Genomic DNA, 72089 nt, shown 5'->3' with positions numbered 1-72089 from the left:
ACGTACGTCGGGTCACGTGTGACGCGTGACGTCACACAACCGGAAGTGTGAAGCCGGTCAGCGGAGTTAGCCGCGATCGTGTCACACTCTAATTAATGTTACAATTTTGAACCTAGCAGTGCGCTTTGTGTAGGGCTTTAACACCAGGGCAATTTTGTCTGACAAACAAGAGAAGATTTGAGGGTCCTTCATATCGCTAGTCAGATCTTTACCAGCAATATTATCATAGGTAGAAATGACTCAATCTCCTATGTAGCAGATATGTGCTAGAAAGGAATCCTCTGTGGTCATGTCCTAGTTAATCCCTCTCTCTTACACACTGTATGAAAGGGTACTAGATTAGAGTACCATTCCTGAGTCTTTGGAACTATATACATTTACCTAAGTTCCTTTGTATGTCTATGTCAGACTATTATACCTGAGTGTTTTTGATAAATTATAAACCCTACAAGTGCATTCTTACACTACAACTACTTAATTTAGAGTGGACACACCTGCTGGCTATATGTGACATATTATGTATCGATGAACATAGGGAATATAATTGAATCCCAATAAATTGGTTTATTTTGAATCTCACTGATACAATGTCCATAATTATGGGTATCTTTCCCAATAAATCATAAGTGTCACAATTTTGTGACCACCGGCTTCCCGGAAGGGTATTTTTAATTATCTTTATCACTTACCTTTATTTTTCATCACCTCTCTATTTTAATATTCGCCGACTATGATGTTATCTGGCACATCAATTTTTAATAAATTTTCAATAAAGTTTGTTCTTAAATAAATATTTTCCAAGGGACTGGAGTGCCTCAATCAACAATCTCTTAAGGTGATTCTTTTCACCATCTCTCTCCTCATAGTTACTCTGGTTGTGAGAGCACCCCCTCATTTTGAATTTTATAAATAACTCTTAGATATAAATGATGAGGAAGTCCTAACCTTAGAGCGAGATGGTTTTGCTTTTCTCTATGAGATAGTAGAAACTGGCAGAGGTCATCCTGTGCGTAGCTGGAGTAGTTTACTGTTTTAAATGTAATTATTTACACTTCTAAAAGAGATGCGGTTGCGTGAACTTTGAAAGCTTGTAAATGTAGGGACATGTTGTCTGTTAGTGAATACATGCAGACTGTAACACACAGACAAATAGCACTGGTTATCTAGCAATGTGTGTGACTTGTCTAATTAACAGATGTCCCATTTACATGACATCCATTTATTTACGCGACTGTGATTAAATATGTAATCAATTTTTTCTCAGAAACACTGCACAGTATTTGATTACAAAAAATCTTGTTAAACTTAAGTTTTTTCAGGTTTGTATTTTAAAAATGTAAATGGAGTTAACAGTGGGTGGGTAAAGGCAATGTTGTGCACGAGCATCATTCCAGATCTTTTCATTTGCTGTTTTTCTGTTTTACTTTTACGTGTTGAAATAGTTACAAATAATTTACTAATACATATGATTTAATTGAACTGGAATTAAGAAGAAATACTTTCCAGATTTTGACTGAAGTAAAAAAATCTTCATCTTACTATTTCAACTTTCATTATCTTTAGTACGTGGTAAGTAGGTTCATAAGGATTTTATATCCTGGATTAATAAATATTTACATAGCTAAAAAACAATATCCCTAACAATAACTGTTTAATGATGTACTTATTACTATTTTTTAATGATGAAACATTTAGAAACATTAGGGAAAATTGATAATAAATATATATAAATTATCATTACATTAAGATTACAAATAACTTTTTAACATTATTACTACGAATTTGTAAGATACAAACACACTAATGTAAATTCACCTTTTAACTTTGTAATTTTTATATAGATAATACTATAATTGACTAGGTAATATGGTCAACAGCTTATTGTTTGACAGAAAAATTGGTTAAGTAATTTACCTAGTGAACTTAAAAATGTGAAACTCCATCATAATTTGATTTAACAGGGGTGTAAATCTGCCCCCTCAATATTATTGTCTACATATACAATGCACCCTAACCCTATAACTCTCTATTGGAATATCTTTACAATACTCTGTGAATAATTGGAATGTTCACACAATATAATATGTTGAAAAAAATAGATAATAAGAAAATCATTTTAAAATTATTCATCAATATTGATTCTTTGTAGAACATTGTTGAGATTGTACAAATACAAATCTTCATTCATACAGTACATATAATAATTTATGATGGCAAATTTTGGAAGATGTCTGTACAGTGATGTTGAAATATTGTTGCACTAATAATTCTTGAGGCGGGGATTCATTCAATGCCATGCAATGATATTTTTATTAAAGGACAATGGTTGTTTCAACGTTGTAGATTCTTATTTGACATCTGTAACAAAGGATAAAAAAAAAATAAGTGAATATGTTACATATTGCGTTCTAAAAATGTATCAAACAGAATTTAGTTCTGTAGGTAGATAAAGGAAAAAAAATGATATGGAAGATATATCCAAATTACGAAAGTGCACAATTAGTTGTCGTACCAAGGAGAAAAATATTGTAATTCAGATTTATTTACATTTAGACCTTGTGATTAATTGAAGTGTCTGCTCTCTTGATCTTCATAGTATTACAGGTTATCTTCTGATGAGTTTGTCAACACTTTAATCACAAGATTCTACAAATAGTTAAATAATTTTTAGAACAATACAAGGCCAGTAAATGAAGTAGATAAGAGGACACATTTTTTTATGTACCAAAAAGAGGGGCAGAGTGGGGACATAAACAGTAAAAGTAGCAAAAAAACAAATGGGGAGGGTGAGAGACATGTCAGGTGCAAAAGCTATTTACCTGGTGTAGGTTAGTCACGCGGAGAAGAGGCTTTCAAATGGTGGCTGTTCTGTCTTCAATGATGAGGCTGTTTATCTGTGAATATTGTCTGTTTTTTCACCTTTAGTTCCATCAGCTTGTGTCAATGCGTATGAGGTTTGTACCACAGATGGTTGGGATGGTGTTGGAGCACTCAGTTGGGCATTTCTGTGCATCATGTAATTTACGATGAGTTGCAGAGTTGTGGAAACTGCAAGGCTCGCTGCTGCTGCCTGTTACTGGGTGATCAAAACTTAATGCAAAGTTGCCCATATTTGATGCTGTTGTACTTGTACAATCGAATTGCAGCTGAATGTTCCATTTGATAGATTACCTGTTGCTCTTAGGAACCCCAGCAGCCAGTACCACAAAACCCGGAGTCTACTCCAAAAGTCTTGTGTTCACTGTTGCCCCTAGTGGTGGGGACAGACTTGGCTGCAGAGAAACGGAGGGTCGTGAGATGGGTACTGGCTTGCGGAGAACCCAGGAATGGAGAGTTATGGCAGAACGTATTTCCAGAGATCGAGCCGAGATCAGAAGTCACTTGCAGAAAGGGATAGTCAAAAACACGCCAAAAGGTCAGGGTGACGAGCAGGTCAGCAGAATCCGGGGTACAGGCCAAAAGATCAGGGAAACAGGTGAGAAGGCAAAATCCAGTAAACAGGCAAGGGGTCATACACGGTTATTCAGAATTCCAAAGGTAATACACCACTGAAGTACAGGAGCAGGCTAGGCACAGGAGCACTGAGCTATAACCGGCAGGGAGGCTAAGCCTTATAAATCAAAACTGGCCAATGGGGGTGCAGATACAATTAGCCCTATGGGCTGCCCACATAGCACACCTGATGACTAGCGCGCGCGCCCGGCTGCATCTAATGCCAGGATGCGGCGCTATGCCCTGCCTAGGCAACGGCCGGGATGAGACCCAGAAGTGACGTTGCGGTCATCATAGCGACGGCCGGGACGCGAAAGAGAGGGTCGCGCCGGCTGAGCACAACCGCGACTCGTAACAGTTGCAACAGTGTTTGGGCAAAAAGTTCCTGATTGTCCAAAAGTTGCCTCAGATTGTTCACAACCATGCCAATAGCAGAGAAACCTGTGGCTGGATCCTGTTCACATGCTCCATGTTGAAATTGTTGCTCACGCTGTGTTGGTTCAGGTGACATTTCAAGTCCGGGTGGAGGTGTGTTTGCCGATTCTGGTGTTGGTACTGTGATTTACATGACCTCAATTATGCCTGTGTCCAACACTTCTTTTTCCACGGTGTCCTGGACCTGATTTGTGCCTGCATCAGAATCAGGTTGCGTGCTGTTGTGGGCCTCAATTGTGGCTGTGTGTACTGCTCTTTCCACTGTACAGACATCTTCAGTTGTATTTACTTCAAGGGACACAGCCTCCAAATTGATCACTGTGTCTTCATTATTTTCATGCTCTGTGACGTCTTCCACAAACAGTCTTCTTCATTTAACTGAGGAGATAGAGCAATTTATTTCAATTTCATTTAACATTTGTGTAATGACATTTGGTAACATGAGTGGTTTCTTAGTAGTGTGTAATAAGTGAAATACCTCTGACAGATGCAATTGAGGAGCCAAATGATTCTTCATGTACAATGACTGGGCAACTTTCTTCTGTGTCATGTTGTGACAGGTCTATCAAAATGGCAAATGAGCTCCATTTTGTTGTATTCATACTTTTCTGTGTGTGTTGTAAAATGCTTATCTGATCAAAGGCTTCGACCGAGACATCTCCACATATTATGCTAGTGCAGTGTTTCAGATGCTTCTGCACATGCGCAAAGAATGTATCTTTTTACCAATAATGTACCAATAGAGAGTCTGAAAATATATTCATACCCTTATATGTAAGTTGATTCTAAGACCCTTTGTTCTCTGATTATAAAACTGAATTGTAGGCAGAGAGACCCTTACCTCATTACTGGACCTTGATGCTGAAAGGAACCTATTGTTTTTCCTGCTTTTGTGTGCAAGAGGGGTCCTGGAAATTAACTGTTACTTGAACATATTGGAAGCTAAGTATTTTATTTACTTTCACGTGTATGTTATGTTTATTGTCACTATAAATCTTGCATTCATGAGTCATTAACTCTTTGAAACTGAAAGAACCTCATTCAACCTGGAACATTAATAACGCTGCGAGTAGGGTTTCAAAAGGTTAATCTCTGTTTGTAAGAGATTTGTGAATGGTCTAGAAGACCATGTATTCTCTGGTTTAACTAGAATGAGGGAGAGCAGTATTTTATTGTATTCTCTGGCTCACCCAAAGTTCGCGAGACCTCTGTGTCTCTGGCTCACCCGAGAGTGAGTAAGAACTGTATTTTGTGTTTCTTTGGCTCACGTAGAGTGGGGGAGATTTATGATCAGTTAATCACACTGATGGTTTGTCTGTTTGTCTGTTGTACTAGAAACATGTTTTGTAAAGGGAGAAAAAAATGAAAATTTGAAAAATTAATACCTGCATTGAGTAATTGAAAACTTTGGAAAAAATGCATAAAAGTTTTAAAAACTTTAAAAAATGTGGTAAATCGCTGCAAAAAGGGAAAGAAAGGGATCAGTGAATTATTGCATGCAGACATTACAAAAGTTCAAGTCTGTGTGAACATTGTATATCAGTGGGAGTCTGCACAGAGGAGTGCAGTTCATAAATGAGTGTGGTTTGTTTTACCCATAAAGAAATTTTAAGAGCTAGCATGACGTCTCTGAGAGGAGAAACTTATCTAGCAAATGAATACATATGCACTACAGATAAGGAAGACATAGAATCCAAACAGATATGTGAAAGTATGGTGATAGAAGATTCTGTTGGGGAAATGTTATGTGAAGCCTTGTCAAGTGATGTATTGCAAACAAAAAGTGAGATGTTTGGCAAGAATGCTGTGACTTATTAGATCAGCAGTGTTGCTGCTTTCAGAATGAGTCAAAACAAGAATATGAAATTGGTGTCTTTCAAGGGGGCTGTATTGGGTGATGATGAAATAGTAGTGGCTTACTCAAATCACCGGCGGCAACCGCACAACCTGTCATGTCTATTGCTGAAGAAGTCAAACAAGAAATGCGTGTGTACAGCCAAATGGCATAGACACAGACTATATTATATGGAAGATGGTACTCACAGGAGTGGGGACATATGAAAGGAGAAGACCCCCATATTGTACATGATATATCGCAGCTAGTTGCAGGGCTAGTTAAATTTAAGTGAACTTTGCCAATGATACGAGACCTGGCAAAAAAAAAATTGATTCAAATGGACACTTCTAACACAGGATGGGAGAAGTGGTATTGGGATGATGCCTTAGACCCTTTGGGGTCATCTCAAATCCCCCACCACAAGATACAAAAAAAATTATATAGGAAAGGGTGCAAATAGGGTAGGAGAAGGACGAGGGAAGGCAGGAATAAAGGGAGTTGGTATCTATGAATGTTCCTAAGAAGAAAATAAATCTGTCTGAATAATTTTACTTAATAATATAACTTAAAGCAAAGATAGTACGAAATCTGATAGAATGGATCACATGGCATATTCTACATTAATATAGTGATGCTACCATACAAGAACGAGTTATTATCCACAAAGGTGTGTCGTGCACATATGCACATATGTATAGGACTAAGGTATAACCGTGAATGCTAGTTTCTTTTGGGATCAAACAAATGAATTTAACCCCCGCTCCTTAGAATCTAAGCAGGGCTTGTCATCAATGTCCAAACTCATACAATAAATGCAAAGTGCTGGAAAAAGGACCAATAGGGTCCCAACAGTTCCATAAACAATAAATGTTCCAATCCGTGTTTATAAATCCTCCTACATGTGATGCTCTTCACACCTTCGTATTTGACATGTGAAGGATAGAAATAAGCAGGATGGTGATATTGTTTAAGATTCTATCGACCACAATTTTCAAGATTAAAAACACTTACATTTCTCAAATATATACATGCTTATAACGGTTTCTTTACCTGATTATTCAAAAGAGATTCAGTCTAGGCTCCCTGTATAGGCGAACGGTGCACTCGCGCCTGTCAGCTCTAAAAGTGGCTGGTGGTAGGAGATACCGGGAATCTCAGCTGAAGCAAAGTGTTACTTAGTGTCTCGATTTGATGATACCATATGACGTCAACACTACGCTTTTCATCGTTTGACTTCATCAGGGGATTCCTTAGTGTTCATCAGAGTGGGTATATATAGTGGTAACAAGTAATCGGATAAGCCGAAGATGCATTTGAATATCTAATACTAACAGCTGACATACTTATGGACATCGCTGACACTTTTTGTAATAAAATGATTTAAAAAGATTTTAAAAAAATTACAAACATATAGTCAAGATTAGTAATGAGAAACAAAAACTATATAAATAAAAATAAATATAAGTAGAATACTTTAAGAGTTTAAATGTATTATGAGACTCGCTGACTATTGTCTATATTAATACTATTGTCACTAGCAATAAAATTTCCTATATTGTGCATAGAAGAAATTTTATTGCTAGTGACACCCATTGAAAATATTGTTTTAAAACAATACGCATCAAAAAATGTATTAGAACTAAACTTAATTGAACAGACATAAACATAATGCCACAAGAAAATAAATAAGCAACTGTCTGTGGTATAGTTCTATTTTTAAGTAAGGAAGAATTTGCTTAAGCGAAATAATCTAATTCTATAAAAATGATGCCAATTCAAAGTCCAAATTCAAACCACCCGGGACAAGAGTTCCCAGCGTGTATATCCACTTTGATTCATTTTGATTAAGCCTCTTTCGAAGTCATCACCTCGCCAATCTCATCTCACCAGCTGAATAGGCATAAATTCCATTTTTGATGGATCTTGTCCATGTTTTGTTTTAAACTAATTTGATAGATTTTGTGTATCCAGTCCTATTTTTACATTCCTCACATGTTCGGCCAATCTGATATTATGTTTTCTCCTTCTTCGGCCTACATTCCGCAGGCCACATGGAGATGTTATAAGGTATATTACTCCCGACAGATCACAGGTAAGTCTGTCTTTCACTTTGAAATTTTATGAAGTGGTTCTGGATCTGAATTCTTAAATTGGTTTGGTTGTATTTTTCTTTGCAATTTTACATGTAACACACCCTTGGCAGTAAAAAAATGCTTTCTTAGGGGTTTCTTCACTGAGCATTTTCCTTCTTTTTCTGTGGTATATGACTGGAGACTAATTTTTGTTTCAAGTTTGGGGTCTTCCTGAAGATAATCTATGAATGCTTTGGAATGATTTCTTATAATACCTCATCTTTCAATAGGAGGTTCCAGTGCTTCCTTATGATCTCTCTAATGCTCTCGGTCGATCCTGAAAATAGTGTGATTAAAGATATATTCTTTTGGGTAACTAATGATGTCTTGTCCTTTCTCTTGTAGACCAGAAGTGTATCTCTATCAATGTTCTCAGTCTTATATACTCTTTCTTTGAACCTAATTTTCAAAATGTCCCCTTATTGATGAAAAATGTCTAAATCTGAACAGTTTCTTCTTAGTCATATAAACTGTACAAAAGGAACATTATCTAGCCATCTTTGATAATGATTGCTAGTGGTGGCAATATAACTATTGCAATATTGCAATCAACCAGTTTGAAGTATGTTTTATTTGTTAGTGATTTGTTCTTCACTGTAATTTCTAGGTCCAGGAAAACTGCATGTTGTTTATCAATAGATGTGATGAATTGGAGTTTTTTGCTATTCTTGCCCAATCCAGCCACAAAGTTTTTTAGGGATTCAGAATTACCTTTCCATACAAAAATATTATCATCCATGAACCTTTTCCAGAGGACCAAGTTTGCAACAAAGGATATTTCTGCCCAGATGGTCTCCTCCTCCCCTTTGCTCATAAAAGATTAGCATTGATTGGTGCAAACTAGGTCCCCATGGCGGTTCCTTGCTTCTGAAGATAATGGATGTGAAGTTGATCTGATTTTGTGGTAGAGTGCCGTCTATTTTCAAAAAACCTGACACTTTCTATACCTTGTCTGTGATCAATGCAGGTATAGAGTGCTTTGACATCGCTGGTTACAAGTGTGTAATTCTCCTCCCATTTTAAGGTTATTTAATATTTGGTTTATATCCCTTATGTAGCACTTCTGTTGGACAACTAAATCCTGTAAAAACTGATCAATATATTCCGATAAATTTGATATCAACGGGCCTGATTCATTAGGATCTTATCTTGTGCAAAAGTTAAGATGCTTATTAATGCACTAGCAAGGGATATAACAAGGAAAATAACAATGCAGCTCAATGACATGGCGCCGATTCAGATCAAATTTTATGCTAAGGCAGTGGATCCCAAACTTTCTCACTTTGAGGCACCCCTAGGGTCTCAATATTTTTTTCAAAGCACCCATAAACCAAAATAATTACCAAGTAGTCCCCCGCCTTGCTTACCACCAGCCCTGGCCGCGGCACCCCTGTGGGATCGCCGTGGCACACAGTTTGGGAACCACTGTGCTAAGGTGATTTTGAATATGGTTCTATATTGTTATAGTTATGGAGAATGGTGAGCTGTGTTGTGGTTAATTAAACTTGAACTAATATGTTCTGTGTTTTCTTTTTAATGATAAATGGAAGACATACACTTTGCTGAGATATTTAGGACCCAATTTGATTCCATTTTTTTTATTATAGATCAGATTTTTTTCCCTTGTCATATTAGCCAAAAAATGTTAGCCATGTATTTATCATAGTTCTAGTTTTGATTAGTGCCCTGCACCTAAACATTTTATTTAGATGCATCATTACAACAGGTCTCAGTGATTACTTCTAGTAGATTGTTTAAGTAGCAAATAGTGGATAGCTCTTCTAGAAATATTATATGATACAGGGACATTTTGGAATGGAACTTATCCAAATTGTCCAGGATATCTGCTGAAATGTGTGAATATGAATCACACGGTAAATTACAGCATTGCAATACATATTTGTATAAATAATCTCCTATATTAATAATATCAACAATAAAAGTTTGAAGTTTATTTGCACATGAGCTGTAAATGTTTAATCTGTGTCGTGACTCATAAACTGCATACTGTTGATGCCTTTTTTTTCATTGCACTTAAACCCTTTAATGTGATAAGACTTGTGATAATACTTCACTGTAAGTAAATAAATAAAAACACTGACACTAGAAGAGTTTTCGACAATAACGGTCACGGTTTGTTAAAACAAGACATGCTGGCGGAGAAGGCAAATTGCGAGTCAGCTACAACTAATAGCTAAATGATCGAGGACCCTCACAGTGGATGCTATTGGCTGGAAGCTGCAGTGGCACTTAACCCCGAATGGGCAAATACATGACACTTTCACAAACACATGTATTTAAGTAATTTCGGCTTATGGCCTCTAGTCATTATGCTGGCAATAAAAATGATTCAGAAAAATGTATCTGTACATTAATATTCTATTAAAAAGTATATTCTTGTTCTTTTTCTCAAAGACAGTCAATATTGATAATGGCACTTAAATAGCTCTAAAAATTGAAATTCATATATAATATCCAAAACATCATAAAGTAGTGATTAAAATGTTCTGCTCTTAGTGATTAATCATATAAGGTAAAAAATAAATAAAAAAAAATTGGTTTATCAATTGGAAGAATAATTGTGAGGATACTGTACTTATTTGTAGATCTTATACCCACTCAGGGTATCTGGTCCTCCGGAGGCAGTCTTAAGCTTTGACTGATGGTACCTGGTACCTTTGTGAGTTCAGAATCACTTAGGCAAAACAACTGGAAATATACAAATGTACTTTTTTTATACCAAAAATAGATGTCTCTATTTACAAATCACACAGGCAAAGGGTACAATTAATATCAGGCAGGGGATTCACAGCACAGAGTGCCTACTTAGCTACCCTATTCTAAAAGGGATATAGTCACTATCCCTCTGCAGTCCAGTCCCACCTCTGAGCCACACCATTCATCTCTCTATCAACAAGGCAGGAACTAAGCTCAATGTCCTCCTGCTGATTTGAAGTTCCGCAAAAATAGCACAGTCCACAAAACCATAGCAGTTTCAGAACGTCAGCACTTCAAGTGTGGAGTTAGATCCAGTAAGGAGTTGAATCCAGGAAGAGGTTTAATCTGGTAAGTGGCAAGCAAAGGTTAGTACTCTCGAATTCACTGGCTATAAGAAGTTAGGTTAGTCATAATAAGATGAGTTGTAGCAGGCTTGATGATCTCACTCAATGCATATCTTGTCATATGTATGCGCACTTGAAGCAATTGTTCCAAGGTTTATACCTCTGTAAGAAATGTGAGCAATTGGTCTCTTTGGAAGCCCAGGTAACTGATCTAAAGCAGACCATTGCAACAATGAGAGAGATTGCCAACATGGAGCAGAGCTTACAGCTCACTGTTGATGTGTTAGCTGAGCAGGGTGGAGCAGAGACAGAGGAGGGTGCAATGGGTAGGCAGCTGGGTAACAGTTACTAGGGGTAGCAGAGGGAGGAATAGGCAGGCCATTTCTGAGCTAAGCAATCCCAGTAGATTTCCCAGATTGGATGAAGATACTGTGGAAGGCAGTTCAGAATTGGTAGAGTTGGGTGAGAATGCTTCCTCTAGAAACCAGAGGAACAGTCTCTCCAGCATAGAGGGGACCAAAGTTACTCAGGGACCCATGCAGATTGTGGTGGTAGGGGATTCAATTATTAGGAAGGTAGATAGGGCAATCTGTTACCGGGGCCCTGCATGTCAACAGTGTGTTGTCTCCCGGGTGTGCGGGCTCGGCATATTGCGGATTGGGTGGACAGATTGTTGGGAGGGGCTCGGAATGACCTGGCGGTTTTGATGCATTTTGGCACCAATGACCGAGTTAGAGGAAGAAGGGATGTCCTAAAGAATGATTTCAGGGACATAGCTTGCAAACTTAAGGCAAGGATATATTATAGTAATATTTTTGGAATTACTACCTGTGCCACGTGCTATTGCAGGGAGGCAGTGGGAGATTAGTGAGGTTAATGCGTGGCTAAAAGATTGGTGTAAGAAGGAGGGTTTTGCACTCTTAGAGCACTGGAATGCTTTCTCGGTCAGTTGCAATCTTTGTTGTCGAGATGGATTGCACCTGAATGAGGAGGGGGCTGCAGTGCTAGGGGAGAGGATGGTTAGAAGATTGAAGGAGATTATAAACTAGGTTTCAGGTGGGAGGGGCAAGCAAGTATTTATGGGATAAACATTGAGAGTAGTAAGGAGGAATTTAACAAGAGTCAAGGGGGTGGAGAGGGGGGAAAGAGTAGCATAGCCGGTAAGTAGAGGCCCTTTTTAAAGCAAAAAGAAATGTCTAAGGGAGGCAATAGACTTAAGTGTATGCTTGCAAATGCAAGAAGCCTGACAGGTAAAATGGGGGAGTTAGAACTAGTAGCAATGAATGAGCAGTATGATATTATAGGCATTACGGAGACCTGGTGGGATTATACACATGACTGGGCAGTCAACTTGGAAGGGTATACTCTATTCAGGAGGGATAGGGTAAATAAAAGGGGAGGAGGAGTATGTCTTTATATTAAGCCAGAGGTAAAACCAAGTATTCAGGAAGTTATTTACAAGAATATTGGTGGTAATAAAGAAGCATTGTGGGTGAAAATATCCAGCGGAGGAAAATGTTCAGGTAATTTGTTGATAGGGATATGCTATAAACCGCGAGATGTTCGTATGAGTGAGGAAGACCAACTTCTACAGCAAATTGAAAAGGCTACACAACTAGGTCAAGTTTTAATTATGAGGATTTTAATTATCCGGACATTGATTGGAGTACTGAGACCTGCGGTACAGCTAGGGGAAATAGGTTTCTGAGCACGCTAAAAGACCATTACATGTCCCAATTAGTAGAGGAACCAACTAGGAACCAGACTATACTGGACCTAGTAATAACAAATAAGGTAGACATAAAATCAAATATTCAAGTAAGGGAACACTTGAGAAATATTGATGATAATATGGTCTCATTTGAAATTAGTTTCCAGAAGCAACGGTATAAGGGATCAACTAGGACTTTAAACTTTAGAAAGGCAAATTTAATATGCTAATGGAGTCTATAAAGTGCATAGACTGGGACAAAGTTTTTGAAGGAAAAGAATACGGAAGAAAAGTGGGCTGTCTTTAAAATGTTGTTTAAAACATACACGTATAAGTTCATTCCTATGGGAAGTAAATGTAAAAGAATTAAGTCTAAACCAATGTGGCTAAATAAAAAGGTAAGGGAAGAAATGCAAAGTAAGAAGTGTGCATTTAAACTGTTTAAGTCTGAAGGATCTGAGGAGTCCTTCCGTAGGTAAAAGGAATGTAATAAAACGAGCAAAAAGGAAATTAGATTGGCTAAATTAGAAAATAAAAAACAAGTTGCAAAAGAAAGTAAGACATGGCATATAAAGTATATATATATAAAGTATATAAATGGCAAAAGGGTTAAAAATATTAATAAAGGACCCTTAAGAAGTGAGATGGGTGAATTAATAAATAATACTAAGTAAAAAGCATAGGTATTAAACACTTTCTTTTCTTCAGTATTTATTAGAGAGGAACAAATGGCAGGATTAATATATAAAAATGGAAATTAAAACTTGCCATTAATTAATACTTTGTTGACAGAGGAAGAAGTCCAAAGGCGACTGAAGAATATTAAGATAAAAAAAGCTCTAGACCGCAATTCTTAATTTTCATAGATTCAATCTCATCTGGCTCAGTACCAAGGGATTGGCGAATAACAGATGTGGTGCCATTGTTTAAAAAGGGGACGAGATCACAACCAGGGAATTATAGACCTGTAAGCCTGACATCAATATTGGGGAAACTACTGGAAGGTATATTACAGGATAGTATTCAGGATTACTTGGTGCACAATAAGATTATTAGTGGGAATCAGCATGGATTTTTGAGGGATAGGTCATGTCAAACTAATTTAATTAGTTTCTATGAGGAAGTTAGTGGAAACTTAGACCAGGACAGCACAGTAGATGTGTCACTCACTGGACCGTCAGTGCCTCTATGCTGGTACTTGGTTCTCTAGCCTTCCTGCTGGCGTCTGTCCTGAGCCGCGGCTGTCCGCCATCTTGATGGACTGCGCATGCGCAGCAACCAAGAACTCTTATGACCTTTGCTTTTAATCTAATTGGAGGATCAGGCACCTCTCCCTATTTAAGGCACCTGTGCTCATTACCTCGTTGCCTGATCTTGAGTCTCATTCCCTGTGAGTCTCTGAAGGTGTCTCCTGTGTCCTGCTCGTGTTTTCAGTTCCCTGCTGATTACCTGCTCTACTCATCGGTGGTTCCCATACCGCTCCTGACTCCTGTGTCCTGCTCGTGTTTTCAGGTTTCTGCTGATTATCTGCTCTACTCAGCGGTGGTTCCCATACCCGCTACTGACTCCTGTGTCCTGCTCATGTCTTCAGCTTCCTGCTGATTACCTGCTCCGCTCATCAACGGGTCTCATGCCCGCTACTGACTCTTGTATCCTGCTCGTGTCCTCAGCTATCTATTGGATTACCTGTTCTGCTCACCTGCGGCTCCCATACCCGCTTCAGCCGTTCAGCGCTCCTGCTGTGCCTGCATATCTTCGTGGACAAGCTTCTCTACTCATCAGCGGTATGCTTACTTGCTATTGACTTTCTACTGTTACCTTGCATATCCGTTTAGGACCAGCTCTACTAGTCAGCAGCGGTATCCATACCCTCTATAGACTTTTAGCTATATCGTTGCATATCTGTTTATAGCAAGTTCCTCTGTGCTCTCATTGTATTCATACAACTATTGACTCTATTCATTCCTCCACTTATCCTCACCTGGGGCCTGATTCATCAAGGTACGCAAACTCATACACATCTGCTAAATGGGACTTGAGCTATGTAAAACACCACATCCGCACCGCAAACAAAGCAGATACGGCACTCAAAGTCAACTCAATCTCAAACTCCAACGCAAATATAAGGGTTTGCGTCACTCAAAGTATGAATCATGAGTTTGCGCACCTTCATGAATCAGGCCCCTGGACAAGTCCTCACCTCCTCGCAGTGGTACAACTTGTTGAACGTAGACCACTGACTTCCCGCTACCCTACCTGCACCTGGACAAGCCTTCTCATCACAGCAGTGGTACAACTTGCTGAATGCAGACCACTGACTTCCCGCTACCTACCTGCACCTGGACAAGTCTTCTCATCACAGCAGTGGTACAACTTGCTGAACGCAGACCACTGACTTCCCGCTACTCTACCTTCACCTGGACAAGTCTTTCCTTCACTGCAGTGGTACAACTTGCTGAACGCAGACCACTGACTCTCCCATTACCTTCCTTCACCTGCTCACGTCCACCCGGCTCTCCGTGGTTGAAACCTGTCTTCCAGTATAGCTGCAAGTCGCTGACTTATCTACCAGTATAGCTGCAAGTCGCTGACTTATCTACCAGTATAGCTGCAAGTCGCTGACTCATCTACCAGTATAGCTGCAAGTCATTGACTATCATCAGTTCCATTGGCATCCTCTCTCCATCTGCTGTTATATACATTCCACTATTCACCCTGCTGCCAGAGGACCGCTGTGCAAACTCCGCCTCTCTGGTAAGCATAGTCACCTGGTGAATCCTGGTCAGAACTCCTAGTGCCCATGACAAGATGTGGTCTAAGTCTAAAGGCCTTTGATACAGTGCCACACAAGAGGTTAGTTTACAAAATAATGGAACTGGGTCTAGGAAACTACATTTGTACTTGGATCGAAAACTGGTTAGAGAATAGGGAACAGAGAGTTGTGATAAATGGAACATTTTCTAATTGGTCAAAAGTTTCAAGTGGAGTACCTCAAGGTTCCGTGATGGGGCCACTCCTTTTTAATATATTTATTAATTACCTTGGTTTAGAGAGCAAAGTTTCTATTTTTGCAGATTACACTAAACTCTGTAAGGTAATAAAATCCGAGCAAGATGTAGTTTCTCTACAGAGGGACTTAAATAAACTGGAGGATTGGGCGGCCAAATGGAATATAAGGTTTAACATAGATAAATGTAAGGATTTGGGAGTGCTCTTAGACAGTAGACTTAGCAATAGTGCTCAATGTCAAGCAGCAGCTGCAAGGGCAAATAAAGTATTGGCATGCATAAAAAGGGGTATAAATGCAAGGAAACAGGCTAATTTTGCCACTGTATAAATCGTTGGTAAGACCTCATCTTGAATATGCAGTACAGTTCTGGGCACCACTCTATAAAAAAGATAATTTGGAACTAGAAAGGGTTCAAAGAAGGGAGACAAAATTGATAAAGGCTTTGGAGTAATTTAATTATGAGGAAAGGTTAGCAAGTTCAGGCATGTTTACTTTTGAAAAAAGGCCACTAAAGCTGGATACACACTACAGAAATTACGACCAACTTTTTATGCCGAGCGATTTTACATGCGATCGATGTTCCGATCGCTCGGTCCATGGACTTCATACACACTAGCCTTGTCTAGAACGATAAAGGGAAGAGAGGACGTCCTTTAGCGACTTTTTACAGCCATGTTGTCGTGAGCAATGACTGTAATTTCGTACTCACTGTTGTGGATCGGTCAGAAGTTTTTTACACACTACACAGCAGAAACGAGATGGGAACGAAAATATTAAACGGTACGACCAACCAAATGAGGCGATAATCGTCCATTTGGGCAGACTTTCGACCATCGTGTCACTGCACACACTGACCTGACTTTTGAACGAGTTGTCGTATGTCGGCTGTTTGAGCCGATTATTGGACGAAAACAGTGTAGTGTGTACCCAGCTTAAGAAGAGATATGATTACTATGTACAAATACATTAAGGGTCAATACAGAGAACTTTCATGGGAACTTTTTACCCCAAGGACTATACACAGGACACGCGGTCACCCTCTAAGGTTAGAGGAGTGGAAGTTTCACAACCAGCTAAGGAAGGGGTTCTTTACAGTAAGGGCAGTCAATGTATGGAATTCATTGCCAGGGAAGGTTGTAGACAATTTTTTTGTGGAAAAGTATATCCAGGGATACAGGGATATGACCGTTAATTAAAATGAAGGATAGTAGTGGATATAGGGTAAAAATAGGAGTGCTATATTGGGTCAGGGGGGATTTTCACAATTGAAACATATAAGTGGGGGATCGCAGGAGATCCAAAATAGGTTCAATTTGAAAGGCTGGTGTCTTTTTTCAACCTCATCAACCATGTTACTATGTTAATTATCCTTAATGTGGTTTTCCTCTCGAAGTTACAAAACAGATTTCATTAAACAAATACCTATTGCATCAGAAATCAATACTTCAGAAATCAGTACATTTCTAATACACAGTATCAAAAATAAGTACATTTGCAATTAAATAAGTTGGTGCCTGGGCCACTAATTTAAATAAATTCTACAATAAATTATTTCTACATGGTCCAGCCACAATAGCCTAAAAACTGTAGTCAGACACCCTGTCAATTACTTTTGTAGTGAGTAATAACTTGTACTTACCATGTAAACCTTCAGCTCACAAGTAAATAACTCTTTAACTCTTATGCTTATTTTAACACCAGGAGACATCAGATACATGGCTATCAACAATTATAAAATGATCTTAGCAATTTGGGGCATCATTTATTATGTTTTAATTTGTTTAAAGTTGCCTTTGCTTTGGATAGGCTGCAATAAACTGTATTTATAGTAGTTATCTCTAATCTGCAGTCTGTGATACGTATGTTGCAGATAATCATATCTAAATGGTAGAGGTATACAGGTGGAGCTAGGGAACTTCCTGAACACAACATACCAGCATAACACAGGACGTTTATCTCTTACCTTGTCATTAAGCATGAGACAACGGTGGGTGCTGCTCTTCTCTATGGGCTGTGTTGGAATGGTAAGTACAAGGTTAGGGGAGCTGTGGATAGTAAGACTGAGCTGTGAGATGAGGAGATACATAATAGTAATGTGGCATACTAATTGCATCTTTACAATGAGTATTCATGGGATGTTGTGATCATTTAGTCATGCATGCTCACTGGAGGCTAGTGAAGCGTGAGCTCTGCAGATAAGTTTAGGTTGAACCCCTGCCTATTTAATCTCAAGAGCAGTTTATCTAAGAATTGCTTCTGCCCCAGCACAAAATAAACCCATTAGTAAGGGATACCATAAGGAACATTATTATGCAGATTATCATAATGGTGCATGTTCAGTTCAAGTTTAATGCTAAGGGGAATTCTAGATTTTGAATGTGGTTATATATCCTTCTAATTACAATATAGTACATGGGAAGCTTGGGTGAGACTAAGCAGTTGTTTTGGTTTGAATTAAGATGGTGAATGATGAGCTAGATTGTGATTAATTGAATTGAAACGAATAGATCAAGTTTTGTCCTTTTTTTCCACCTTAGCAGATGAGTAACTTTACTTAGTATGTATTTATTATTTAGTTTGAGGTTGAGATATCCACCTCCTTGGTATATGGGAACATACACTTTGCTGAGATATCTAGGATCTGATTGATCAGATGTTTCTCAAATCATATCAGCCTGTAAATGTTTTCCACATAGAAACTCAAATTTGCATGTTTATCATACTAATAATTGACAAAGTATCCAGTTACTAACTTGTCTGAAGATGTACAGAGTGTTACACTGCTCACACCCTCTGCAATAAATGTCAATAGACTTTGACCATATGTCATTTAAATCATATAATATGGGGCAGGTATATTATTCACAGATTGCAAAGACATATATAATCTGAAAAAGGTTTTTCTGTAGCCCAGTTAAAGTAGGATTATGCAAGCTAATGATTTTGGATCCTCCTACCCTTCCGATCTGTATGTGTATATATCTATAATATAAATGTCTAGTGACGTGTGTTAGTCTGTCTGTGTGTGTGTGGAAAAAATAAAACCAAGCTGCAGCGCCACCTGCTGGGCGGAGTTATACACTGACCTACTAAATTCTTAGTGTGTGTGGAAAAACAAATTCAGAAAGGGCTGAAATTTGCTATACTAAGATGTTTTTAATTTGTTAATTTAATTTGTTAATTGTTAAAAGTGTTTATAAAGCTTTAAAAAAACGATATATATATTTCTTGAAGGAGAAGTGACAGTTGGGAGTGGTTGGTGGTTTGCCGGGGGTGACAGTGGGGAGTGGTTGGTGGTTGAGGCCTGGGCTATGGCCCAAATGCATGACAAGAACCTTTTTAACACCTTAAGTAGCTTGATTTGACTAGAATGCATGAGTTTCATGCACGGGTTAACTTGTATATATATATATATATATATATATATATATATATATATATATTGTGATAAAGTACTGCATTCACTGGAATCTCACACAGATTTACTGAATCATTTCACAGTTTATTAGCAGTTGTTTGGATGGCTAAACAGTTTCAGCAATGGCACAGCAATCATATCCAATCTCCCACAACCTACATCTGGCTAAATGATAGTTTCCTGACTACTAGCCAGCCTCTTACTGGCATCAGTGGTCCCACCCACAAATACAGACAGTGTCTTTATCCTCCACTCCAGCACTACAAACAAATTACAGCAAAACAAACCAATTACACCCATGTGGAACACCTGTGTGTGTGTATATGCTGAACGAGAATCCCAGGGGAGATTTAACTGCTGTGTTGTTAACTATTTTCTTACAGGGGAACTGTGACAAATATGCCTCCTTGCCACATATCCCTCCCCTTAGCGTCGCCAACCTCGGTGACACTGACACTGTGGAGTGCGCATCTCAGCAAGAAAGGGTGTCTGCATTTTTGTGCAGGCTCCCTGGCCTATGCTCCACTGTGAAGTAGTAGGGCTGCAGCGCTAGGAACCATCTAGTTATGCGGGCATTCACTTCAGTGGTGCATGGTCAGTGACCAAGGTGAATTTTCTACCCAGGAGGTAGTACCAGAGAGCCTTGGTGGCCCATTTGATGCCTAGGCACTCCTGTTCCACCGTGGAGTATTTCTTCTCCCTGGGAAGAAGTTTGCTGCTCAAATAGATATTGGGTTTTACTGTCCCATTAAACCTCTGCAAGAGCACGGCACCCAAACCTACTCCAAAGGCATCTGCTTAAATCCGGTGCTAGGAGTATGGGTGCTGAACACAGAGCCACTCGAAGATCCCGCTGTTTCTGACCAGACCAACTTGTCTGGACAAGCTTTTTTTTAGGAGTTCAGCAAGAGGAGCAGCCCTAGTGGAAAAATTAGCCATAAACCGGTGATAGTACCCAACTAGACCCAGAAAGGTTCTCAACTGGGTCTTCAGCACAGACTTGGGCCAATCTCTGACAGCCGTTACTTTGTCAACTTGGGGTCTGACCTGACGTTATCCCACAACATACCTCAAGTATTTGGCCTCACGCATGGTCAATGCGCATTTCTCCGGATTGGCGTTTAGACCTGCCTCCCTGAGTGAGGCTAATACCGCCTCCACTTTGGGCATATGTGTCTCCTAGTCCTGGGAGTGGATGCCTATATCATCTAAGTATGTAGCTGCATATCCATGGTGTGTTTTTAAGAGGCAATTCATGGCTCTTTTCAAGGTGTCTGGAGCCCAATGTTGCCCCAAAAGGCAGAACTTTGAACTGGAGTAACCTATCTGGGGTTGAAAAGGCTATCTTAGCCTTGGCAGATGGCATTAGGGGAATCTGCCAGTAGCCTTTGGTTAGATCTAATTTATCAATTCGGGGCTTTGGATATGTGTCAAAATGGGAGACTTTGTTTAATTTCTTAAAATCATTGCAAAAACGAACACTCCCGTTTGGCTTGGCCACTAATACAATGGGGCTATTCCAGTTGCTATTGGATTGCTCAATGACATCGAGGTTCAACATATTTTTAATCTCCTGTTTCACAGCTACACATCTAGCTTCAGGAATGTGATATGGTCTTACTCTGATCACCACCCATGGAGGTGTAACTATGTGATGTTCTCTGAGCGTTGTACGGCCTGGAACCTCAGAGAACACGTCTAGGTTCCTCTGAACCATTTCCTCAGTCTGTCATCTCCAACCTGATGACAGATCGTCCCTTATGGGAACTTTGCTTTCCTGCACAACTGCATTTAACGACGCGGCTTGTGGCTCCTCCCTATCATGCCAAGGTTTCAGCAAGTTGATATGATATGTTTGAATAGGTTTTCTCCTGCCTTCCTGTCTCACTTTATAATTAACAGGCCCCACAGCCTCAATTACCACATATGGCCCCTGCCAATGGGTGAAGAGCTTACTCTCGTATGTGGGTACCAGGACCAGAACTTTGTCACCTGGTTGGAAAGCCCTAATTACAGCTGACTTATCTTAGTTTATTTTTTTGTATGTCGCCTGTGCCTTGTGCATATGCTGTTGTACCAACGGGGTGATCTTCCTCAACCTGTCCTCAACTGGGACACAAATTGGATCACATTGGGTTCTTTTGGACTCTGTTGCTCCGGGACCTCTTTGAGAACATCCAAAATGCCCCTTGGCTGCCTGCCATACAATAATTCGAAGGGGCTAAACCTTGTAGATGCTTGAGGCACCTCCCTCACTGCGAACATTAAATAGGGTAATAACACATCCCAGTCCCGTTTTCCTGCGCCACTGCCTTTCTCACCATGTGTTTGAGTGTCCTGTTAAAACGTTCCACTAACCCGTCAGTCTGCGGGTGATATACTGATGTGTTTAACGTTTCTACTCTTAACAACCAGCAGAGCTCTTTCATTAGACGGGACATAAAGGGAGTACCCTGATCAGTCAAGATTTCATTGGGGATACCCAACCTGGTACAATACAGAAGGAGTTATTTTGCTATTGTACTGGACTTTATATTGCGCAAAGGTATAGCCTTGGGAAACCTGGTGGCATAGTCCACTTTGACCAATACATACTGATGGCTGTGGGCGACTTCTCTAATGGGCTTCCCAAACCATACCAATACACTCAAACGGGGTCTGCACCACAGCAATGGGAACTAGCTGGGCCCGATAGTCTGGCTTTGGACATGTTCTTTGACATACTGGACATGTCCGGCAAAGCCTTTTTATTGCCTCGTACACTCCCGGCCAATAGAACCTGAGCAATATCCGCTCCCATGTTTTATCTTCCCCCAAGTGTCCCCCACACTGATGTGTATGTGCAGCTTTGAGAACAAGTGGTGTATGGATTTGTGGCACTAAAAATTACTCTACAGTTCTACCCTATACATTAGCAACTCCATACAACAGATCATTCTTTACCATATAATAGGCAATACATTTTGCAGGCTTGTTAGCCTTCTCTACCCCATTAATCTCAACTACATTCTTATAGACATTAGCTAAGGCAACATCTCCAAGTTGGTCTCGGCCAAAGTCTCTTAGTGGAAACGAGTTAGATAATCCTGTCCAGTCTGAGTCCTCATGGGGAGGCGTAGCCACTTCACCCAAGGTCTCACCAACGAATGATGCCAGGAACCAGTTCTGCGTTGGCACTTGTGCAGCTCTCCTTTGTCTTTGCTCCAACCTCTTATGAGGTGTATTTTCCTGAACTGTCTGGTTCAAGGTTGTGGTAGATCATGGCACTTTCCATTTTCTGTTCCCTCAAGCTCCTCCATCAAGGCTAGACTTTCAGCCGGTGCTTCAATTGCCGACGTGTCCGGCTGGATTCGCTCCTGGAGGTTCTGCTTGAACAGTGGAAAGTCTCTGCCCAGGATTAAAGGGTACGGCAGCTTCGTGGCAACGTCTGCTACCACTGTTACTGTCTGTCCATTCACACTAACAGGCAAAAGAGTCCTGTCATATTCCTCGGCAGTCCCATATACACAGAGTATCTTCACTTTGGGCAGATTATGCATCAGTTTCTCTGGTAATATGGAGTTGGAAACCAAGGACAGTTCACTACCCGAATCTACCAGAGTCAGCACCAGATGGTGATTCACAAACACAGTCACGTGGAACAAGCAGGACTTCCCGGTAACCGGACTCATTGTACAGCACCTCGGATAGGCTAGTTGTGTGTGCGCTAGTGAACAATTCATAGGTTCTACTAACATTGGGCACTGAGCCCTCAAATGTCCGACTCTTTGCACTCGAAGCAGATTGGAGTTAATGCAGGTTAGGCTGCCTTTTTATCAGGCAATCTCTCCTCACCAACATCCGGTACACTGTTCCATATGCCAGACTTTGGAGCAGGCATTGGAGGTTTGGGCATATGCTGCAAAGCGCTGTGTCTCTACACTACAGCAGCCAATTCCTCATATGACTGAGGGTCCGCCTGCAGTACCCACCTTTGGAACCCTTGGTCCATACCCCAAATACAATGGTCATTGGCCAGAATTTCGATCATTCTGCCCACAGTGTTCTTTTCTGGGGGCAACCATTTCTTTAGGTTTCTACCAAGTTCAGCAAGCTGAGCCCGAACCGATAAATCTTTGGAGAGTCTCCAGTCATGATATCATTGGCCCTCCTCTTGCTCTGGTGACTCCAACACTCACTAAGATGGTAGTTTTCAGCCGCTGATAATCGCCTGCCTGGTCCTCATCTAGGTCTATATAGGTGCGCTCTGCTTCTCCTGAAAGATAGGTTCGGCCCAAGTCCCAGATGGCCATTTGGCTCGGGTGGCTGCACGCTCAAAGGCTAGAGCTATGCCTCCACGTTTTCAACAGAAGTTAATTTCTGTAGCGTGGGGGTAGCTGGAGCCTCCCTGTCTTGTCTCCCATGAGGATCTCCTCACAGATAAGACGGGTATTTTCCTCCTGCACTGCTGCAACATTCAATAGGGTTCTTAAAATGTCTTCCATTCCCACAGGAATTTGTGCTGGGAAATGAAACCTAGCTTCTTTCAGCGTTCAGGTAAACAACAAAACTTTCTGGACCACACCCAATTCACAACTGTGGCACAAGGTGTGGCACTACAATTGCCAGAAAATAAATTTGTAGTTTTTTTTAAAACCCTTTTTTCCCCTTAAAGCTGACATGTGCTTTAGAAACCTTCACTGGTAAATAGCAAACAAACAAACAAAAATATTTTTTTTTTTCGACCACACCCAACTCACCGTTTCAACCTTTAACAAGTGTGGCACTATAATGACCAGCAGTATTTAAATTTTTGTTTTCTATTGCAACCAAACAGCTGCTAATCAGTTCCCAGTACACAGTTTTATTTGTTCAAAGCAACAACATTTAAAACAAAACATTACAACAGTTTGATGCATTCTAGTGTTTTTTAACAGACTCCACTCACCACCTTTGCATCTGGAGGCTGTGTTTTAGCTGTCCTACAGATCCCACTTCTGACACCACATGTGATAAAGTACTGAATTCACTGGAATCTAACACAGTTTTGCTGAACCATTTCACTGTTTATTAGCAGTTTATTAACAGTTTCAGTAATTAAACAGCAGTCATATCCATCAAAAGTATGACAAAATCTCCCACACCTACATTTGGCTAAACAATAGTTCCCTGACTACTAGCTGGCCACTTACTGGCATCGGTGGTCCCACCCACAAATACAAACAGTACACAATACAACCAAGCACTACAAACAAATCACAGCAAAACAAACCAATTACACCCATGTGGAACGCCTGTGTGTGTATGTGCTGAAAGAGGGTCCCAGGGAAAATTAACCCTGTCTGCAGCCTGCTGCAGCAGACTAGCTGTGCTGTTACCTATTTTCTTATAGGCGTACTGTGACAAATATGCCTCTTTGCCACAATATATATACATTGATCCACTGCACTCACAAAGGGCATTATCAATCCTATATTAACTATACTATACTGGGATTGTTTTAAGATACATATTTATTAAGCATGGCCAACTCAAGCCAAGGATGCCCCCTTCTGACCAGTCCTACACTAAACATAAATTCAATCAGAATTTTAACATAATTATTGCTATACTTTTTAACTGGGTTTAGTCTTGTATGTGTTTATAGTATAATGCCACACATCAAAATAAATCATGTCAGACCTTTTCCCACCTTTAATGTGACCTTGCAACTATCAAAATATAAGTTAAATACAAATAAAAATATTTTAGACAAAATAAGTGAAAATAAAAAACTCATACTAACCTGGTAAAGTCCACTTGTGTGAAGGGGGCAGACATTTATTCAAAAAGACTTGCGGCTAAAATAAAAGCAAAAGGTTCTTCCAGAAGAAATTAATTAGAGGTGTGTATACTTATGCATTCAGGGTATTATGGGATTTTTATTTAAAATCATCTTTTTGTAAAAATTGTATATTTGTTATTTTATATTTTACTTGATTTCTGTTGGTTGCAATGTCATATTAAAGGTGGAAAAAAAGTTTGACATGATTTATGATTTATTTAGATTTCAGATTTTACTTAATTTAACAACAGAAATTAGTTAAAATTTCTCTCTCTCTCTCTTTCTCTAGGATATGATTCCCATTGGTTTCACTCTCAGTAAAAGATCACTTGTCTGTTTTCAACTTGTCAGGGCTTGCAGTTTACTTTGCTTGCAGTTTCTCTCACCTTAGCCACTCACTTGGCTGTCTCTTTAGATCTCTCCAATAAGCTGTCGCTTCAGGTCCTCTATGAGGTTTCTTCTCAGACTTCCACCCACAACCACTCACTTGGCTGTCTCTTGAGCTCTCTGCAACGAGCTGCCTCCTCAGGTCTTTCTGAGCTGTTTTCTCAGACTTCCTGCCTCTTACCCTACACGCAATATCCTTTACTGAGCTCCTCGCTGAGTCTTCTGTGTCTGTCTCCAACAGGTCTTCTCTGTTTTCCTGTCTGTTGCAGGGTATGCAGCTCCTTTCTGAGGTCATTCATAGGAATTATTTGATAAAAAGATTAAACTGTTCCTTGTTATCAATATAACATCTATGTATGCATTGAAAGTACAATTTCTTTCCACAATGGGCTGTTTTGGTATATAATTATTTCCCAGAAACCCATATGCAACTAGCATAACTTGTCATAATGATAGTTCCCATAGCGGTCCCATGCTGCAAATTGAAGGTATCAAAGAATTTAAAACAATTGAGTCTAAAAATGAAGTGAATAAAAGGTTCATGCTTAAAAGTTAATTTACTGATTGATATTTTTTGTAGCTGAAGTTTGTCTGCCATATATTTTAGGTTCATGTTGGTAGGCATTGTGTCAGGATTCACTAGGATGAGTGAGAACCTTCAGTTCTGCCTGGGATTGGTGGTAGTTCACCCAGAGGCGCGGAATCTAACAAAGTGGAAGGTTTTCACCAGAGGTTCCCACAAGGCAATTTGGGCTTGGCAGCTTCCACCCTGCAGGTCGCAGCCCTCTTGGAGAGTTCCCAGTGGCAGGAGAAAGTAGGCACTAGATATCCACAAATGAGTAGGGGCACTGAGTGATGCTCAGTGATAGTCCACAGAGAGATAATAGATAATTTGCAGCAACACACATGGAGAGATGGTAGCGATGATCTGCAGTAGTTTCCTCTAACGAGTGGGACAGATAATAGGTGATTTGCAGCAGCATGCTCGGAGAGATGACAGCGAGGAACTGCAGGAGTTACCGCTAACGAGTGGAGCAGGTAATAGGTGATTTGCAGCAGCACACTTGGAGAGATGGTAGCGATGATCTGCAGGAGTTACAACTAACGAGTGGAGCAGGTAATAGGTGATTTGCAGCAGCACACTTGGAGAGATGGTAGCGATGATCTGCAGGAGTTACCACTAATGAGTGGAGCAGGTAATAGGTGATTTGCAGCAGCACACTTGGAGAGATGGTAGCGATGATCTGCAGGAGTTACAACTAACGAGTGGAGCAGGTAATAGGTGATTTGCAGCAGCACACTTGGAGAGATGGTAGCGATGATCTGCAGGAGTTACCACTAATGAGTGGAGCAGGTAATAGGTGATTTGCAGCAGCACACTTGGAGAGATGGTAGCGATGATCTGCAGGAGTTACAACTAACGAGTGGAGCAGGTAATAGGTGATTTGCAGCAGCACACTTGGAGAGATGGTAGCGATGATCTGCAGGAGTTACCACTAACGAGTGGAGCAGGTAGTAGGTGATTTGCAGCAGCATGCTCGGAGAGATGACAGCGATGAACTGCAGGAGTTACCACTTACGAGTGGAGCAGGTAGTAGGTGATTGCAGCAAAGTGCATGAGCTGCTTCCAGGTCTGACGAGAAGAACCAGCACTAAGAGGAGCTTGGAGGCGCCTTTTAATTGAGAGGTAACCAATGGATGAACGGGACAGGTGAACACAGGTGAGATGATTATCTGCGCATGTGCAGAGTCCTAACAGCCGGGAAGAAACAGGGAATGAGGAACGAATGAATGCTCAGGTTACCGGGTGGCAGGCGTGGATGAGCGGCGTGTGACACATTGTTTTTATGAAGATGCCATCCCATTAATTTGCTACATTTTTTTTTGGTATATGTCACTTAGCATGGATTTATTTTCATTTTTTATGGATAATGATTTCAGGAGTTTTATCTGTGCACCTATAAATCTGTTAATTAAATTATGCTAGCAGTGTTCAGACTATTTCAATTACAACTTAGTCTGACTCATTTGCACAATAAGGAGAGAAGGATCGTGGTATTCTGTCTGAATAAAAGCCTGACACAATAGTGATTTCAGCTCTCAGTGCCACTGACACGATGTCATATGTACATAATGATAGGTGTTACAAAATAAGAACTAACTAAATTGGATGTAAAGATAAAGGGCCTGAGTCATTAAGGAGAGCAAAGCATAAAAAAGGAGTAACTTTGCATCTGGGCAAAACCATGTTGCATTGGAGGGGGAGGTCAATTTAAAATGTGGGGACATATTTATAGGGGGGTATTCAATTGTTAGCGAGTTTGGAAGTTCGAGCGTGCAAAGTAATTTTTTTGCTATTTTATCTTATTTTCGAGCGCGAAAACTTCTCACGCAATTCTAATCTTTTTTTTTTTTTTACTGAAACGGTGTTATCGTGCTCCAAGTGTTTGTCAATGTTAAAGTATAGGCTGGCTGCGAACCCTTAGCGGAAAAAGCTATTCAATTGTTTTTTAACGCCGAGTGTGAAAAAGGCAAATATGCTGTTTTATCTCGCACCTCCATGGTCTGCTCAAAGAATTTTTTTTTTTATTAAGTTAAGAAAAATATACATTAAACTGAGAAAATAGGTGTAAAAGTTCATAAAATTAACCTAAAAAAAGAAAAGTACTTAAAAAAGTGTATAATAATTAATAATCTTTGGAAATGTCCACCTTTAGAAAAAACCATAGTGGTGCATGTATTTAAACTTTTTTACATTATTTTCTTCTTTTTAAAGGGGGGGGGGGGGGGTGGTTGTGCCAAAAAGTATCATGTTTTTTGGTTTTTTATTTTTTTTTTAAAAGCAAAATCGTTTGCTCCCCACTCTATTTAGTCTTCGCCCTAGTGCTGGCAGGCTATTGATGTGTGAGTTAAACTCTTTGAAAAATTTGACATTGGGTTCCCCCTAATTTAATTGAACCAGCACTAGGCAAACCAGCCGGGGTGATAGGCACTATAGAGGGGGGGGGGGGGGGACGCAGTTTGGGTCCCACAGCCATAATGACTAAACACCCACAGACTGTTCAGCGCTGGCCTGGATTCCCTAGGGATTGTGGTCCGCTAAAAAATGTAAGCAGGCCACCACCCTAGGGACACCCAGCCCAGTGCCGATAGCACTAGGGCTCTTCCTACTACCCCTGGGCTGTGGGTAGTAGGGTAATAAATGGGGATTTTGTATGAAAAAAACCAAAAAAAATAATAAATTTGATTTGTGGAACCACATGTCCCAGCCAGCCATGTTGGCCTAAATAGTGTGGGCATGCTGCTACTTGTCTAACTACAAGCACCAGCGTACCCATAGCACCCAGGGCATGTTTGCACTTGTAGTAGAACCACAAGTGCCAACATGCTCTTACACCCATGACTGGCTGTGATCTGTAGTTCCACAAAGCAAAATGTTAAATAAAAGCACAACACCCTCATTCCAACCACAAATCTTTATTAAAAAAAATTAAAACCCCAAGAAATACAGTAAACACCCTCATGTACACCATAGATTTTTATTGAAAAAAACAAAAAACAAAATACTCCCCATGGACGAAATTCTCAGTTTTATGATGCTTTACCTACACACCCCTAATTTATGCAAAGTCCCAAAAAATATTTTGTACCTTCGAAGAAATGTCCGGCTTGCCCACTGTCCCACAAATATTTGTACCTTACAAATGTCCATGCTTGGCCAGTGTTCAAGAAATGTTTGTAAATTTCAAAAAATGTACCTCCTTGTAAAATCTTTAATTCTGCTGTACAGGGGGGGCCATTGTTGCTTGCAGTGCTGGGGCCCTTCTTCATTGCAGTATAGGGGCCCAATCTCCTTTGCAGTGCTGGGGCCCTTCATTGCAGTGTGGGGGCCCATTCTCTTGCGCAGTGCTAGGGCCCTTCTTGATTGCAGTGTAGGGGCCCATTCTCTTGTGCAGTGCTGGGGCCCTTCTTGATTGCAGTGTAGGGGCCCAATCTCCTTTGCAGTGCTGGGGTCATTCTTGATTGCATTAATTTACTTTTATTTTTTTATAGTAAAATGAGTGCCTTAACCATTTCAAACTCGCTAGGACCAATAATAGAGCGCAAGGGGGTGCATGCAAAAAAACAATTGAATTGAGGGTTGTTTTTTTTTAAACGCGCGCTTGAACAGGAAAAAACGAGCGCGTTTTTTTTTTTTTCGAGCGCGAAATTTTAACGCATCTCGCTAACAATTGAATACCCCCCATAGTTTGGGTAGGACATGTCTCAGATCAACTTTATATTTACATGTAAATATAAAGCTATCAAAATATTTGTGTGCTACATGAAAAAACAGTCAATATTTAAGTTATGTGCAAAATAATAAACTAATTTGCACCCCTTCCATTGTAACATGGTTTGTCCCAGAGAACACTTACTCCTTTTTTTGCATTTCTTGCCTTAATGACTCAGGCCCAAAGTGTCCTCTAATAATAATGAGGAATTAGAATATGTGCTTGTAGTATTACTTGTAGTAAAGCGCCAGCATTCAGAGAGATGCACTTAATGGCAGCTTGGCCATGCTGAGAGCTGTAGTGCACCAGGGTCAAAATGGTTTACTATCATTATTATTATTTATTTATTTATAAAGCGCCACAGATTCCGTAGTGCCGGAAACAGAAGCAAGTAACAAATAGATGAGGTAATACATGTCAGTAGCACAGATGAGTGTGAGTAGTGCTATGGGGACTCGGACAGAATGCAGCAAAAGACGTGACAGCTTGAAAAGGTGAGTTTTGAGGACTGAATGTTCGGGAAGAGTCTAGTGAGATGGGGTAAGGAATTCCAAAGATTAGGGGCAGCACGGCAGAAGTCTTGGAGGCAAGCATGGGAGGAGGTAATGAGAGGTGAGTTGAGTTGGAGGTCAGAGGCAGAGTGGAATGGCTGGGTAGATATGTACCTCAAGACAAGGTCAGAGATATAAGGGGGAAAAGTTTTGGTAAGAGCTTTGTAAGTGAGGGTAAGGAGCTTGAACTAAATTCTGAAAACAATAGGGAGCCTGTGACTGGATCACTAATAAATAACTTCTGGTATAATTTTTTTTAAAGGAAATAGCGCAGGGCGCTTATTTATATAATTGCACGTGCACTTATTTTTTATATCTTGTATATTTTAAGATAGGAAATCGTTATTTCTGAGACCAGGGTAGAAAATTTGTTTTTCTGTTTTAACATTTCTAAAGCAAATGCCTTATTTCTGATCTATATATCTAATACAATGAGCCTTTGTGGATGGAGGTCTCTTGTGTATTGGGATGTGTTTTGTATGGAAGTGTCATTGTTTGGGGTTTGTAAGGTTGCTAGTGGAAACCTCAATTAGGCATATGGGGAGGGAGTCTGGTAACAGGAAATGCCTGCTCTGGCCAAAGGCAGGCAGGGGGTCGTTACTGTGTGGCGTTTTGTCAGAGTGTTCATATCTTTCTGAATATTGTGAACAGCATGTGATGCATAACATCACAGCGTCTCTAGAATTTCATAGATAAGTGTAAATATTGTTGGCTTTGCAATGCATGTAAATCCTTGTTTGTGTAAACATATTGCATCCTGATTCTAAAAATAGCCTGTGTCTAAACTGTAAAGGGCACTGGCTTGTATTGAAAAGTGGTTCTTCTTGTTCTATCTGACCAGATCACCTGGTACCTTTAACCAGTGTGAGAGCAAATAAACATCTTGTTTCAAAGATCTGCTTGGAAACATTTTCAATATTTCTGTATTCCTGTAACCTGCAGATTAGACCCTAAATTTAATCCGTTCTCCTGCTGTTTCTGAGGTTGGACTCAGCATCCCTGGTCAGTGTGATAGGCCGGGGGGGATCCATCCACAGCGTCCCTAATCCATAGTAAGATGTCAGGAGTACCAGCCCAGGTACACCAGTAACAGGGTATACTCGCAGCGTCAATTACCCAGAAGAAACCCGGTCCTAGATGCCAGTAAGGAGTCCAGTGGTGGCAGCATTGTAAGCCCCCCTACTGCGGCAAGAGGGTGCATTTGGGATAACAAAAGGGAACGGTGGCAAAGTAAGCCCAGCCGGTTCCCAGCAACAACAGACATGGTGGAATAGGCGGTCCATCCTGTCACAGAGCCAATGAAGGGATTTACGCAGAGGAGGAGCGAGCATAAGAGGGGGAAGAGGGAGATGAACCTAGCTGCAGTATTCTGTATGGATTGAAGGTCAGAAGTGTGAGAGTAGAGAAATGATGAGTGAATTACCAGGAATTTGGATGCTTCCTGAGAGAGGAAGGGACGGATTTTTGCAATGTTACAGAGGCAGAAGTGGCAGAATTTGGTGAGGGATTGAATATGAGGGGTAAAATTGTGGGCTGTGTCAAGGGTGACTCCAAGGCAGCGGGATTGGGTGACAGGCAAAAGAGTGATGTTGTCAACCAAGAGAGAGATATTGGGAAGAATAGCAACATTGGCAGAAGGAAAGATGATGAGCTCAGATTTGGAGATGTTGAGTTTCAGAAAGCGTTGTGACATCCAGCTATTACAGCAGAGAGACAGCTACATAGGACAGTGGGAGAATGGTCAGGGGAGGAAAGATAGATTTGTGAGTCATCAGCATAGAGGTGGTATTGGAGGCTAAATGATTGAATGAGTTCACCAAGAGAGGTGGTGTAGACAGAGAAGAGCAGATGGTCAAGGACAGAGCTTTGTAATATGACGTACTGCTAAAAATGAAGACCACCTTCAGAATGACTGCTGGTATTTCTAGCAGTGTATAAGATCTTAATTGACCCCTATACAAAGGGCTGTACAATTGTTTCCACCGGGAGAGCCTCCACCCCATTTTTGCAGTGCACAGTGACCCGGTTTAATATCATAGCATGCTTTTTTCCACAACTGTTTTGTTTATTTTTGAGAGATCATTTTTGTAATTTGATATTTTCAGTTTATTTACAGGTACCTAACAATGGATTCTTTAAAAAAGTTTAAATCACCCTTTCCTAAGATGCACACACATCCAACAGATACCGCTCAAACCATGTCTGTTTCTACCAAAATTGTTGATCCAAACATCAAAGGACTTTTAAGACTAATTGATTGGCCTGAACCTCCATCCACTGTGGGACATTTTAATTTTTCTACCAGCCCCAGAAACTGTGACTACCATCTGCTGAATGCACGGAACACATACAGGATTGGAGACACATTGGACGTGGTCATCACAGCTCGGGATCACAATGGTCGACCAAAGGAATATGGTGGAGATTTCTTCCGGGCCAGAACTTAAGGCTGGAGTGACTGGACAAATAAAGGACTTTGGTAATGGCAGCTATTTGGCCACAATACTGCTCCCATGGCCGGGAAAAGCAGAGGTACAAATCAGGCTCATTCACTCCAGTGAGGCTGTGGACATTTTGAAAAGGATGAGGGAGAGTCATCCAGAAAAGGTGATACAGAGTAGCCCTGACTAATATATCACTTATTATCAATCCATAAATGTATATCAATAAATCAATATCAATCACTATTATAATTTTATAGTGTTTTGATGGTATTTCCATGTTACTTACAGTATTACAAGGAAAAACACATTAGAAGTTAAATTAGTCATTAATTTTCATAATTTGGCTAGGGGCTTCCAAGCAGCATATACCAGGCTGAAGAGGTCATCCCAATGTAGGATGTAAAGCAACTCTACTAGAGGATGTTCTCATTCTGTGGCTGCAAAAATCTTCCTCTTTTCTCTTTAAATAAAGTTGCCTGTTTTAACTTCGGTTTTGCCAAGAAATCGTGAAAAATTTTGGTTTTGGATCTGGATTTAATTAAAAATTGTGAAAATAGGTGAAATAATGTCATTTTGTGCTGTTTTGCTCCTATATTATGATTTATAACATTAACATCCTGTTTCAGTCTATTTCCATCAATTTACCAATAATCCATTCACGACTGTCCTAATTGTCCCCAATTTTGGGCAAAGTCTACACAGCTGTCTTAATGCAGGATTTTGTAATTTTGCCAGGATTGCATTTGCTTTCTCCCATTCAATTCCAAAAATAGTCAGTCACTCTATACAGTTCTCTAACTCTATCACTTAGCATAAATCGTCAGCCATCATATCTCCATCTCTACACGTATTCTTTGCTAGGGCCAAAATTTGATGATTCAGATGGGCAGCATTATGGTACAAAGCATATACGTAAAATAAGGTTAGAAAAACACTGCTCTTGGTTAGAGAAGAAAGCTCTGGCCATAAATAAATGTATTGTGTGCGTAGTCTTTGAAATTTTTTAGTATGGGTGCAGGTCACCTTTGTCTCTCAGTATCATCATTTATTTATATAGCAGAATTTTAAGGAAAGCCCTGCTCTTGGCTACCGATGAATGCTCTGCCAATGTATTGTGTGTATAGTGTTTGCCATTTTTTTAGTATGGGTGCCGGCCACCTTCATCTTACAGCATCATTATGTGTTTATATATAACGGTAAGGTAAGAAAACTCCTGTTCTTAGCTAGCGATTAATGTTCTGCCAATGTATTGTGTGAGTATTCTTTGAATATTTTTAGTATGAGTGCAGACCTCTTTTGTCTCTCATCATCATTTATTTATGAAGCAGCGTTGTAAGGAAGACCTTGCTCTTAGCTACCGATCAATGTTCTGCCAATGTATTGTGTGCATAGTCTTTGAAATTTTTAGTATGGGTGCAGGCAACCCCCATCTCTCAGCATTATCATTAATTTATATAGCGAGAGCAAATTACGTAGGTCTTTACAATTGGGTATCTACTTGTCTAAATATCTAAAGATGCCACTTTCCATCTAATAACATATGATTGTTGCTGCCTCTTTTCTACTTAATGATGTATGCTGTGTAATGTTCATAATTTAATGTGTGCAGGCTGTTTCAACATTTTTATCTCTTGCATCTTACAGCAATTTGGTCATTGAATAACCCTTTCAAATATGATAAGTATTGAAAAATATGGGGTAGCATGGTGGATTAGTGGTTAGCATTTCTGCCTCACAGTACTAGGGTCATGAGTTTGATTCCCGACCATGGCTTTATCTGTTTGGAGTTTGTATGTACTCTTCACGTTTGCGTGGGTTTCCTCTGGGTGCTCCAGTTTCCTCCCACAATTCCGAAACATACTAGTAGGTTAATTGACTGCTATCAAATTTACCCTAGTCTGTCTTTGTGTGTTAGGGAATTTAGACTGTAAGCTCTATTGGGGCAGGGACTGATGTGAGTGCATTTTCTGTACAGCACTGCAAAATTAATGGTGCAATATAAATAATTAAATGATGATTATGATGATGATGAAAATGGAAAATATTAGAATATATAGCATTTTACATAGCATTTTTTGGAGTTGTGCAGCTGTGTTGACCCTCCCACATAAACACCTTTTGTTAAACATAGATTTCACTAAATGACCCTTTCAAAATTGACAAGTATTGAAATATAGAAAAGATTACAGTATATAGTGTATTTTTGGGGTGTGTATAGCTGCTGCTGATCCTAACATGCAGACACCCATTTTTTAATATGGTTGTCACTGAAAGACCGATTACAAACTGAAAAGTATTGAAAAATAGAAAAAATTAGAATATAGCACTTGATTCATTAAGGAAAGTAAAGTAAAAAAATGAGTAACTTTGCCCCTTGGCAAAATCATGTTGCATTGGAGGGGGTGGTAAATTTAAAATGAGGGGACAGATATACAGTTGGGGTAGGGCATGTCCTAGGTGAACTTTAAATTTAACTTTTGTGCAAAATAATAAACTAATTTGCACCCCTTGCACGGTAGCATGATTTGTCCAGGAGAAAATGTACTTCTTATTTTACCTTACTTTCCTTAAAGAATCAGGCCCATATAGCGGTTTTTTTGGGGGTGTGCAACTGCATTAACCCTCGCACGCAAACACCCTTTTTTGAAATACAGATGCCACTGACCTTTTTACAAAATGGACAAGTATTGAAAAATATAAAAAAATTGAATATATAGTGTTTTTTGGGGGTGTGCAGCTGCTGTTGACCATTACACAAACATCCAGTTTTTTTCAAAATTATTTCAGATGTCACTGCCCCATACAAGATTACTTTAAATGAAAAAATCTGTTTATTTTCTTGGATTCTTCTACTAATAGTCATACAGCAAAAGCACACTGTTTTCCTCCACTAAATACATACTACCTTGTTCTGAATGATATCTAACTCAGTCTATATAGCAGTACTATTATATATGCATTAACTACACCAGTAGCCACTAGTCCTTGTAAACTCTCTAAAACAGGGATGGTCAACCGGTCAGAGACAAAGAGCCAAAAATGATCTATCGATATCTCAAAGACCAGACATTACCTTTTATATATGTGTGCATATACATTTACACACACAGTATATGCACACACATACATACCGCACACACCTATATTGAACCAATCTTGTTGAGCGAAAAAAAATAAATATCTAACATTGCCAAAAACAAAAATGAAATCAGCACAGTTCTAATATTGCTGCTGTGTCCAGTGGAGGAGAGTCCAAAAGGGTACTTACACTCTCTTCAAAGGATTCCATGCTGCTTCTGTATCCACAGTCGCTGTGGAGGGAACTGTTAAAGTCATAGATGGCCAACATGCACCTCAGAACTTTTACATGCCCATCAGATCTCCCACATGCCTTTTATATGCACATAATCAGATCTCTCTACATGCCATCAAGTCTACTCACATGCCCCAGAAATGCCCATCAGATATCCCCAAATGTCCCATACATGCCAAACAGCCACACCACATGCCCCACACATGCCAATCAGCCCCAGCACATGAAAATATGCCCCACCAAATGCCCCATACATGCCAATCAGCTCCACAACATGCCACATATATGCCAATCAGCCCCACAATATGTCCCATACACACCAATCAGCCCCATCACATGAAAATCTGCCCCACCACATGCCCCATACAGGCCAATCATCCCCACAACATGCCCCATACATGCCAAACAGCCTTACCACATACCCCTTACATGCCAAACAGCCTCACTACATGCCCCATACATGCCAGTCATACCTCTCCATATGCAATCAAATCACACACACCCCTTACTTACCTCTCACACCGCCCACACTTAGCCACTGGATCCTGCGCAGACGCAGTAGGGAGAGCGCACTTCATGGTCTCCTCCTCCTTCCGTGATTGGCTGTGACTCTCTGACCTCCCTGCGTTGTGCAGAGTAAGTTGCGTGATGCGGCTGTCATTCGAACAGCTGAATGTTCTCTGGTCTGCCGGCGAAGCTTATACTTCGTGATGATCATGATGAGGAGCCACATTTCATAGATCAAAGAGCCGAATGTGGCTCAAGAGCCACAGGTTGGCCACCCCTGCTCTAAAAGATTGAAATTAAAAGCAACTGATCAGGAGACTATTCTTGCTAACTAATCTCTTCAGAACTGCTATACAATAATGACACAATTCTATTGCTTCCCTATGTCTCTCTTTCTCAGAGCACAGCATTGCAGCTAACCTCTTTCCTACATGCTGTCTGTTCTAAAGTGGCACTTGAGAAAATGAGAGAGCATATATATATATATATATATATATATATATATATATATATATATATATATATATACAGAGAGAGAGATAGATATATATCCATATATCTATAGATATAGATATGTATCTATAGCTCGCGTTTTGCCTCATTTTGAGATACGAATTTGGCTTGCTACACCAAGCCACGACTTGCTTTCACTCGGATCCACAATTTCGGATCTTGGATTTCAAACAACCTGATCCCTTCATCTCTAATAGAGTGTACACTGTACCCTAGTGTGTAAAGAGCAGGATGGACTTATAATAAGACAATTGTTGTGTAAAGAACAGGATTGTGCTTATAATGAGGTCCTTGGCATGTAAAGAACAGGCATTTGCTTGTACTGAGGTCACTGGTGTGTAAAGAGCAAAAATGTGCTTATAATGAGATAATTGTTGTTTAAAGAACAGGCATGTGCTTATAATGAGGTCACTGGTATGTTAAGAACAAGGGTCTGCTTATAACAAGGTCACTGGTGTGGAAAGAACAGGGATGTACTTATAATGAGGTACTTGGTATATAGAGAACAGGCGTGTGCTTATACTGAGGTCACTGGTGTGTAAAGAACATGGGTGTACTTATAACGGGGTCACTGGTGTGTTAAGGGCAAAATGCAGATAATAAGTTTAAATATAAATTAATGATTTTTCCCGTGTTGTTAGAGCTAATAGTGAGTTAATTATAATTATCTGTATTCCATGGTGTATTCCATAAATGTTTCTGATAGTTTGTGCAAGGGATGAGGATAGCAACACTTCTCACCACAGGCAGCGGAATTGCTTAACACCAGGGCCTGATTAACCAATGGGCTGATCAGGCTGCAGCCTGGGGTGATGGGACATGGGGGGGATTTTTTTACTTTTTTTACTAATGATTATGTGCACATGGAGTCGCTCCTTCCCCCTTCTCCACACTATCACTCCCTCCTCCCCTCTCTTCCTACCAACTGTTCCACTCTCCTTCCCCATCTCCCCTCTCCTCCCTCCTCACTGGCTGTTGTGCGTGATGTCATCATCAAGTCCCAACTGTGTCAGTGAGGAGCTGCAGTGAGAGGAGCTGACTGCAGGTGGAAGAGAAGAAGACAGGCACAGGTAAGTAGATTTGTGTTTATGTAGGGGGACAAATTGTGTGCAGAGAGGGGGACAGATTGTGTGCAAAAAGGGGGACAGAGTGTGTGCAGAAAGGGGGCAGAGTGTGTGTTTTGAAGGGGGACAGAGTGTGTGTTATGAAGGGGGACAGAGTGTGTCTTTTGTTGGGGGACAGAGTGTGTTCAGGTGAGACAGTGGGCAGAAAGGGGGACAGAGTGTGTGTTTTGAAGGTGGACAGAGTGTGTTCTGAGGTGGACAGAGTGTGTTCTGGGGGGGACAGTGTGCAGAAAGGGTAACAGAGTGTGTGTTTTGAGTGGGACAGAGTTTGGACAGAAAGGGGGACAGTGTGTTCTGAGGGGGACAGAGTGTGTTCTTGGGGGACAGTGTGCAGAATTGGGGACCAAGTGTGTTCTGGGGGGACTGCATGCAGAAAGGGGGACAGAGTGTGTTCTGAGGGGGACAGAGTGTGTTCTGGGAGGACACCTTGCAGAAAGGGGGACAGAATGTGTGCAGAAAGAGGGACAGAGTGTGTGCAGAAAGAGGGACAGAGTGTGTTCTGTGGTGGACAGAGTGCAGAGAGAGGGACAGAGTGTGTTCTAGGAGGACAGCATGCAGAAAGGGGGACAGAGTGTGTGTGTTTTGAAGGAGGACAGCGTGCAGGAAGGGGAACAGAATGTGTGTTTTGAGTGGGACAGAGTGTGTGTTTTGAAGGGGGACAGAGTGTGTTCTGAGGGGGACAGAGTGTGTTCTGAGGGGGACAGAGTGTGTTCAGGGGACAGAGCATGCAGAAAGGGGGACAGAGTGTGTGTTTTGAAGGGGGACAGTGTGTTCTGGCTGGACAGTATGCAGAAAGGGGGACATAGTGTGTGTTTTGAAGGAGGACAGAGTGTGTGCAGAAAGGGGGACAGAGTGGGTTCTGAGGGCTACAGCATGCAAAGTGGGGGACAGAGTGTGTTCTGAGGGCTACAGCGTGCAGAGTGGGGGACAGAGTGTATTCTGAGGGGGACAGTGCGAAGGGGAGTCATGAATTGGCCACTGCAGAGTGATTAAATGGCTGCCGGTTCATGAACTGGCAGCTTGTATGGGAGTATGATTTCTGTATTGTGTATGAGGATGCTCTCTAAAGAGTCTAATGATTGAGGGTTTGTGATGTTTGCACATTTTCAAAACAGGACCACAACTTTTAATTAGGCCCTGTTTACCACACTCCCAATAAAGAATATACGGTTCTGTTTTGCAGATCTATTTCTCTGGGTATTTTCATTTTAAGGGTAGCAGTGAGGTGATGGAATGTAACATTGAAGTGGCGGGAAAGGACGTGTGCAAATACAGGGACCCCATCTCTGGTAACACGTGGCAGTGTGTGAGGCCACGGAAGCTGCCGTGTGACTCCTGGGTCTATCACTCCATTGGTGGAATCCGCAAAGTGACAAACCAACTGGAGGACTCTCTTCTGAGTGGGTGAGTCTGCCCTTAGTATTTCTACTTACATTTAACAGATTGGTTTGTTATGAAACATCAAGCAAAGAGATGCATGCAAACACCAAGGGCTGGATTCATTAAGGGATACATAATTAACAAAAAGAACAAGTGGATCTGAAGAAATGTGTCTTGTTGAATAGGGTTGTAGGTGCGCTCTACATATACTGCACTTGCTGTATTGCGACAGACATAACACAATGCAGGATACAAACAATACACATGTTCAATAGAAAGTCCCATCAGAACAAAAAATAAGTATTAAATTATTGTCACCTGTTAATAATATAATCAGTGAGAAGAACTTTTTTGTCTTCCCCCTCCCCACCAAATACATTTATTGAGATGTTCTCAATGTGTACAGTATATACACAATAGCTTTTTACTGTTTCTCCTGTTTGCAAACACATGTATCTAGCATGCATACACTTCTGTCATCACTATCAATTGGCACTTACACCTGCCCTGTAGGTGGCGCTAATGATACAACCGAAAAATACGTGCCTTAGAGATGCCCAAAGCTTGAATCGGATGCTGGTGCGTGTGCTCAGCTTCAATGCGCTCTTACTTTACATTGCCTACAGTAGTCCTCCCTGTCCCCATCTGTTCTTGCTTATAATTCGCAGGAAGTTATATGTGTCATTATGTGCATATGCAGAGAAGAAATGCTCAAAGTATTAAAGCGTTTTTTGTTGCGGGCACCACCTGCTATCTCCATCCTGTAATGCCGTTAGCTATAGAGGATAGCATCAGTAATTGTACTCGAACAGCTGCTGTCTTTGGTACATCGCAGAAGGCCCCCATCAATGGCTACCTGTTTGCCATGACGGAACAGCTTTTACCGGCTGAGAGCTTTGGAAAATAGGGAGAAGTCCTAAATCCTGCAAAAAATCCCATTTTCACAGGATTTAGGGATTATCTTTAGACATTTAAAAAATAATATACCTGATTCTTGTTAAAATCTAATAAACATACTCGTATTTTCTGCAACCTGAGCTTGAATCCTGGCTATATCAGGTGAATACTATTCAAATTATATAATCCCAGGCTAATCGTAATGTGCATGCCTTACTGAATTAGCATGGTATAGGTAGAAATCAGATGGAACACACCAAGTCCCTCCAATCATTGACTGCTACACAGCTCTCAGCAGTCCAACATAGGAACAAAATTGCTCCACAAAAGTTCCAGGATAAGGACGATGTCCGGACTTTTCCACCAATGCTTTCAGCTACTTCTAACCAAATATCTGTCAGATTCCATCCCCGCTCTCTGGCTGGCTGCAGGGATGGAGAGCCTTCCTCCTGCTGCAGTGCACACCCATTGCCTAGCAACGGGATATGACTTCCATGTGCAGGGAGTATGCGCGCCCATTGGCAGGCAATGGGACATGTCTTTCTGTTATCTTGCTGGTGGTCAGCTGGCATTACATCACTGACAGCGGAACTTCATTATCATCTCTATAAAAGGAAGACTCTGCCACTGCTCTAGTACCAGAGTATTAGATCACATTCATTGCGGTCTGGTAATAGTTCCCATGGGCTTTCTAGTTCCTTCTGGTTCTTTTTAATATTGGATATCCTAGTTCTGACTCCTGAGATCCCTGACTACTTTTTAGCCTTTCATGCTGGTTTTGAGTGGATCATCTGGATAGATCTCGGCATACTTGACTTCTCTACTTCCTTTCGATTTGGCTCCGCTTGGATTCTATTTTGTTCTGACCTTGGCTTTCCTGACTACTCTTCAGAATACCAATAGGAACTTTAATTAGTCCGCTCAGATACCAATTAGACGCAGCTAACTCACCTTCACTTGGTTAGTGGGAATAAAGCAATCCTTATAATTGTTCATAAAAGCAACACAACTTAATATCTATGTATAAAACAAGGCTAATAAAAAATGTTATTTTGACCTTTCTTCTCTGATACAGATTGCTTAAAATAACCAAAACTATAACAATTTAAACAAGAAGAGGAAAAAAAGTATCTTAGGGCAAAATACAGAACAAATATCAAGAGTATCTTTTAGTTATTTTTCATCTCAATATAAGACAAAGTTGCCCTCTTTTATATTCAAAGAATTACATTGTTCATTGTCCTCTAATATGAATTGTGACAGATTTTTTTTCGTAGAACATGAAAAGAACATTTAGTAGAACCCACATTTGTTCTGTTACTTGCATCCATGCATTTGTCTCATATCTGTCATTTTGTTTACTCTAGTCAAATATGTCAGGTGCCATGGGATCTGTGGAGTCATATAAGTAAATGATGATGAGTAATTATATATTTTTTCAAACTTTTTATTTTGAAATGACAGCATGTCCAAATAATAGAATGCTCATCTGTGTAACAACAGTATGTTAATAATCAGAAAAAACACAAAAATTGAACATCATCAGCACAACATTTTAAAAATGTAAAGTTATATTATACAATTAGGGAGGGAGGGGAAAAAGATAGAGGATGTGAGTCATTATGTAACGTAAATGCCGATACGTGAAATATTTTGAGTAAAATCGCTCTCCACATACCCAGAACTGGACCATACCCCAGTAAACGCAGCAACTTCTAATTAATTTTTGAGCGCAAAGGACCCTTACTATAGTCTACGATTTCATGGGCGGGAGGGGGACTGGGCGTATGCATGTAGTTAATCTACAATAAGGGCGTGCCAAGTCTAAAGGGCATGCAGTGACGTCCAATTCAAGCTTTGGGCATCCCAAAGATACATGTTTTTCTGTTGTATCACTTGCTCCAGCTACAGTACTGGAGTAAGTGTTGAGTGATAGTGACGTTGGTCTTGTATGCATGCTATGACATGTGTTTGCAATAAGGCGCAACTGTAAAAATACATTTTAAGTACAGTAAACATTCATGACATCATAATATATATATATATATATATATATATATATATATATATATATATATATTATAAAAAAAATATGTATTTGTTTAATGTTTTGTCATTATTGACTTTTTTATTAACATGGGACATTAATTGTTTTTTTTTCTGTGCATTCTTTTGTGACTTTATATTTCACTTACGTATTGGACGTATATTGTCTGTTAGAGCAGAGCGGACCTAGACCCGTATTCATCAACAGGCGTCTATTTGCACCAGCTCCTTGCTGAAAACGGAGGTGCGTATTCTGATTTTTGAGTGTTTTGCGTGCCTCAATGAATCAGGCCCAGAGTGGGAGAAGAACACCTATCAAGGTATGTACAAATAAACCAGAAATAGGATTAAATGACTGTTTAAGCTAATTGTGCTATAGGTCAATTTGGAATATTTAAGTTCTAGATGCAGTAACACTGTGATGGATATTGTAAACGTTTGTGCTAGAATAATAAATATTCATATCAGTACTATCAATGTTGGATAGTAAGGCGCAGTTACTGAGTAGTAACGGAGTAGGAGGAGTCCAGGTGGCAAACCTAAACCAAGGTTCCCAGATAGGATCGTATTAATTAGCTCCAAGGAAGCAATGAACCAAATGTTGTTCTTTACATGCTGAAGAGGAGGTGGGGAATATGTGGCTATGGAGGACATCAATGTGATTAGAATATGGGAAATAAGTTAATTAGTCGTATTTCCTAAACTGGGAAGGGTGAGGCACAGTAGAGCAGTCCACGGAGAGAGTAATTACATTTTAAACAATGAACAAAATAATAAATAAATAAATGTGTCTCTTGATGTGCACAGGCTGGACCATTCAGGTATTTTGTATTGCACATTGCGTGCACTTCATAAATGATCATCAGTGTGTCGAGCTTAGATGGCTGGGTTTTGCAAAGTAGAAAGAGTGGAAAGAAATCCTTCTAAAACTCATGTCTGAGATCAGGAAATGTGATAGAGTGAAAGTGACTAGTTCACAAGTACATTTGGGTAAAACACAGCTATCAGGTCCTATGTCATCTCATGTGCGTTACTAATAGGCAGGCCCGGCACTCCCATTAGGCAAGGTTAGGCACTTGCCTAGGGCGCCGGGCTCTGGAGGGCGCCTGGAGGGCGCCACAGAATTCTAAAATACTTTAAAACTGTGCGGCGACCGCTGACCATACCTGTCACGGCCGCCGCACAGCATTCAGATGCACGGGGGAGGGGGGGGGGGAGAGGCTATTTTGTCACCACCGCCACCTCTCTGCTCCGTCTCCTCCCCTCCACTTACTAGTGTCAGTGAGTGGAGGGGAGGAGACGGAGCAGAGAGGCGGCGGTGGTGAGACAAGTTAAGGAGAGGAGGGAGGAGGAGAGGAGGGAGGAGGGTGGCGATTTTTGCGGGGATGGGGAGGGGGGCAGCGATTTTTGCGGGGAGGGGGGCGCCGCTTTTTTAAAAATGCCTAGGGCGCCATGGACCCTAGCACCGGCCCTGCTAATAGGGACAGCAATGAATCAGGCAGCACAGACTGGAACAATGAGAAATTATGGAAAAGTCTACAATCGATCTTTAGTGAAAAACCACTTTGTCTGGATGGACCACAAGATGGGTGGATGTGAGGAATACATTGGAAGGGTGGGGTCTAAATTAAAATTTTACTTTATGCCTGTTAACTTTTAATTATGCATCTGACACATTTCAAAATATTTAATCAATTTGTCACTCACCGGACTGTGAGTGCTTCTTCCCGGACATTTAGGAACCGTGGCCGTCCTCCATCCTGAGGGACTGCGCATGCGCAGTCCTTTCTATACCTCCAGTGTATGTTCCTTTAACTTAATTGGCAGATCAGGCAACCTCCCTATATTAAGCACCTGTGGTCATCACCACATTGCCTGATCTTGGAGTCTCATTCCCCATGAGTCTCTGAAGGTGTTCCTGTGTTTCCTTGTTTATTCAGCCCTGCTGATTCCTGTGGTTTCCAAACCACTTCTACCTCTGTGGTTTCCAAACCACTTCTACTACTGTGGTTCCCATACCACTTCTACCATCTACTGAATCATCGTGACTGTGAGCTGATTCCTATCCGCTGCCTCCGTGCACTACAGTCTTCTAATCTCTTCAACTCTACCATTTATTATTGGGACTGTTAGCTGATGCCTATCCGCTGCCTCCGTGCACTACAGTCTTCAACCTGCAACTCGTCTGTGTTTCATCATCGTGACTGCTAGCTGATTCCTATCCGCTGCCTCCGTGCACTACAGTCTTCAACCTGCAACTCGTCTGTGTTTCATCGTGACTGTTTAGCTGATTCCTATCCGCTGCCTCTGTGCGCTTCAGTCTTCAGTCCTTGTCTACTCTACCGTGTTTCCTTGAGTCTGCTGCCACTATTGCTACCCGCTACTCTCCGTGATCATCTGTTCCAGTTCAACTCTGCTCCGGTGTCCCATCGTTACTGCACCTGCTGGTTGCTATTGGTTACCTCCGTGTTCCCGCAGAAACCCGCTGCTGTTACTTCTCAGCGCTACTCATCCATCTACTGCTGATCCGCTCTCCACGCCTTCCTGTGTTCCCTGCTGGTCTACCTACCTGTGCGCTGCACCTGCTGGTTGCTATTGGTTACCTCCGTGTTCCCGCAGAGACCCGCTGCTGTTACTTCTCAGCGCTACTCATCCATCTACTGCTGATCCGCTCTCCACGCCTTCCTGTGTTCCCTGCTGGTCTACCTACCTGTGCGCTGCACCTGCTAGACCCCTGCTTCACCCATCCAGGGACTTGTATCCTGCTGGCCTCCTGCCCTTCAGGTATCTCTGCACTCCTGTCTGACTGCCTTCTCCTGAACCACGGTATGCATACTTCCCATTGACTGTGCTGTGTATTGCATACCTTGCTGGACTGTGTTGGTTCTCCTCTGGAGTGTACTATCCGCTGAGTCTATTGCCATCATTGACTGTGTTATCTTATGCCGGATTACTTCAAGAGACTTTCTATATTGGCAGTGTTGTTCAGTCATTTATACATTTATGTTGTGCATATTACTGTGGATCAAAGTCTAGGTGCCCGTGTATATATTGTGTTGCAGTCTCTCCCCGTGCACCTCCTCACATATATATTCAGTAGTACAACTTGCTAGTGGCAGACCACTGACTCCTGTTTACAGTTTCACCTGTTCCAGTATCCTCTCACATAGCAGTGGTACAACTTGCTAACGCAGACCACTGACTCCCCGGATACCTCCACTTGGATTCCATTCCTTCACTCAGACAGCGGTACAACTTGCTATCCGCAGACCGCTGACTCTCATCACCTCCTCGTTTCTGTTGGACATTCCTCCTCACTATAGCAGTGGTACAACTTGCTACCGCAGACCACTGACTACCTTCACGTGTCCTTTGTCCATACAGTTCCTCGTGTATTACTACCTCCATATTGCCAGTGCTGCTAGTCATAGACTTTCCTGAGCATCTCATCATCTGCTATTTCCTGTTCCGTGATCACCCTGCTACCAGAGTACCATATTACCACCTATACTGCTCTGGTAAGCCTATCACCTGGTGATCCCTGGGTAAAGACTCCTAGTGCCCGTGACAGTAAGATCAGGCCATGACAGACCCAGATACGGAACCTACCGCTAAGGAGATGCTGCAGCATCTGGTCAGCCGTGTGGAGCAACAGGATGCTCGCCAACAGCTGTTACTTCAATGTTACCAATCATTAACCTCCCAAGGAACATCTGGACAGACTGTTACAGCTAATATTGAAGCTCCTGTGCTTTCCTCCGTTTCCCCAGTGCCATCCCAGGTGTCTACAGCTCCTACGCTTCACCTGCCTACTCCGTCAAAATATGACGGGGACCCCAAAACTTGTAGAGGTTTCCTTAACCAATGTTCAGTCCATTTTGAACTCCAACCTCAAAATTTTTCTACCCATCGTTCCAGAGTGGCCTATCTTATCTCATTGTTTTCGGGACAAGCCCTGGCTTGGGCCTCCCCCCTGTGGGAAAGAAACGATCCAATTCTACAAGATAGTGCCAAATTCATTTCCACGTTCCGAAGTGTGTTCGATGAACCAGGTCGTGTGACCTCCGCTGCTTCCAGCATTCTTCGTTTGCGACAAGGCTCCCATACAGTAGGACAGTATGTCATTCAATTTAGGATCTTAGCCTCTGAACTTCAGTGGAACACTGAAGCATTAGTTGCCGCCTTCTGGCAGGGGCTCTCCGATAAAATTAAAGATGCACTGACTACCCAAGAGCTTCCTTCGTCACTAGAAGATTTGATCTCTCTTTGCCATCGTGTAGATATGAGATTTCGTGAAAGAGAGTCTGAGAAAACAACAGCTGTCAAAGCACCTCTTCGTTTAAACCCTCAATTTCGTCCAGCTCCATCCTCTGTGATTCCCATGGAGATAGGACGTTCCAAATTATCTTCAGAGGAAAGGAAACGAAGAGTAAAGAATAGACTCTGTATCTATTGTGCTGATTCCACGCATATGCTCAGCTCTTGCCCTAAGAGATCGGGAAATGCCAGGCCCTAACTAGTTCTGGAGAGGTGAAGTTAGGGTCCCTGGAGTCCTCTCCATTGTCTATGAAATCTAAAGTCTGCGCTTTTGATGTTACGATTTCCTTTGCTACCAAATCCTTTGAGTCACAGGCATTGATTGATTCCGGAGCAGCAGGAAATTTCATTTCTAAATCACTAGTGAATCAATGGTCCCTACCAGTGATCACTTTAAAAACACCCATTACTGTGACGGCTATAGATGGATCACGCCTCATCAATGGTCTCATCACCCAGAGTACGTCTCCAGTAACCCTTCAGATTGGTGTACTACACCATGAAGAAATTTCGTTTTTAATTCTTCCAGTTACGACAAGTCCGATTGTCTTAGGCCTTCCATGGCTTCAGTGTCACTCTCCCCAGATTGACTGGCGCACCCCTCAAGTTACGTCTTGGGGGTCTGAATGTCACCATCGTTGTCTCTCTCAAGTTATTCCTCTTAAAGTACAGCGATCTTCCATCTCATCTTCCTCCCCGGGACTCCCTCCTCAGTATGCTTCATTTGCCGATGTGTTTGATAAAGCTCAGTCTGAACGTCTTCCTCCTCATCGTTCTTGGGATTGTCCGATCGACCTTCTACCTGGCAAGACTCCTCCCAGGGGCCGGGTCTATCCTCTCTCGTTACCTGAAACTCAAGCCACATCTGAGTACATACAGGAGAATCTCCAGCGCGGCTTCATTCGACCTTCCACCTCTCCCGCTGGAGCTGGGTTCTTCTTCGTCAAAAAGAAGGATGGATCATTACGCCCTTGTATAGATTTTCGTGGACTCAACGCCATTACTATCAAGAATCGGTATCCCATTCCGCTGATCACTGAGCTATTTGATCGCATCAAGGGAGCTCGGATATTTACTAAGTTGGATCTTCGTGGTGCCTACAATTTAATTAGAATCCGTTCCGGTGACGAATGGAAGACCGCGTTTAACACCAGAGATGGGCATTACGAATATTTAGTAATGCCCTTCGGGCTGTGTAATGCCCCCGCGGTTTTCCAGGGTTTCATCAATGAGATCTTTCGGGACTTATTATATGTATGTGTCGTTGTCTACCTGGACGACATATTGATCTTCTCACAGGACCTGCCTTCTCATCACCAACATGTGGCAGAGGTCCTCTCCAGACTACGGAAAAACTCATTGTTCTGTAAATTGGAAAAATGTTCATTCGAGTTACCCCAGATTCCATTCTTGGGGTATATAGTTTCCGGAGTTGGCCTGAAGATGGATCCAGACAAAGTAAATGCTGTACTACATTGGCCTCAGCCAACTACTCTTCGTGCCATCCAGCGTTTTTTAGGTTTTGCCAATTACTATAGACGCTTCATTCAAGACTTCTCATCCATTGCATCTCCCATTGTGGCCTTAACTCGGAAAGGGGCTAATACTAAGCAATGGTCATCTGAGGCTCTCCAAGCCTTTCAAATCCTCAAAGAGTCCTTCTCGTCTGCTCCCATTCTGCGACAACCTGATGTGACACTCCCCTTCTTCCTAGAAGTAGATGCCTCTAATGTGGGCTTAGGAGCTATTCTCTCCCAACGCTCGGAGCAACAAAAATTACATCCTTGTGCCTTCTACTCTCGGGGTCTTCTGCCCGCAGAGAAAAACTATACTATCGGGGACAAGGAGTTGCTGGCCATCAAAGCTGCATTAGAGGAATGGAGATACTTGTTGGAAGGAGCTCGCCATCCGGTGACGATCTTCACGGATCATAAGAACTTGTCATATTTGCAATCTGCTCAATGCTTGAACCCTCGTCAAGCAAGATGGTCTCTTTTCTTTTCCCGTTTTGAATTAATTATAACCTTCAAACCAGCTGCTAAGAACAAGAAAGCTGACGCTCTATCTCGAGCTTTTGTGACGTCCTCTGATGTAGAAGAGGTTCCCAACCATGCTATTCTAGACCCCAAATGTATTTCTCTGGCTGCTTCATCCACCAAAATGCTACCATTTGGGAAGACCCTCGTGCCTCCTACTCTGAGGAGGAAAATCCTTTCGTGGTTTCATGCCTCTCGTTTTTCTGGACACGCCGGTGAACATAAGACCTTTGAGATTCTCTCTCGTAGTTACTGGTGGCCTTCAATGAGGAGAGACGTCAAAGAGTTTATTGCTTCCTGTGATTTATGTTCTCAGTTCAAATCCTCCCGCAGAACTCCAGCAGGGTTGCTGCGACCACTACCCATTCCGTCCAAGCCTTGGACCCATATTAGTATGGATTTCGTGACTGATTTGCCACCAAGTAAGAATCACAATACTATTTGGGTAGTGGTAGACAGATTTTCGAAGATGGCTCATTTCGTCCCTCTGTCCGGTTTACCTTCCTCGTCTACTCTGGCTGAACATTTCATTAAAGAAATCTTCCGCATCCATGGATGTCCGTCTGAGATTGTGTCAGATAGAGGAGTACAATTCGTTTCCAGATTCTGGCGGGCCCTTTGTAAAACCTTGGGCATACGATTAGCACTCTCATCGTCTTACCATCCGCAATCTAACGGACAAACGGAACGAGTCAATCAAGATCTTGAGACTTTTATTAGGATGTTCTCTTCAGCCAACCAAGACAACTGGGTAGAATTGCTCCCTTGGGCTGAATTCGCCCATAACAACATGTACCATGAGTCATCATCAAAAACTCCATTCTTTGTGGTCTACGGTCACCATCCGTCTTTTCCGGAATTTCCTGCCCTCCCGCCCACCCAAGTTCCTGCTGTGGAGACTGCTTGTCAGACCTTCAAAAATATCTGGTCTCAGGTCAAAACCTGTTTAAAGAAGACATCTAACAAATATAAGTCTTTCGCAGATAAGAAGAGGCGGGCTATTCCACCACTAAAAATTGGAGATCGTGTCTGGTTATCTACCAAAAATATTCGTTTGAAGGTTCCATCTATGAAATTCGCCCCTCGTTTTATTGGTCCATATAGGATCATTCAAGTTATCAATCCAGTATGTGTTAAACTTCTTCTTCCTAAGAATCTTCGGATCTCCAATGCCTTCCATGTGTCCTTGCTCAAACCTCTCATCATCAACCGTTTCTCGACTCCTTCCTCAGCACCGCAGCCAGTTCAAGTTCATCAGGAGGAGGATTTCGAGATTACTGAGGTATTGGATGCAAAAATTTCGCGAGGAGTCCTCCGTTTCCTCGTTCATTGGAAGGGCTTTGGTCCTGAGGAGCGTTCATGGATCAAAGCTGAAGATCTTAATGCTCCTGCCCTTCTGAAGAAGTTTTATTCCAAAAATCCGGACAAGCCCGGTTCCAGGCGTTCTGTGCCCACCTTTAAAAGGGGGGGTACTGTCACTCACCGGACTGTGAGTGCTTCTTCCCGGACATTTAGGAACCGTGGCCGTCCTCCATCCTGAGGGACTGCGCATGCGCAGTCCTTTCTATACCTCCAGTGTATGTTCCTTTAACTTAATTGGCAGATCAGGCAACCTCCCTATATTAAGCACCTGTGGTCATCACCACATTGCCTGATCTTGGAGTCTCATTCCCCATGAGTCTCTGAAGGTGTTCCTGTGTTTCCTTGTTTATTCAGCCCTGCTGATTCCTGTGGTTTCCAAACCACTTCTACCTCTGTGGTTTCCAAACCACTTCTACTACTGTGGTTCCCATACCACTTCTACCATCTACTGAATCATCGTGACTGTGAGCTGATTCCTATCCGCTGCCTCCGTGCACTACAGTCTTCTAATCTCTTCAACTCTACCATTTATTATTGGGACTGTTAGCTGATGCCTATCCGCTGCCTCCGTGCACTACAGTCTTCAACCTGCAACTCGTCTGTGTTTCATCATCGTGACTGCTAGCTGATTCCTATCCGCTGCCTCCGTGCACTACAGTCTTCAACCTGCAACTCGTCTGTGTTTCATCGTGACTGTTTAGCTGATTCCTATCCGCTGCCTCTGTGCGCTTCAGTCTTCAGTCCTTGTCTACTCTACCGTGTTTCCTTGAGTCTGCTGCCACTATTGCTACCCGCTACTCTCCGTGATCATCTGTTCCAGTTCAACTCTGCTCCGGTGTCCCATCGTTACTGCACCTGCTGGTTGCTATTGGTTACCTCCGTGTTCCCGCAGAAACCCGCTGCTGTTACTTCTCAGCGCTACTCATCCATCTACTGCTGATCCGCTCTCCACGCCTTCCTGTGTTCCCTGCTGGTCTACCTACCTGTGCGCTGCACCTGCTGGTTGCTATTGGTTACCTCCGTGTTCCCGCAGAGACCCGCTGCTGTTACTTCTCAGCGCTACTCATCCATCTACTGCTGATCCGCTCTCCACGCCTTCCTGTGTTCCCTGCTGGTCTACCTACCTGTGCGCTGCACCTGCTAGACCCCTGCTTCACCCATCCAGGGACTTGTATCCTGCTGGCCTCCTGCCCTTCAGGTATCTCTGCACTCCTGTCTGACTGCCTTCTCCTGAACCACGGTATGCATACTTCCCATTGACTGTGCTGTGTATTGCATACCTTGCTGGACTGTGTTGGTTCTCCTCTGGAGTGTACTATCCGCTGAGTCTATTGCCATCATTGACTGTGTTATCTTATGCCGGATTACTTCAAGAGACTTTCTATATTGGCAGTGTTGTTCAGTCATTTATACATTTATGTTGTGCATATTACTGTGGATCAAAGTCTAGGTGCCCGTGTATATATTGTGTTGCAGTCTCTCCCCGTGCACCTCCTCACATATATATTCAGTAGTACAACTTGCTAGTGGCAGACCACTGACTCCTGTTTACAGTTTCACCTGTTCCAGTATCCTCTCACATAGCAGTGGTACAACTTGCTAACGCAGACCACTGACTCCCCGGATACCTCCACTTGGATTCCATTCCTTCACTCAGACAGCGGTACAACTTGCTATCCGCAGACCGCTGACTCTCATCACCTCCTCGTTTCTGTTGGACATTCCTCCTCACTATAGCAGTGGTACAACTTGCTACCGCAGACCACTGACTACCTTCACGTGTCCTTTGTCCATACAGTTCCTCGTGTATTACTACCTCCATATTGCCAGTGCTGCTAGTCATAGACTTTCCTGAGCATCTCATCATCTGCTATTTCCTGTTCCGTGATCACCCTGCTACCAGAGTACCATATTACCACCTATACTGCTCTGGTAAGCCTATCACCTGGTGATCCCTGGGTAAAGACTCCTAGTGCCCGTGACACAATTATTGTTTTTCTCCAGCTCTGTCACTGACAAGATTATCCCTGGCAGGGTTCCTCCAATCAATGTCATCTCAGATAACAGCTCGTTGGGTAGGTTACTGCAGGACAATAGACTTATGTTAATTCTATAGCTATAACTTTATCTTTTTCCTGTTGACGTCAGTAAAAGTTCCTCTCCCCTTCTATTACTTCTCCGCATCTTCACCTTGTAATATTTATGTTTTCATTCCCCCCAAAGCTAGTAGTCTTTTTGATCAATTAATTCCTTTTTTCAATCTGTTTGTAGAGGTGGATTTGTTTAGCCACACAGAGCAGAACTGGATATATAACCCAATGTGAGCTGTCATTATATTAATGCTAAAGTGCATTTAGTGCTCCACAATTATACTGTTTTTCACGCAGTAAAATTAATAAATACTTCACCATCATCATCATCAACAACATTTGTTTATACAGAGCTAACATATTAGGCAGCATTTTGCAATTGGGAACAAATACAGTAATAAAACAATACTGGGTAATAGAGGCAGACAGAGAGGTTAGAGGGCCCTGCTCGCAAGCTTACAATCTATTTGACAAAAGCTTTTATAGATAACGGTGTTGTATACAGCATACAAAGGAAGTGGCACCGTGTCGTTGTCCATTCATACAGAATAAGACCAGAAACTGAGATGAGTTAAAGAGTGAATCCCCAAAATCAACAGTACAATTATTGCTGCAAGAGAGCGTGTGAGAAAAAAACGTGGTCCAATCCCTTGTTGTAATGATTGAGAAATATCTGATTAAATGGCTATGGCACTTTATCAGTCTGGTACTGTCTTTTGTACAACCATTGTGTGAGACTAACTCTATTGAGATGATACCTATACAAATGATTTTGGGAGGTAGATGAGTTGCAGAAATTATGGCATTTCAGGGAGAGGGACCCTGTTAAAGGAGAATAGGACATATGAATATGAATATTATACACTAGTTATTTCCATGTGCTGGTCCTAGATAGTCTCCTTAATTACTTACATGCTGTTCAAATGTTTCCTTATAAGTCACGCCCACTACAGTCCTTTAATCACATTACGTAATATAAATCCCTCTTTGTTTAACAATTACTCTATGTAGACTGTATAAAACACACTATCACAATGCAGATATATATGTATAAAATAGTATACTTTATTTTCACAATAATGGTACAATGTATTTTCATTAACATAATCTTACACACAGTACATATTATTATTGATTAATAGATGATACAATATCGGTGTGTAAGTACAGTTACTTATCATCCCTCTGTCTCTCATATAACTCATATTGCCACCTGTATGTATAATTCCTAGGTTCCATTATAATTCCCATGTTAGCAGCATCAGCTCAGTAGTCCTATATCGTGCAGAAGTATTCTAATATGACAATCTAGCTAATATTCCTTCTAAACAATACAGCATTTTCATGTAGATTCCTTATCACAGCACCACTACCTTCTTGTTTTTTACTTTGCTTTTATTGTCAGGATGGCAAAGTAATTTAAACATAAAGTTGTACACACTTTCTTTTGACCCTAATGCTAACAGCCAGCTCCCTAGACACCACCCATCAATCTCAATGTATAAAAGGAAATGACAGATTTAAATAGTTTACACTCCTCCCACAGAACTAACTTTATGGAAAGATGACACTCCCACCTTGCCTTTGAAAGGGAGTTCTTTGCAGGTGTTCTGTTTGATTGCAGACACACCCTGTCAGGCTGCTGCTGGCTGTGGGAAAGATGATTTTTAAACCACTTCAAAATATGTAAGTTAAATCAGACTCTTTACTATTATTTTGCCACACATATGTTCTCCACCTGTATCTCTTTAACCTAGGTGCACTACAGTACAAATTTGTAACTCCGTTTGCAGCCCTGCTCTGCAGATTGACGGTTAAATGTCTAACTCCTGTCTATGGACCCTTCTCTTTGCCACAATATATATACTGTATCATACTGACTGTCCTATACATATATCACAAACACTTCAATATCAATAACTAATCCAATCATAACAATATACAATTATTACTGCTCCCATTTATAATCCTTATTCATATCACAAGTCATTTACCAGCAACGACATCACACTGATCCCAGTAATCCATACATCCCAACCAACTCAGTATTATTTTTCCCATCTATTAATATATTCAGCCTTCCATGTTGGTGTACAGTATGTTCAATTATTCATTCTGGTGAACCATGTTTATGGATGTGATAAGGTGGTGGAGAGGATGGGAGAGGGAAGAGAAGATTAATGTCTTCTCTTCAAATGTTCATGTGAAAAGAGAAGGAAAATGTCTGTGTTTTCACTTTTGTTTATAGGTGTTTGTGGGAGGAGTCCTGTGCAGGAAGTGACTTCATTATTACATATATTGTGAGGGTGTGCGCCCAGATAAAATATGGTTACAAAAAAAGGAAAATGGAGGTTTCCTTAATTTTTTTGTCTCTCATTCTCAGTCACTCAATTTTGTCTCTCATTCTCATTCATCTCACTCATTCTCACTCACTCTCTTTTATTCAGGACTCACCTCCAATCTCTCGGTCTGCAGACCTGGCCAGAATACTACACAGCCTTCTGGCTTCTATTATGGTGATGTGTGGACATCCCTTACATGTTTGGGGCGACATTTTCCTCAGCCGTCTGATGCTCTTGCCTGTCTCAAAGAAAAAGACATTCACATGCTCGGAGACTCCACTCTGCGCCAATGGTTTGAATATTTGGAGACGTTCATTCCCAGTAAGATTTTCACTTTGTTTTTCTACTATAATTCAGTGACAGTAAATGGGGCACATTATTCTATGTAGAAACCTCTATTTATCTGTATTCTTGTTGTAGGAAACTGGAACTGCATTCAGACTTGAATAATATATTTTATGGAGCATTTATTCTTTCAGAGGCACAACACAGTAAAGTATAATAAGCATGTAATCAGCATGAAGTCATCATAGTTGGTTGATGAAATGAACTGTGAACTTATAACAGTTTATACTAACTTATTATACTAAAATAAGTCTCTATCTATGTGTTATGATTCCTAGTAAACTCAGCAAGCAGATACAGAAGTATAATACAAATGTCTTTATTCCAGCAAACTATATAAGCAAGGATTCAGTTCCAGGAACATGCAGGTTTTCATAAACAGGTATAATGAACAGGTATGGCAGGAAGGTACACAGAAATAACTGGTTCCACAGAATACTAATATAGTTTGAATGCAGGGATAATAAAGGTGAGTTACCCAATTCCAGGATGCAAAAGTTTAGTCCAGGAAGCAAACAGAGTCCAGGCAAAGTAAATGTCACAAGCAAACTTGCATAGTCCGGTAATCAGGCCAAGGTCTAAGGTAACGAGATGTCCAGCAGTATCCAGGCAAGGTTCGGGGTCACGAGCAGACAAGCATAAATGGTAAACAGGCCAAGGTCACAACAGGAGAACAAATATCAGCAGAATCAAACAGGAACAGGGGGAACACAAGCAGCAGCCAGGTATACAAGGATGAACTGCTCAGAGCACAGCTTGAGGCAGGTACTTAAAGCAGTGCAACAGGTGCAGTTCTAATCAGGCATAATGCAAGGTGATTAACTCCTTCAGGCATGTAGTAAAGTTCAGGAACAGAACAGCAGCACCTCTGGTGGTATAAGATACTGCTGCTAGGTACAAATAACAGGCAGAGTTGTAACACTATGCAATTATCCAAAGTATATTCTTGGTTTAGCTATTATCTTTAAAATATACATTTTACAATTATTTTTAAGATTCATGCTTGTGTGCTAATGTTGTAAAATGGGGTTGGGTACTAAATTTCGGTACTGAAAAAGACGACACTACTTACCCCTCCAGCGTGATTCCCGAACCATGCATTGACGACTTCCTCAGCAACACGACTGTAGGAAACACTGGCCTGCCATAAATTACACACACCATGACGTCAATGCTGAAAGCGGCAGTATTATTACTGCTGTTAGAGGAGATTGGCCCTAAGAACCATTTATGGGGAATGTTTATGGGTAGGGTTTGTCAGAGGTATAAAGTTCTCAGCAGGATTTTCCGAATGCTGAGGTTTCTCCTTGTGAGAAGACTTACCTCTCCTCGCTCCTGTGTCCCATTCTGCAAGCCGCGCGGCACTTCCTGGTGCGCAGCAAGGCTGGTCACATGGCTCCTCGGCGGGGCTGATCACAGGATCCCGCAGTGGGGATTTTGAATCTTCCTTCCTGTATAAAAGAAATGCTCTGATGCAAACCTGTGTCAGAGCAACAGGTTACTTACCTTCTGATTCTCCTGACACCTGCTTGTCCTTGTGGTCCTTCTGCCTGCTGATTAACCTCCTGTGTATCAGACCCGGCTTTCCTGCTGTTTAATCACCGTGGATCATCCCTGTGTATGGTCAGACATCTGAACTGTGTAACAGACCCGGCTTGCTTACAGACTACTCCTCCTGGATCTCCCTCCTGCAAGATTGACACCTGTACCGTCCATCTGATCCTCTCCAGCATCTCCTAAGGTACAGTCTTTTGTTCATTGCTCTGCTGCCATTTCTCCTATCTATCTCTCACATCTAGGAGCCGAAAAAAGGGCCGCGACCCGCAGACTCCCAGCAGCTAAACCCATTCCACCTTGCGGCGGTTCTTGGAGAAAACGAGGGGGCTGTTAGACTCTGTGCTTTGCTAGGCCAGTGCCAATCTAGACTGAGGGAATATCTCTGAGTGTAACACTCCTCACAATACAGGAGAAGTTCTTGTTTCACCACTCTCTCAGCTCTTTGCATATTTGATTTTTGATAGGTTGAAACTTAGCACTGAAAATCTGGACATATTCTTGTTGATGATCACTCTTAGATATCCAATGTGGGATGGGTGCCATTTGAAAGTGTGTTTAATGCCCTCAACAACAAAAAAGTGGGGTGGTTAGGTTGAGCAGCACCGACTTTGAATAATATTCATCTGAATTTCTGATATTCCAGATACAGTAACGTTATGTTTTCCCCTTCTGTGTTTCAGATCATATTTATGTCATAAATATGTCACAATTTTGCCATTATTTGTCACAGTTTGTCCCGAATTTGATCACGTCTACTTCAATTAGTGTTCATGTCCCCCATTAATCAATGGAGAATCTTACTACGTTCCCGATTTCAATCCCGGGTCCGTTATCCCCATGGCCATCCCATTCCCTATATTTTTTTCATTTTTCTTTTCATTTTTCTTTTATTTTATTTTTTTTCACTTTTCTCATTTTTCACATTTCAGCCATTACCTCCACATAGATATCAACATGGGTAACATGTTAAGTTTCACCACATTATGCCTAACATGTCACATGGCCACTTCTACATCCATGTGTCCACAGACCCATCATAGCGACATCTTACTGCTGCACTCCCAACCACACACCGGTCCACAACCCATATGGACCAGTCTGGTCTCTGATCTGTATTTCACACCTTTCCATGGTTCGCTACGAAGCACTAGTTTCCAGCCCTCATATCAAATTTCCTACTTTTTACTATTGCCCTGCATGTCCTGTAATCATATCCATTTATCTACATTTGCTAACACTGAGGATATCGCTCGATCACCATCTAACATTTTATTCATGGCCCCGAAACTCATAAGTCACAATTACTGCTCCATACATTCGCCCAGCAACGTATTCATTATAGTCACATTTAATGTTTCCCAAAACGCAATGTCTTGCATTCTGATACACATGTTACCTAGCTACTTTGTATCCACGTTAAGCTGGACAATACATACCATTGGTCTACTACATTAGCCAATCACCTCCACGCTATTCCATCCAATCACCGGCTCCCCCCATCTTTATAACAACCACTCCTGCAAACATTTAGTAACTCCTTGAGAAAGTCCAGACCAGGACGAAATGTGTTGGAGCACATCATACCTCCACATCATCTATTGATTTGTGTTTATCTGTCCTGTATTCACCAACCTTCTGTAAGTGTGGTATTCATACATAAAGTGAATTACCATGTACTTCACCATGTAGATCTATTTTCTTTCTGAGACACACCAGCCGCGCATGCGTGGCTATCAGTGCAGAGCGAACACCCGGGAGCAGCATCAGAAGCGGTTACAAGAAGCACACAGCACTCGTATAGTACGGCAATATCGGAGCAACTCCTGGAAGCTCAACACAGGATCAGCAGCATCCCCAGTGGTAGTTGCACAGGCGCACATACTACCCGGCTAAGGTAATTGCAAAGTCATCACTGCACACACAGAGGCTTGAGGTACCACACGGATGGCAAACATCAAATATGGGATAAGTGGGTCTCAATCTTTCTGCTTTGCTTAGCTAAAAGTGATTTAATATGTGGTTAAATCCCTCTACCAAGCCATCCATCTGTGGATAGTATGCGGAGGTGTGAAAAGTCATCACCCCTAACAACTGGCACATGTCCTTCATCAGCTTGGACATGAACAGTGAGCCCTGGTCCATAAGAATTTCCTTGGGATATATCCAAGCTTGTAAACATCAATACAAACTCTTAAGCAATGACGCTGGACTTTATGTTCCGTTGGGGGATTGCTTCTGGATATCGGGTCACATTGTCAAGCACCAGTAGTATATATTGGTCCCCACAAGCGGATTTCTCCAGCAGCCCCACTAGGTCCTTGGCTATCTGTTCAATGGGAACTTGTAGATTGGTGTTGGGGTGCCCTGTACATGGGTTTGGGACAGGTTCTCTGACTAATGGGACATGACCGGCAGTATCTTTTCAAAGCCATGTGTACACCGGGCCAGATGACACTCCCACCCTGCCTTTAAAACGGAGCTCTTTGCAGGTGCTCTGTTTAATTGCAGATACACCCTGCCAGGCTACTGCTTGCTGTGGAAATTATGTTTTTTAATTCCCCAAAATATGTAAGTTAAACCAGACTCTTTACTATTATTTTGTCACACATATGTCCACCACCTGTACCTCTTTAGTGTAGGTGAACTAGTGTATAATTGTGAAACTCTGTCTGTAGCCTTTCTCTGCAGATTGCCAGCTAAATAACTACCGCCTCTTTTAGATGTTTATATATATATATATATATATATATATATATATATAGTGCTAGGAGAGTAAGGTGTCTAGTTAGCTTCAGGGTCACCTGGAGGTGTAAACAATGTGGGATTGTTCACTGGTGTCAACCTGACAAGTATTGCTGTTTATTGTTTTGTGTTGATTCTATTTTGTACGCAGCGGCTAGATTGATGTTCCTTGCAAATTGTTCTTCCTCTTCACTCTGTCAGATTTTACATTGGTTGCCTGTTTTCTACCAAATCCAATATAAAATACTTCTACTAGCCTACAAGGCCATCAAAAAAATTGCATCAACAGACATCTCCTCACTTGTTTTAATATATCTCCCACCTCAAAAACTCCATTCTGCACAAGATCTGCGTCTCTCATCCACTCTCATTACATCCTCTCATTCCTGTTTACAGGACTTTTTTCAAGCTGCACCCACTCTGTGGAATTCCCTCCTCGTCCACAATAAGACTTTTTTCTGGTCTACAAATGTTCTCTGAAAACCCCACCTCTTCAGGGAAGCTTATAATATTCCTCAACCACCTTCATACCCTCCCTAGTCCACCCTTTACAAAATTCACACAAGACAACAGCCCTCAGACCCCTTGAGCAACATTGCTGTATGACTGGTTCATATAGAATACTAATCACAAGTGGTGTCTTTGTGGGATCCGTAAAGGAAAGTCAACATACAGCTGTCCACCAAGTCTCCAGAAGCAAGGGTGGTAAGTGGATAGTATTGAATGCCACTATTACACACCAAACTGTTGTAAAGCTGTCAGTTGTAGTGGAGATATTGCTGTATTGCATAGAAATTAAATATTTTGTCTGTGGAAAGAAATGAGCAATATACTAAGAGCTGATCAGCACTTGTTTTGTTTTTGCAAAGAAAGCAAAAGTTTTAAAAATGGCTGGGCATTGTATGGCCACACCTTGTTTATTCACTGAACATTGAGTTGGGTGTGGTCCACAAAAGTCTGCTGTTTTACCAGTGTGGGAGGCTAACGCACCTGTTTGTTTTACTAATGGTCTGTGGAAATTGGTGGATGTGTAAAGATAAAATGCATATAAAGGCTACAATAGAAATTAAAAGCAATTGCTTCCAGCATAAATCTTATTTACTTCAGCCAAGATGAGCAAGAGAAAGAATAAAATACTGTATGTCAGAAAATAGGTATGTCTGAAATTGATTCCCAGTATGGTGAATTGGAAAAATTGCATAGTAATTTTCAGAGCGGAAGTGAAATTGGTAAATCTCATGCTCTTTGCGCAAGCCTGGTGTTACCTGCGTCAGATTATGTGGCCAGGGAAGAGTATCAATGCTTAGAGAAAACTTTCATAGAATATTAAGTGGACATGGCAGTTTATGACCGCATGGAGAAAACTTTTAGAGAAGAAATCTCCTGGCTTGAAAAAGAGTTGAGGGACTTAAAGCAACAGTGTGTTGAAAAGATAAAAGCCCAAAAAGCTGTGTTTGAGTCCTTAACAAATGAATTGCAAGAGTTGTTTGAAGCAAATGAAAGACCATTGGAAGCTCCTAAAGAGATAGCAGTGGAGAATGACCAAGAGATTGATGCGCTGAAACAAGAGCTTGTCATGGTTCAGTAAAAGGTGTACACATAAAGAGAGTCGATAAAGGAACTTGTGGAATGCAATTTAGAGAGGCTTCATCTAGCTGCAAAGTGTGAAAAGCTTGAACAATTGCTCCATGAAGAAAATATGTTTTCTGATAAGCATGCCAATGACCGTGACAAAGCTGTGGCCTTGGCATCCTCTCTGAGCAGGCTAATGAACACTAAGGATGAAAGCATCAATAGTGTTGGCCTGGAGTTCCAGTCTCCAATGAGTTCTCTCTTAGCACCATTCAGTCTGTGGTACCACATTGCACTGTTAAGTCGGTGGAGCCTTGTGGTGCTGTCCGATCAGTTGAGCCTCATAGAGCTGTCGGGTCAGTAGAGCCTTATAGCACTGTTTGGCCAGGGATGCTTTGTGGTGATGCTGTTGGTCGTGGTCGAGCTCTGAAGTTGTCAAACCAAAGGTGTTTCAAGAGAAGACAGCTTGGACATTTTAAATCCAAGAGCACTAATACCGATAAACATGATTAGAAATTGGTCCTCTGTGAGCAGGTCCAGCTGGATATGACGGCAACTGAGACACTGGTTGGAAGCTCAGTTTTAAAGGATCTGCCAAGGAACTCACAGTATGTAGAACTTGGTCATGGGGACTTGCCATCCCAGAATGCTATCCTGGGGGATGTGGCAAAAATGTCACCATTTTGGCAAGCCTGGACAAACAAAATTAGCATTGGCTGGTGACATCAATGATGTGCCCGCCTTGTCTGTTAGTGAGATGGTAGACTGGTCAAATTATCCAGAGTGTTTGCATTTGACGAACTTTGTATGAGACCAAAAAAAGGATGTGACTTTAAAACATGGCTTTAAAGCGGCATAAGATGTTGTTGTTATAGCGATAGCTGCCAACTCGGCAGGCTGTAGATCATTATATGTTGTCAAAAATGATTTCTGTTCCGAATGGCAACAATGAAAGGGACAAAGGTAGCACACTCAGATGGGTGGCGGACACTTAGTGGAAGGGAGAACAAGTGGACAGGTTTTACGCAGGTTTTACTGGCCCGGAATCCATGTAGCAGTGAGGAGGGCTTGTGCGGTGTGCCAGTAAACTTACCTCAACGTCATAATACAAACACAATTGGAAGGGGCTTACAAACTAACATACATTTCCTCACTTGTCTCAAAATATCTCCCAACTCGACACCTCCGTTCTTCACAAGATCTACGTCTCTCTTCCACTCTTATCACATCCTCCCATCCTCAGTTACAGGATGTTTTCCGGGCTGCACCCATGCAAGACAACAACCCTCTGACCATCATTTCCACACACACAGCCCACTCAATACTTTTACCTTGCATTCTATCTGGTCCATTGTGCAATATGATGTAGAACATGCCCTTGTGTTTCAAACTCCCATTGTCCTTTAGATTGCAAGCTTGCGAGCAGGGTTCTCTTACCTCTCTGTCTGTATGTATTACCCAATATTGTCTTATTAATGTTTGTTCCCAATTGTAAAGCTCTACGGAATCTGCTGGCGCTATATAAATAAATGTTGATGATGATTGATGAATAGAAAGATAAGGGCTATGAGTGGAGACAGAGAGAGGACAGGCTGTTTCAGAACAATGTTCTTAAGTGTCGAGGAGATAAGGTCCCCTTCAGTGCACTGATAAGCATTGTTGAGAGGACACTAGAGATAGTAAAGAAGGCTCTCTTTTACAGAGATGTGGTGTCTGCATCACAAAGGGTGGGTATGTGGCAAGAAGGCCTATATGCCACACATATCTTGCATTGGGACAGGTGAGGTCCTGGGGAATTTGCAGCTTAAGTTGACAGTCATGGTTAAATATTCGCATAGCAAGACTCCTAGGCTGAACTCACACAGATGGTCTATTGAGGTAATTAGCTTAAAGCAAGGGGTTTATGGAATTTAAATCTATACTGTGCTGCTATACAAAGTGACCAATGTTAGAAGAGCTGGCCAGTGTCCAGTTAGGAGACTAAAGTGTCTAGTTAGCATTAGGTTCATCAAGAGATGAAAACAATGTGGGATCGTTTATCGGTGTCATCCTGACAATTATTGCTGTTTATTTTAATGCACATAATAAGGCACCGCCTATTTGAGGCAAGAAGCTGTCTGTGTCTGATGTCTGCGGGGTGTCAGTGTCAGAATGTGTCAGAAGTGCTACAATATATATTTAGATGCTAGAATGTTTGAGAACCCTTTCAAATTTTCTGAATTTCTGCATAATGTGTTCATATCTACATCTGAGTCATAAAAATAAGGTAAGGCAAACACTGAACTAAAATAATGTCCATGAGATGACAGCAAGAAAGATGCTACTCTCCAAGAAGAATATTACTGTCCCCCTAAAGTTTGCTAAAGACCACCTGGATGAGTCAGAAAACTACTGGAAGAATGTTCTGTGAATGGATGAATCTAAAATAGAACTTTTTGTCTTAAATGAGAAATATTATGTTGGTTCCTTCTCAGCACCCCGCCATTACGTTTTATATCGGAGACTTCAGTGCAGTGATAAAACTTTTTTAGATAAATCCACCTAAACATCTTGCCGATGACAACTGTACTAGTTTCATAACAGATATTTTTGTTGCTCAATTACATATTAGTCACAATCTACTTTTATTCAATGTCCCAAATACAGATCGCTTATTTAAAAACCTCTAGATAGGAGTCCCCGTCCAACCTTCCATGTTCAGCATGGCTTGCAATGCAAACACTAAGGGCTTGAAAAAGTGGAGATATTGCCTATAGCAACCAATCACATTGTAGTTATCACTTATTCAGAACATTCTACAAAATGATAGCTAGAATCTGATTGGTTGCTGTAGGCAACATCTCCACTTTTTCAAATCCGTGGCTTGATAAATTTACCCCTAAGAATTAGACACACATAGTAGGAGGTGGTGACAATTGTTCAGAAAGTCTTAAGCATTTCAGTACTTATGCTGATAGCTCAACCTTACAAATTACATCATTGCTTCTGTAAACAAAGTCTTATGTTATAGTTTTCCCTTAATTATGTATCAAGTCTTGGAACAATCTGGATTATCAGGATACCAGGATAAAGATGTTGATTAAATGAATTACAGGATTAAAAATTTAAACCGCATGTGCAACTTTTGATGAACATACAGAACAATATTGTCCTTTAATAATTTTAGTTGCACATTCTATTTCTTGAAAGAATTTAGTTGAATCTATTTATTTTATATTGAGGTAATGAAATTGTCACCACCACCCAGGTAAATAATTTTACAGCCAATATTGGAAGGCCAGTTGTAGAATTCATTAATGAGAGTTCAAATAGTTATAATATAATTGTTATAGTTATAATATGATGATGGTCAGGTAACAATAGTTATTTTTTTCTTTGCTCCTTAGGTCTCAAGAGGATAGACTTGCATACAAATTACTATCCAGGGCCTCTGCTAGCAGTGGATGCTAATGCTGGTCTGGCCATGCGATATAGGTCCCATGGACTTCCCTTGAGGACCTCCAAGACTCTGATTTCTGACCTGCACTATGAGGCAGCCCACTTAGCTGGAATTGGTGGTGGACCTCATACTATTGTTGTATTGACCCTGTGGGCCCACTTCACCAACTACCCTGTGAGGGTCTATTTAGAAAGGTTGGATCGGGTCCATCAGGCAATTGCATCTCTACTTTTCCGTAGCCCTCAGACAACTGTGATAATTAAATCAGCTAACACAGGTGTCAAATTAATTTATAGCAGTGACTGGTTGTCTCTTCAGCTGGACATCTTACTGAGGGCAGCCTTCAAGGGAATGGCTGTCACTATCCTGGATGCCTGGGACATGACATCCTGCCACTATCTTCCTGACGAAATCCACCCAGGTCCACCAGTTGTAAGGAATGAGGTGGATCTTATGTTGTCTTACATATGTCCACAATGAGAGACAAGACACTTTTAAGTCACCAAACCAATGCTACCATCTTGTATTTTGGTATGGACATTAGTTGGTCATGTGATAATAATTAGTTAAAACATATATTAATATAAACGGTGTTATCTTAACAACATTTGCACTTTGACCATTGAGGGGGGGAGTTTTTTTTAGAGGATTCAAATAAAATTATGATGAAGGAAATGTTTCATAACTATTTGGTTATTATGTACTTGTTTTTTAATATTGTTTACTACTATAAAATAAAGCTTATAACAAACCTAATAAAAAATATTACAGTAAATGATGAAGCTTAAATGAGTTACTTAAACTTCACCATTCTAGCACCAATAATTAGACCAAAAATTAGAAGATAAATCTGAAGATACCTCAATGTTCTCTCTATCAGGCCAAGTTAGTAGTTTCAGGACATAAGTACAATATTTTATTTACCACTGAATTAGTTTTACTAATATAAACATACGGTGTCAATCATCCTTTTTATTCCTCTTCCATCTCATACCCATCTGTATTAATGTTATGTGGGGGTGTATTATTGTTATGTGAGGGATGGTTAGGGGATGTAGTATTTTTATGTGGGGGCTTGTGTGGTAGTGTGTTGTAATACTGAGGTGGGAGGGCTAGTAATATTATTTGGGGGCTTGTAGAGGGAAGTAATGTTAATTGGGGGTTAGTATGGAGGGTGTAGTATTGATATGTGGGGGTATATCATCATCATCATCATTTATTTATAAAGCGCCAGCAAATTCCATAGCGTTTTACAATTGGGAACAAACATTAATAAAACAATACTGGGTAATACATATAGACAAAGAGGTGAGAGGACCCTGCTCGCAAGCTTACAATCTGTGGGACAATGGGAGTTTGAAACACAAGGACATGTGCTACATCATATTGCACACTGGACCAGCTGAGTGGGCTGTGTGTGTACCAATGTGGGTCAGAGGGTTGTTGTCTTGTGTTAGCTGCGTAGAGGGTGGTAATAGGGAAGATTAAGATGGTGGTTGAGGAATATCATAAGCTTGTCTGAAGAGGTGGGTTTTCAGAGAACGCTTGAAGGTATATATTATGTCTATGAAAAATAAGCTATTTGCATAGTATGCTGAGTCACAGGCATGTTAAAATACCTTATTTTAATGGATAATCCCTTGGCGCAGAATTAGACCAAAAAAAGAAAAGAAAAAACACACCATAGTCAGCATTGAATTTACAAGGGTAAACACTGAATCTGTTCATCTTAAACTCTTACCTGTGCTTCAACACAAAGGCTATTTACAATCCAATAAGTAATCAGTGTCGCTTGCTTGAAAACTGACTTCAATTAACCAGCTCACAAGGGAAGTGATCATGTAGAAATATAAACCAAATATAGTGTAGAATAAAAGAATCCTTTGAAACTTATATTATATTACTAGCTGAAGTACCAGCCATTGCCGGGTTTAAATCTTCAAGTTATTAAGTTATCAATGACTTTGATGTAAATTTTAAAAATAATCAGGAGCTTTGCAGCTCTTTCAACACACACATAAGGTGGCTGCCCAGTTTCATTCAATGATTCAGATCAATGATTTTTAAATATAAGATATAATAAGCATTATTAGACCTGCTCACCCAAAATCATTGAGATTAATCCATGAAACAAAAACAAAGAGATTGAGCATGAATCATATCATGTTAAGCTCACTTTAGCCACAACAATTTAATATGCAGCTAACATATCCATACAGTCCTCATAATTATAACATATAACATTCAAAGGCTTTAATTAAATTCAGAGTTCATAGGTCATCGAATAAAGGTTGTGTCCCTTCATACACATCACATTTACTTCATCAGAAGAAAAAACCCTGTGTCCATTGAGGAGTAGGTAAAGTCTCTACTGTTGTGCTATTGGCTGCTGACTGACCCGGGGTTCATTTAAAACAAAAAAATTAAATGACTATGTTCTCAAAACACAATTAGGATATACAAATACATGAATTATAATCTTCACAATTCAAGGATGTGCGAAATGTTTAAATATATTCAATACTATTTAAGCAAATTTGTTGTATACTCATGAATCCTTTTTTATTGCCTTACTAGTCGAAAATCAGTAATAAGCACTAATCCTTCACATGTTACTGTTAGTTAGCTCGTTCTCAGAAAGCCGCCATCATCCACAACTGCAGCTAGGACACTGTTTCTATTCTTGGTGAGTCACATGACCACAGTTTAGGAAAAGGTTGACCAGAGGTGGGTCTACAGTTACTAATTGATTGGCTTCCTGTCCTTATAAGGTAAGGTGTAAAATATTACTACTACTTCAAGTTGAAGTCTGGGGACAGCCAAGTACTGATGAACACATAGCGTTATATCAGCACGAGGATAGCTGAAGGTGAATATCTCGTCAAGAACATCTCTAGTAATTTATCTTGTGCATAGTGGTTCGTAATAGTTACCTACTGGAATCGCAGTTCAGCTAATTATATCCTGACAATCTGATAACAAATCTTAATCTATAAATATGAAAGAAGTTTGTTTGCTTGTTTGTAGGCAAATATCTTCGATACCCCTGCACCGATTCAAAAGAAACCAATGCGTAGTGGTCCAGTGGGATTTTAAGGGGTTTAGGGACCTGGTTGGACTTCCCCCTGGTGTACACTGGCCAGAACTTTGTCCCTCAAAACCTGTTCTGAGCCTTCCACTGGATGGATTTGGGTGAAAATTTCAAAATACTTTTAACTTTGTATCCCAGAAGACATACTAGGGTGTGTAGGTCTCAGTCAGATGTTCTGTTGGTGTACACTGCCCAGAACTTTGACCCAGGGAGCCTGTTCTGGGACCTCCACTGGATGGATTTGGTTTGTTTGCATTAGGAAACCCCTGCACCGACTGGGATGAAACCAACGCAAAGTGGTTCAGTTGGATCCCGGGCAGGCTTTAAGGTAGTTAGGGCCCAGGTCGGACCTCCTGATGGTGTACGCTGGCCAGAACTTTGACCCGGAGAGCCTGTTCTGAGCCTTCCACTGAATGAATTTGGACAAAAATTTTACAGACTGGTAACAGTGGATCCCAAGAAGACATATTAGTGTGTTAAGGGCCTTCTACTGGATGGATTTGGTTTGTTTGGCTGTCCGGTTATACATTTGGACACTCTTGCACCAATTGGCATGAAACCAATGCAAGGTGGTCCAGCTGGATTATAGCCAGGTTTTAGGAGGTTTCAGGTGCTGATTGGACCTCCAGTTGCTGTACGCTGGGCAGAACTTTGACCTGAGGAGCCTGTTCTGGGCCTTCCACTGGATGGATGTGAATGACATTTAAAATAAAAACCAAAACAACACTAGGCAACCACCTCATGGGTGTGTTGGTAGAGCTGCTAAGCTGCTAATTATTTTTAAAATGTTGAGAGTTACATCCAACTCATTGTTTCAAAAAAGAGTGGAGGTTTTACAACCCCTAAATTAAATGCAATGTAGAAGCAACAAAAAGACATATCCAATTTTGCCTGACATTAACTAGTGCAAATACTGAGTTAAAATAAAATACCCTCCCTCCCCTTCAAAACAATACCCTATGGTACTTATCATTGGGGAAGTTGGCCAATTGGATAAGCAGGGAAGTGGGTTGAACTTTGGGCACTCAGACCTATGGATGCCTGACCTAATGCCATGTAGCACTACATGGATTTCATAAAGGAGTCCACTACTGTTCTTCTGTCTTCGGCTGATGCAAAACACTATTTCTGAGGCCCTAAGTAATAAGATAACCTTAGCAACATTTTTCTTACTTCAGATGACCCTAGACCCCACAGCAGTGACCTGTGAAAGGAGTTCAGGCACTGCTACCTTAAGCCCAGTGATTCCCTTATTTAGACTTTCGGAAAAGCAGCTTGAGAATCTGAAGGAGGAGATGAAGCAAAGCATTTACGCTAAGCATGTTGGACTTGTAGATCAAGTACTTTATTCGCTTCCCAAGGATCCAAGAGTTATCAAAATTTTGAAATCGGATCACTACATATTGGCAACTGTGCTTGATCTTTGGTTTTAGAGCTATGTCTTCTCTTTGTTTCCAACTGACCCACATCTCAAGAGATGCAAGAACAGAAACAAATAGACACGTCAGAGAGTCCCTTTACATACTTGGAGGAAGTGTACTTGCAAAGAGTTTTCAGAACAGCTGGGAACCTTGTCAGTGATCAGCATAGGAGACTACTTCCTAAAAATGTGGAAAGGATGATGTTCATCAAAATGAACTACAAATTCCACGAGGAAAGCCTTTACTGGCAATTGCATCAAAGTACAGAGACTTCTGTAATGGTGGATTCCAGCAGGGATGAATTACTATTGTGTGAGGATGACGTACACACTGATGAGGGTAAGAATGAGGCTGAGGATGATGACAGCATCTTGCTACTGTAGAGTTTATTAGCAGTACTATTAGCTTGGGTGCCTTAAGCCCATTGTTAGCTTGTTTTGTGGGGGCCCAAACAAACCAAACACTTCATCCACAAAAGTGCCACTCCTTGCTGCTGAAGTGCTTGGTTTGTTAAAGTGTGCATGTCCTTTTTAAGATCCAACATAAGGGTGGGTGGGAGTGCCCAAGGACAATTCCATCTTGCATCACTTTTCTTTTCTGCCACTGCTGTGTGGCATTGTTTCCTAGAAGTGCTATGAACTGCCGTGTGTTTATGCCGTTGCTCTGTTGCTTGGTATCCAACCAGTTCACTGCAGTCTTTGGCCGAAAGTGGATGAAAATAATATTGGGACATGTGAGGTCTTCAAAATTGACTGCAAAGAACTGGAATTGAGGTTAATAGTAATGTAAGAACAAAAAAGAGCCAAATTATGTGATTTTAGCATAGTTTAGCAATTTCCTAAAAAATGCAGAACCAAAATCACAACACCCGAGTTCGGTTTTGCCAAAACCAAAACATGAAGTTAATACAGATCCAAAACCAAAACATAGGGGTCAGTGAGCATCTCTAGTCCTAATTGACTTGGTCTCAATGTGTCACGACTGATAGTGGGTGTATGACTGGTAGTGGGTACCTGCTGTTGTTGGCGCAACTCAGAGGAAGGCGCGGAGTCTAACGTGCCCCTGGTATTCACCAGGAACCCCCGCAAGGAAGTATGGACTCCGCTGCAGGGACACGCAGGTCGCGGTCCTTCCTAGAGTCCACAGCGAGATACAAGGGGGTGTCAGACAGGCCGGTTCAGCAACGTTCAGGTAGAGGAGGTACAAAGGGAAATCCAGAAGAATAGTGAGGCAAGCCGGGTCGGTAACTTTCAGGGAGTGCAGTACAAAGGCAGAATCCAGATAGGGGTGGTCAAACGGTCCGGGTCAAAAGGGTCACAAGCAGCACGAGGAATGTCAGGAACAAATACAGCAACTGGTACACACAAACGCTGGAGACAGGAAGACCTGATACTCTGGCACTGATTAGAGGGCAGGAAGAGGTTTAAATAGTGTGGTGATCCAATCAGCATCAGCGCTGCAGCGCTGTCATACCTGCCGCCGGGAATCCTACATAGCGTCCCGTTGCCTAGCAACGGGGCGCGTCATACAGCAAGGGGTCAGATGGCAGGGGGAATCCGGAAGTGATGCGTCTGGTTGCATAGCAACCAGACGCGCAGTCAGGCAGTCAGGCGGCCGTGCGGACGGCGCCTGACACAATGTTACGAGCCGCGGCAGTACTCACAGCCGCCGGGGCTCGCTTCTGGTGCCCTCTGGTGTCCCGGCCGTCACCTTGACGACAGGGACGTCATTTCCGCCGGGGTCCCAACTGTTGCCAAGGCAATGGCCGGACACTTCCCTCTGTAGCGCCGCGTCCCGGCAACTGAGGACAGCCGGGCGCGTGCGCAGCTCTAAGTAATAGCCAGCAGGCTATTAGGTTCTAATTTATTAATTATCAGGGTCCTGTGGGTATTTTCAGAGCTAGGCTCTGATTGGCTGGCTGCAGTATTTAGGGCAGTGAGGACTGAGCCTCACTGCCGGTTATAGTGTCCAGTTTGTCTGTCAGCCTTACCTGCTCCTGCTCCTGTTTTGTATTGGTGAAACCTGTTGGACTGATTGCCTATGTATGACCCCTTGCCTGGATTTGGACCCTGCCTGTGTTTCTTGTGACCCCGACCTCTGGCGTGTTTACTGACCTTCCTGTTTGCTCGTGACCCTTGACCTCGGCCTGATTACTGGATCTGCTGTCTGCTGCCGGCCCTTGACCCTTGCCTGGACTCCACTTCGCTTACCTGGGTTCTCCCCAGCCGGTACATGCTGCTGTTGTTACTGCTTGTGAAGGCAAATCACCAACCCAGTGAACTGTCACAATCATGTAATCTTTAGTTTGCCCAGTTCCGCTTGTGCACATTTCTGTGGTTAAGTGAACAGTGGGTAGAATGGTATTTTGTAGCCCAATAATTACATTTTCACCAACCTTCTGGTAGAGTTGAGGAATAGCTTTTCTAGTAAAATGGTGTTGTGGTGGAATTTGATAACGAGGAGACAAGACCTAAATTAACTGTCTGAAACCAGCTGCTTTAATAGTGAATATTGGACGCAGATCTACTAGTAGCATAGGCGACATGGCATCTGTGATCCGCTTTACGACTGGTTGACAGCTTTCAAACTTGCTTCCTCTTGCAAAGGATTGTTTAACAGTCAATTGTTGTAAACTACTAGTAGTCTTCTTCTTTATCTGCTTCTGGGATGAAGATCCACCCCCAGCATCAGCAGCAGCATGGGGACTAACGCTAAAGAATTCTTCTGAGGAATACTGGATAGTGTAGGAGTCATCTAGCCTTAGCAACTTGGATGTAGGACTAACTCCAATCGCTAGTGAGGATATTGATGAGGAAGGTGTTGTGGGTGTAGATTGTAGGTGCAAGAATCTAGGTTAGAGATGGGAGCTAGGTGATTCTGGACTGCTTCTTGTTATATTTTTAGCATAAGTTTCTGATTTTCCCAAAAGTTTCCCATGAATTATCTTCAAATGGAGTAACATGGATGAGGTTCCTAGGTGGTCAAGGTCAATAACTCTACTGACTGCTGGTTTACAATCGCTACAAATGGCTAGACAACTGTTGTCAGGATTTGGGTAAAAATAATTCCACACTTAAGGGGTTGATTTTTTGGTTTTATGCCCAGGCATGACAATGGCCTTCTTCTTATCACGTGCAAAAACTGCTTCCACTGGTGCAGGGCTTACACAAACAACATCAACATCATCATCATCATCAACAACAAGTGGCATCCTCAATTTATGTATCACCGGCTACAGTTAGGCTGCTCATCCACAGATTTGCAGAAATGCTGAAAGGAGGCTTTTTTCTGGGTACAGTATCAGAAACGTCAGGCTCAGTGGTTGAAGCAAAATTGTTCAGTGACATCCTCTTTGACTGCTGCATGTACCCAGCCGCACAGCTTTCAGAGGTAATGGGATGCAGGGGTCGGCATCCCTCAAGCTCTGGGACTTTTGTAT

At 41.5% G+C, this 72089-nt stretch overlaps 1 protein-coding gene across 1 annotated transcript; it reads left to right on the top strand.

Moving 5' to 3' along the window:
* The first annotated feature begins 32310 nt into the window (after nucleotides 1-32310).
* LOC142150593 (NXPE family member 3-like) lies at nucleotides 32311-64618 on the top strand. The gene is given in 6 exon segments (XM_075205792.1): nucleotides 32311-32552; nucleotides 32554-32719; nucleotides 39197-39417; nucleotides 52056-52126; nucleotides 54589-54804; nucleotides 64086-64618. Coding segments are annotated over 6 exon segments (1449 nt in total).
* Nucleotides 64619-72089: the final 7471 nt, after the last annotated feature.

The sequence above is a fragment of the Mixophyes fleayi genome, chromosome 4, assembly GCF_038048845.1.
Source record: "Mixophyes fleayi isolate aMixFle1 chromosome 4, aMixFle1.hap1, whole genome shotgun sequence".
In the NCBI taxonomy this organism is placed as follows: Eukaryota; Metazoa; Chordata; class Amphibia; order Anura; family Limnodynastidae; genus Mixophyes; species Mixophyes fleayi.
This window is presented reverse-complemented; position numbering and strand designations above follow the sequence as displayed.